General features: G+C 37.9%; 2 protein-coding genes across 2 annotated transcripts; both read right to left on the bottom strand.

Moving 5' to 3' along the window:
* Positions 1-7486: 7486 nt before the first annotated feature.
* LOC133283925 (peptide methionine sulfoxide reductase B1, chloroplastic) lies at positions 7487-10413 on the bottom strand. The gene is made up of 5 exons (XM_061480854.1): positions 10148-10413; positions 8995-9106; positions 8125-8190; positions 7805-8002; positions 7487-7715 (listed from the first exon to the last, which is right to left on the bottom strand). Exons 1-5 carry the CDS (start codon positions 10356-10358, stop codon positions 7685-7687), a joined length of 618 nt encoding a protein of 205 aa, XP_061336838.1. The 5' UTR covers positions 10359-10413; the 3' UTR covers positions 7487-7684.
* Positions 10414-50345: 39932 nt separating this feature from the next.
* Positions 50346-51470, bottom strand: LOC133283926 (kunitz type trypsin inhibitor 104-like). Its single transcript, XM_061480855.1, has one exon. It carries the CDS (start codon positions 51292-51294, stop codon positions 50668-50670), a length of 627 nt encoding a protein of 208 aa, XP_061336839.1. The 5' UTR covers positions 51295-51470; the 3' UTR covers positions 50346-50667.
* Between the last annotated feature and the right edge of the window lie 10025 nt (positions 51471-61495).

The raw sequence follows: 61495 nt of genomic DNA, 5'->3' as shown, positions 1-61495 counted from the left end.
AGGGCCATTTAGGGTTAACGCCATTTAGGTGGTGATTCTTCAAGTAATGCTTTCTTACATGTTGTTTAAAAACATCTACTTCAACACTTTTCATATTACCTTAAAGAACATATTCAATATCTAGTAGGGTACATATAGATTCGGCCATTTAGGGTTAGGTTGCTTAGTAAATATTGTGAATATTTAGAGGGTGCATGCATACCATTGAGGTTCGGCCACTTAGAGATGATATACTTAAGAGGTGATTTTAAAGATGAAAGATGCATGCATGGCTTTGTTAGTCTAAGATCTAGTCATATAAATTAGTTAGAGTTCATTCTACTCACTTGAAGGGATGAAGGGCTCATGAATTCTTACCTCAAAGATGATGTCTAAAATATAACTCCAACTTGATCTTCAAGTAGTCTTCTCGGATTGAGAGTTGCTTCCAACCACTTCTTAATCTCTCTTTACATAAGTCTAAGAGGAGAGGAAAGGTGTTGGTTCACTTGTTTCTTGTTTATGAGTGGGTGGCCGACGCTAGAAGTGAGGAAATGTGTCCTTGCTTTGGTTCTTTAGGTAGTGTACGGCTAGGAAGGGGATAGGTCTTTGTTTGTACACCTTTTTATTCAAGTCTCCCTAATCATCATGCCTAGGATAGGATAGGCTAGGTCTTGGTTGAGTGTGGGTTAGCAAGTCTCCTCACATTGTTCAAAGTTGTCATAAGCATGGGGAGGGGGTAATGAGAGTGTGTAGAGTGTAGGACACTCAAGGTGTCATATAAGTCACTTATTCTCCTTGGTCCTTTGGGGAGGTGTGCGCATGGGGAGGAGAGGTAATCATGCATGAGTGTTCTATACTCCATCTCTTTTCCATGAAGTCTTTCACGTGGATCTAGGGGAGGAAGGTATTTTGAGTGTTTCCTTCTTGCATCTCTCGCCTAGGGTAGAGAAAGCAAGGTTCAACTTCAATTCACCAATAAGGAATCATTGGTTAGCGTGTGTCATGGTTGTGTAGGGTACTCAATGTGTGGTGTGTAAAACAAGCAAGCTCCATGTCATGCACCAAGTGATGAGGGGTTCGCATAAAGAGGGAGGGTGGGAGCTTAAGGTGTCATGGTGTTCTTCCCAATGCAGGGAGGTTGAATACGGTAGCTTTGAGTGTGCAACACTCAATATAGAGTGTGTAAGACAAGTCATGCTCTTGACTCCTTTCATGATGACAATTTCGCCTAGGGGGAGGGGAAAAGTGGATCTACTTTTTAATCATGAATAAGGAAAGATGTGTCATGCATGGCTTGGAGTGTGGGAGAAGAAAGTTTCCTTTTTCCTTGTCACGAGTGCGCCCTCCAAGGTGTGTAAGGAGAAAAGGTGAGTTACTTTTTGGAGAAGGTCACATGCATGGTTAAGGCTTGGAGTGTGTCTTACTCAAGCTCTTACTTGTCCATTCTTTCCTTAAGTGGCGCCTAGGGAGTGTGGAAAGCAACACCATTCCCTTTTCTTCTTGTCATGGCCGAGTTTGCCATTGTAGGGGAGGTGGAGCTCATTCAAATTCCTCCAATCATGTGATGACACCTCATCTAGGGTTGTTCCTTTGAATTGGGTTGGGCTTGGTGAGTGTCTTGGCCCATTAAGTTAATAAGTGTTGGACCATTTGTAATTGGGTCAAGGCTAGGTGGTGTGGGCTTGGATCTTGGTCTAGATACTAATTGTGCCATTTCTTATAAAATGGGCTTGCATTGCTTTGGGCTTAAATCCTTTAACTTAGTTACATTCTTGAGTAGGTTGGGCTTTAACTTTATTTGGGCTTTAAACCACATTGGGCTAAGTTATTAATTATCTTAGTTAAAGTGGGTTCTAACTTAGGACTAATATTGCTTATTCAAAGCCTACTCGTTTACTGAATATGGACTTGATCCCTTTTCATTTCATTTCATTAGGCTAATATCGAGTACAAGATTTTTGGGTTATTACACTCGGGGAGAAATAATGGTGAGATACTTGGCCAAGGTACAAGAACTATTGAAGTTGTTCAAAAGAGGGCAAGTGGAGCACATTACAAGGAGTGATAATATAAAGGCGAATATCTTATTATTGTGCAATTATGCAATTTTTAAAGTAATCACACCTTAATGCTAATGCACGTTGTCAACAAATAATATAGGATGAGTAGTTCAAGTATCATTCCCACGGAGAAAATTATAAAGATACAGTCTAGGTGAAGCAATAAGAATGATAATGAAAGTAATTAAAGATTAAACTAAATCTAAGTTGATTAACTACTGACTACTGAATAAAATAAGCTAAGATTACTAACTAAGTATAAAAACATGCTATAAGGATTAAGTTTCAAGTATCTAAAGGTAGATTCGGATCAATTTTTCTAATATTATAATTTCATCAGAATGCTGGAATAATGTTGTAGCTATCCTCTATAAGTAACTTGAACATATGCTTGTATGTAGGGGCTTCTACCAACCTTACACATATATCCAAGAATCAATTTTTATTCCCCTATGCGAAACTGATTATTGAATTCATCAAGTTCAGGTTCCTTATGGCTATGTGATGTTGTAGTTAATCGACATTGTTTAATAAGGTTATGGGTTAACCTACATTCCTATAACCGAAACCCAATAACACTTGCAGCACTTTCCTAGTAAGTCAACAAGATTAAGAAATAAATACTTTATTAATCAACTAATGAAAAAATATCATATCAAAGTTTAGGCATCTATGGTTACATTACAATGAGTACTCTATCATCCAATCCTAAACAATTTAGATCATATTTGAAATAAAGAAACACAAAAGAAAGAAGAAGACTCAATAAAAGTAAAATAAAATAAACGGAAGTGTTGTTGTAGCTCTGCTTAAGCAATAACTCCAAGCGCTGCCACTCTCCATCATCTCTAAGCTTCTAGAAAAGTGCAAGGATCAACTATATCAATGATTCCTTTATTAGACACTAGCTTCATCCCTTGACCCATTAGATTTATCTCAACAAAGTATTCAAATATCTTCAATCAACTGTGTTCTTCCTACCATAGTTTGGATGCGAATGGGCTTCTCTATTTATAGAAGAGTGTTGACTTGGGTACTAGGTATCTTTCGAATTGGAATTCTCTCAGAATTAGCATCCGAATATAACTTGGATTTGTCATGAAGCTTAGATTTGATTGATGGATTTTAGGATTTGAGAGGATATATGCATATCCCTCGATTTTCACAGCCTTCTTATCCTTATATAGTGTTGTAGTGTCTTACATTCTTGTTTGAATTTGAATTCAAATGCTTACCTCTTATCCATTCTATCACAGTCTTGAATGCACCATATAATGCACCACACTAGTAAGTTCTGAAAATATAAGATGATTAGTGAGTTTTGCGAATTCTGAGTTATGTAAGTTTTGATGCAAGTTTTGATGAGTAAATCATGTGATTGACATGATTATGAGGATCATGATGCAATTCATGCCAAACAAGTCGGTGAGTACCCAAATGATATTATTAGAAAAGTTTGTGGTTCAGAGTATAAATATGTGAAAGTTTAGGGACCATTTTGCAATTAGGCAAAAATTGGCTTAAACTTGATTTTGATGATGTAATTAAATTCTTTAGCAAATTTTCATATTTTTAGTGGTCTTAACTTAAACTAATTATGTTTAGAAAAATTAATAAAAACGATTCAAAGTTGAAGAAATTATTAGCCAATAAAAATGGTTATAATCAATGAAAGTCGACTAGTATATTTCTTAACACTTAAGCTTCCTTATTTCTTCTCATATTAGTCGGTCTATGCTCTCTTTCTTTCCTCTTTCTCATGCGGTTCACTTGTCTTTCTTTCTTCTCCATCTTGGCCGAACACCGCCATAGAAAAAGGGCAAGCTTGGTTCTCCAATTTCTAGCCACTTTTGCACTAAGTCTATTTCACAAAACTTGAAGCTTATGATCTTGTGATCATAACCTATGCTTTAGATCATGGAGAGGGGCTAATTTGAGTGAGATATTCTTCCTTTATGCTTCGACCTACTTGTTGTCTTAGTGAAGAAGATGAGTTATTTTCATGGTTCAAGGTTGGAAGTTGATCTCTAAGTCTTTGTGAACCTATTCAAGGTATGAAACATTAATTTCCATGGTTAAATTTCATGATTTAAGATTAGGTCTTCCTTGAGTTTGATGAACTTTCATGGAGTTTTTATGATCTTTTATGTTGGAGAATGATGATGTTTAGGTCTTGATGTTGATTGATGATGTAAAACTACCAAAAATGATCTTGAAAACTTTTAATTGGATGACCTAATTTCCATATAAAGATTCGACCATTTCATGAGAAAATCATGTAGTTCTTATGTTTGAAGATAATTCAGTATAGATTATGTAACTTTGATTATGATATTAGTGGTGAAAACAAGTTGAAGTTTGAAAAGAATCCTTGAGACATTCAATGAGGTCATTCAACCATCTCAAATTAAATAGTCTTGGAAGTTAAATGGAACATGAATTTGTGAAAAGAGATGTGAAAAGCTTATGTTTCCTTTACAAATGCCAATCGGCCATATTGGGGAAAATAATGAAATAATGTAAGAAATGGTTTGATTATGTGATGAATGATGGAAGCTTGTTTGTAGGTTTCTACAAGTATATTAAAGTGATTTAACCTCACTTTATATAAAGTTTCTTTGGTGAACCACTAGGTCACACATCGACCATATCTCCTTCCACAAATGTCCAAATGGGACGTGCCATAAACGATTTTAAAGCCTAAGATGTTATCTATATTGTCCCAAAATTTGGTTCCATTAGAGTTTTATAGCATTCTTTAGGTCGAAAGGAGTGAAGATTCCCCAAATTGAATCGATAAAAGGGCTGTCTCGGGTCCCCTCTTTGAAGAATTGTATATCCCTCAATTTTCACACAAATTAGGCTTATGATATACCAAATTGAAGATCAAGGTGTCTAGTATTCTGTATAAAAATTTGAGAGAATTTGATTGATTAAAAAGTTGGGAATTGCAGAAATGGTGAGGGATGTTTGACGCCCTGTTTGGAGTTAGTTGGCAGCTTTGTTTGTCTAATTTCAAACGGTTATAACCGGAGCAAGAGAACTCCAAATGAGGCGTGTGATACCTTATTGGAAAGGTAAAAGAGTCTAGTTTAACATAATAAAAGATGAGAAATTAATTATTAGTGGATCACGCCCAGTTTTGAGAAAACAGAAGGGTGTTCAGTTTTAGGAAAGTTGTAAAAATGAGTTTTTTGCAAAGTATGGGAACCTCTTAGCAACCTAAAATAAGAGTTGTATGATAATTAGGAAATTAATATTCTACTTTCACGTTTAGATTTTAGTTGTGATCATAGTTTGTACCATAATATTTTACAGTTGTTTTAAATTGCATACGTCATGAAAAAGAAAAAGTTTTTTTCGTATTTTTGAATTAACTGTTGTGATTGTAACTGCGCTTAACATCATAATCAATGTTAACACATACCGGTGTACGACAGACTATTACATTGGTAGTGCTGATTTGGCGTTACTAGCGCCATGAAATAGGGGTTGTTTATCAATTTGTAGCTACTGGCGTCAACCATGTGCTAATGGCGTGTGGAGTCTTGAGATGTTGGTGCTGCTAGCGCCAAGAGGCAGGGAGCTTTGGTGTGGTTGGTGCTGCTAGCGCATAAGAGGTGCTTTTAGCACGGTGAAACAGAAGACTTAATCACTTGTGGCGCTTCTAGCGTGTCTGAACATAAGCTTTCTTTTTATTTTTCTCCCTTTGTTTTGAGCTCTCTAACTTGTCCAGCTTCCAGTAGGTCAAAATTCCTACAAAACACAAGAATTCTTATGAGAATACTCCTGAGAGTGCATTAAATCATAATTCTCATGTCTTTTGGTTACATTTGGATTAAATTCATGCTCCTTTTAACCCTTAATATATATCAAGTTGGAGGCATATCAGGCATCCTTCCAAGATGATGAAAACCACTGAACTCAAACGCTAGGGCTTCGTTGAGGAAACTTGCAGATTAAAGGAGAAAGTTAGGAGAAGAGAATCACACTAGAGAGCATTGAGAAGAGTAGAAGAAAAAATGGAAGTTGAAAGGAGAAGATAGGGAAAATGCGAACAGAGATTTAATCAAGTGAATAGAAAAAATGAAGAGACAAGGGCAGACGTGTCTTTTCAATCTCGTTTCAAACCTTTTTAAAATGATTATTTTTCCTGACCCCGCATTTCTATCGTACCGAAGGAATTTCCACCCGTGGCACCAACAGTCGAGAAAAGGGTGATGAGACGACATCAAGAGAGATGTACAGGTACCACCCATCAATCTTGCTCAGTAGACAGGTAAGTGTTAGGCATTCACCTCGGAGTTACGCCCCGAGTTGGGGGGACTTATGTTCCGGGGAGGATCCAGGACAGGAGACAGGTATGCCTGGCACCGAGCTGCACCCACGATCACCACCTGAGAGATAACAACTCTAGGGCCACTTTCCATCACCATAACTGTCCTTAGAAGCATATGTGTGTGTGTGTGCGTGTGTGTATGTGTCTATCTATATTCCCCCACAGGGGATCATCTTCAACACATTGCATTCTTGAGTGTTCTTAAGCCCTATATACCATCGAATCATTGGTTTGGAATATTGTGTCTCATTGCCAGCTATCCTAGTCTCATCTTTGTAGATATAATTATTAGCTTTTCAATTAGACATTTCTGTTCACCTCCGAACAAGAGTAAATTAAATGTCAAAGCGAATCCTTGTGCCCGACACTCACAATCAATGTTTTCAACCCTCTCCTCTAATTTTATTTTCTTAAAAGTATTTCCCTCTGTGATAAAGGAAACATTTGATTCTGAGCCAGAGTATTAAAATATGCTCTCTTTTTGCTGGTACACAAAATAACCTATCTTTATTATCATATTTTCTACCCAAAAAATCTCTATTTTGCATGATATGGGACCTTGGTGTGTTGCTAAAACTTAGTTTTGTCCCTCGTCAGTAATTATATTTAGTTTCTTCATTTTCAGTGAATGCAATTAGAAGGACCCTTTCTACGTTGATGGTTAGAATCGCGTTTTATTTATTTATTCACTTTTGTCAAGGATAGAAATCTCAAAATGAGTAAAATCAAGAAACAATTTACAAACTCTTGCACAGATTAAACCGGCCGGTTCAAATTCAAAATCTTAACCATATGAAACAATGGTAAGTTTGAAATGTTCACAACAACGCACCAACACTCAAAAGTTAATTAATATGAGAACTGTTTTCAAAAATAATTTTTTGATTTTCAGAACAAAAAAACTCGTTTAGTAATGCCTGTTTTGTAAAATAAAAATAAAAATTTGTAACTGTTTTTTTGTTTTTAAGATCAAATTTAGAGAACATGTCTGGGTTGTTTTTGTTTTCTGTTTTTGTTTTTAACTTTCAAAACAAATAAAGTATAGAAAACAACTGCTTCAATTACTATTCTACAAAACTGTTTTAAGAACAAAAAAACCAGAACACAATCAAACAAAGCCGAATTTTCACCATAGTTATCATATGCTTCTGGACATTTTATTAGCGTTTGGATACACTACCAGTACAAGACAATTTTCTCCGTAAGTATGAAAAACAGGGCAAAGTATATGACATGCTGATCATTTACAAGCTTCTCACCATCCCTTATGTTACACCATCTCCTTCTGACTTAAAGTTCCTATTTATTGCTCTGGTTTGAGCTTAAGGGCAGCACTGCAGGAATTCCATATCAAACATAAACTTCTGGACAAAGGTGAACATGTGTGATTGAAAAAGTTACACAGTTCCAAGTAATTATTTACCTGTTGATACAGTAACGCTTTCCTGTGGGTGGAGGACCATCATCAAACACATGTCCCAAATGAGCATCACAAACATCACAAAGAACTTCCTGGCGAGGCATGAATATAATTGACAAATCTAACTTTGACTTCACATTGTTCCCAATTGGCTGGTAATAGGATGGCCAGCCAGTTCCACTATTGAACTTAGTAGATGATCTTGAAAAGACAAAATAAGTGAATCAATTCAACTATGATTGAGGTAAGGGTAAGAAAATGAAGGTATGTCACAACATATGCAATGGTATAATATTTGAGTGTAATAAAGTAAAGTAACTTACTCAAATAAAGGTGTGTCACAACATATGCAATTGTAAGTTCCTGAAGTTTTGGTATTCGAGTACTCCCTAGAATGAATTTAAAAAAAATAAAAAAATAAAGTTAATAAATACAGCAGTGGCATGAGAATAAAACCTACCTATATATCTAATCAGCTCCATTAAGACTGCAGATCAATAAATGATAACCAAAATGCAGATATCATTTGAAGACCAGAAATTTTGAAGTTTACATAACAAAATAATCAACAATGACGCTGAGGCCCGAACCACACAAAATTATGGGGAACAATGGCTGAGCCAGAAAATTTTGTAAGAGGAAGCGAGAAAAGCAAAATTCATACTATCTTAAACAGGACAACATGATAATGGTGTCATTACGTAACCAATTTTGAAGAACTCTCCAAGTTTTTTTTTGTACATGAAGAATAATAAGAATAAAAGAGGGCAAACTTATGCTACAATATCTTTCTTTCAAGTATGAATGTAGTCTAAGACAAATCTTTGATGAACTCGATTCATCGAGGAGGCAATCGCCCCTTCAATGAGGTGGATTCAATATTCAATCTTTTAAGTGAGGCATTAATCACAAATAAAAATACCATAAACAACTCTTGAACGTGAAATCTCCAACATACAGTATAATATATGATGTAATGTGAAGCAAAATGGTGGGAATTAGAAAGCTGTTTTAAACCAAAAGTACCTAAGTTTCTTTATCAAGTATGCAACATTAGGTTCTTTCTTGTAATAAAAGTGTTGTTAACTGAACATAGGCACATAGCTATAAACCCCAATTAAATTGAGATCAAGAGAAGTCAGTAATTCAGGGGATCAAGAAAGTCAAAAGGCCATAACAATTCAATAACATACCCTGTGAAAGCTCTCTCAGTCCCCTTTTGACGAGTAATATAGAATTGTTCACTTGTTAGCCGCTTCTTCCACTCTTCATTGCTTAAGGATTTGTAATCAACATTACCTTCTCCTGAAGGCACAGAAAGATGTAGTTGGAGGCCCAATCACAAGTCAAAATCACAACAATTATGAATTATAGTCAAAATCACAATCACAACAAGTCAAGATGTATACTTCTAGTCTAGTGAATTATAGTGGGTAAGATCATTAGCAAGTGGAGGAGAGGCCAATAAGTATATTGAGGAAACTATTAAACTCTAGAAAACAAACCTTCACTACTATCATCATCAACAAGTACACCCCACCAAATTGTGTCAACTTGATAAAAAAAGTGTTCCTTTTTATGTGTTACAGCTATCTAAACTCTACCTAAATATACATACCAAAAACAAGCACAGGATGCAACCAATGGCAGAGCCAGAAAATTTAATGAGAAAGGGCAAGGAAATTTTAATTCACACTAAAGGACAATATAGTTGTTGGTTGATAGATTTGAAGAATTTCATTGTACATGAGAAAGAATTAAAATGAAGGGTGGAGAATTTACAGTACACTAATTTCTTTAGTGAAGTCATTTTCTTATATGATGCTAGAAAAGAAAATCTGTCAGTAAAAATAATAATTATGTATTAAAATACAGTTATAATATTAAAGCTGTATTTTTTTTTTCATTGATTATCGGCTGATGTCGCAAAAAACAAAAAAAAATTATCATTATAACTATGTACTAGACATTTTTTTTCAACAACATAATAAAAATTGAACCCTTTTCTTTGAGGCTAAATATAATTTAAGTAAAAGATTTGATAAACTTTAGGGGTGCCATCGCCTGTCCTATTTCCTCCATGACTCCACCACCAGATGCAACATAGCATGTATTATATTTAGTGAGAGGCTGAGAGCAATAGAATACTTAGTGGAACAAGTTTTATCATACCAATTCCCACAATAAACAATTTTTCTGAAAACTAATAGTAACACCCAAAGATTAACAATAAATATCCTGCTAATAGCTCAAGAGAAAACTGGGATTCTCTTTCATCAAGTAACTCGTTCAACACAGCTCTCAACTAAACTGAACAGAACCAAATTACAATTAAATAATCTATACCTGCTTCAAATTCAATGCTATCTGCTTGCTGGGACTGGGAAGAAGAAGCAGAGGACCCCATTACCCGGATTGAGGTAGAAATTCTTCTGGGTTTTGTGTGAACACGTGACGGCCACAACAACGCCCTGGCATCAAAGATAGAACCAAGCTTCTGAATTAGCCTATTGGAAGGAATATGCGCTGTTGGCAAACTCAAAGTATGAGAAGCCATAGTCCCCACGCTGACCTCTTCAATTTTTAACTGAGAGAATTATTGGGTTTCCTTAAACAAATAAATAAAATAATGGCATTTTGACAAAATCCAAAAACTATTGTTTGATGTGATGCAACGTTACGTAGAATGAATCATGATACCACTTTTTTATAACGGTTAATCATGCCCGACTACTATTAATTGATTGAAATGCAGGGACATGATTTCGTGGAGATTGACAATTCAGTGTGGTTGGGAATACGTGAACTTCCCTTGGTGACAACTGGCCGGTGAAGAGAGTCAGAGAGAACCAGGCTATGTGTTAGCCACGTGGAGAATTGGAAGCCACAAAGGTTATGGGATATATAAGTAGGAGGCTAGAAATCATTAAAGTTGAGATGAGTTTCTAACAAGTTTATGTTTGGTAGTATATTTTAAAAAAAGAATTGTGAAAATAATTTTTCTAATATTTTATTTTATGTGTATTTTTTAAATCAAAATATTATTGAAGAATATCACCTAGACTTTTTCGGACAAAATCAATTCTGTATTTTCGAAAATATTTTGACCTACTAAATGATTTTTTGATAATATTTTTAAAAAATTTACTTTTTCATTATATTTTTGAAAACTGTGATTCTTGGATAAAAAAAAATTCCTTTATACCAAACGTGATTTAGGGTTTTTTTTTTAATATTTATGGGTTAAATCAATTATTGATGAACTACATGAGCAACGTTTTTTTATTTTTTTAATATTATGGGTTAATTAATTATTGAATTAGTTCGATTCAAATAAAGTAGGACTACATGTATAATAAAATTCTTCCCAACAAATTTTAATACACTCAAATTTCGAGAGACCCAAACTCGTTTACTAATTAAACTAGGAGTAATTTCTTATCAATTGATTTATGTGCTTCGTGGTCAAGCTATCATTTGTTATACATCATCTCCCTTCGCATTTCTGAACAACTTGCATACGGAATATGTAAGAATTGGCATGATTGATAGAGCAATATGATGCTGATTGTATTTAATTTTATTTTTAATAATATGTGCCGGTATTAATAGATCATCTAAACAAAAGTAATTTTTCTGGATGTAACACCAAATTCCTTTTAATTAAAGTAATAAAGATTTTATATAAATTTAGAAGTTCTTGTAACAAATCTTGAATTACATCCTAAAATTCCGTCGTATCATCCCAATGATAGAATTAGAAGCGGAAGAAAATACTTGTACTTCGTAACTCAGAAAGCATGTTTTTTTCCAAGAATTGGATAGTTCTTTTCCTCTCTTACATACGGCATGATGTTGCTAATATATATATATTTATAGGAAAAAATATTTCTCTTTTTAAATGACATAACGTATATCCTTTCATTATCACAAAGACGTGAGATCTACACTTTTATATTTTTTTGTCAATTTTCTCTCCTCCTTTATCTATCTCTTTTTCTCACTTAAAATGACACAACTTTTTTTTAGTAAATAAATGACACAACTTTACATCCTTTAAAATAATACACACTTTATCCATATTTATATAATTACTAGTGCTCCCCCGTAAACTCTAGAGCTTCCACAGGTGGCCATCAATCAAGTAATAGGAATTATAGAGATGTGAAGAAATGTAAAGAAACGTAAAATGTAACTAGCTTTATTTAAACTACATGCAGTCCATAAAACTAGGTCCGTACTCATGTGAGTTAATTATAGATAACACATATAGTCTTGTTTTGTAGATGATCCATACACGAATAAGATGATATTACTTGAAAAAAATAATCCATAGCAGATAAGAAAAATGACCGAAAAAAAAACTATAATGTGAATTTTGAAAAGCGTAGTACCTTGTACAGCCACGTACAATTATACTTCCATTAACAAGATGTATAAAACTATAAGTGGTAAAATACTTGTTTATTTATGTTTTCAAATATCTTTTTTTCCCTTAAGTTTATGCACATATATTAAGATGGGTTAAGAGTTTGTCTAGGTAACTTATATCCTTTTAGCCATTTATAAATATGTATAAAAGATAGTACATAGTTATAATATTAAAGTTGTACTTTTTTTATTTTTCACGTCAACAAATAGTGTCTAAAGAGAGAAAAAAAGTACAACTTTAATATTATAACTATGTATTATCCTTAGTATATAGTTATAAATTTCTAAAAGGAAACAAGTTATATCATTTAAAAGAACAAATTATTTCCCTATTTAAGATTTATATGTAAAATTTTAAAAATATCAATGGTAATCAACACTAAATTGAGGAATGTTTAAATTTTGAAATGTATAATTTTTTTGGCACTATAGGCATTAGTTGAAAAGGCCACGATAGGATGGGACTATAGGTTGCGTTTAATGCACACTAAGACACAAGAAAAGGAGAATATAGATATAAGATATATTTTGATGATAACAAAGATGCATCAACAAAACGAGAAAAATATTAATCAAGAGGAAAAAACATAAAGCAAGGATGGGCTTAGAAGATACCAAGGAATAAAGATTAATAACATATCAAAGAGGCCAAAACAAGGATGGGCTTAGAAGATACCAAGGAATAAAGAGCATTGAAGTTCAAACCATGAGCAACAACATATAAGAGCTTTGATAACAAGATTGAGAGCAACTAAGATAAAGAATTCAGCATCAAGCAAAATCAAGAAGTAATGATAAAAAAAGGAATAACAAAAGCAAAATTCACAAGCTTCAAATCTCCAAAGAGATACGACTTTGTGATTGAGAATTAATAAATCGTCGAAGATGATGAACCTAGTAGCTACATAGAGGCCGCCAATGATGTTGACTCCTCAAAATGGCTTGAGGCCGTTAAATCTGAAATGGACTCAATGAATCCAAGCAAGGTATAGACCATGGTTCAACCACCTAAAGGAATCACTCTTATTGGGTGCAAGTGGATCCTCAAAGGGAATAATGATGCAGATGTCAATGTTCAAACCTACAAGGCTAGATTGTAGTGTTTAAAAACCCGGCCCAGCCGAGGTCAGGGATCACGGGGTCATGGGTTCAACCGGGGGGTCACGGGGTCACTACGCTGACTCGGTTTTATAAAAAATATAAATATACATATCCTATATGAAAATATTAAAAAACAGACCATCGATCCTCAAAGATTCAAAATATACTTAACATAATTCACCAATTACAACCACAAGTCAATATTACAATCCTAATTAAAGTATCAAGATACCAAAATACAAAACTCATATTCTAATGGGGTCACTATGCTGACCCGATTTTGTCTCTTTTGAGAAGGTCCCTGACAAAGGAAAATTTAAAGGAAGTAAGAATGAGTTTTTGTTTTCTATCGACAACCGTAAAGATTTCATTTCACTGGGTAAAACTCTTATTGTAAGAACCCGCACCGTTAAATTAGGAATTTAAATAAATTAATTATGAGTTTAAGAAGTAATTCCATAATTGACCTTGAATAAATATGGGAAGACTTAAACAATTATTATAAGGGCTTAATAACGTTGAAAGTCGCTTTTCTGACGAAAAGTGCAGATACCGGTTCTGCTTCATGGTATAAATGCATACCGATGAAGTATCCCGAAAAATTATAATAAGTACATGAGTATTCCTAGAAAAAATACCTAGGTCGAGTATTTCAAGTTTCGAGTCAAAATAATGACAAGTGACGTCAGAACTAATACCGGCTACGTATAAAACGCGTACCGGCAAAGTGCTGCGAAAATTATAATAAAAATATGACAAATCCTAGAAAAATGCCTAGGTTAAGAATCTGAAGTTTGAGAGTAAAATGATTAGCGGAGCTATTAGCGCTAATACCGACGGATTAGTTTAATGAGCATATAAATTCAAATTGCACAAAACCCTAGGCTGATTTCCATCAGTTTCTACGTTAGTTTGTTGCTGCCTTTGCTCTCCACCTTGCCACCTTCATTCTTCTTCAAGAAAAAGCCCAAGTGATCACCTTTCTTCATACTTCCTTCACCAAAATATCATAGATGAGTGGGAGCAAGCGTTGTGAAGGAGTGAGGTAACTCATTGCTGAGTTTGAGCTTCTGAGTTGGTGAAAGTTGTGAGCTGAGTTCTTTGGCTTGTGTTGTAAGGGCCATTTCCTTAGTGGTTGATGCTCCAAGAGGCTACCTTTGGAGAGAAATGACCTATCTTGAGGATTCATTTCGTGGCCTTGGAGTGGCAGACCATTGGAGCTGAGTAGAGAGCTCCAAGATCTCCCCTTGTTTCTGTTTTGAGGCCTTTGGGTATATTTCACACTTTGTTCTTGAAGTTTCTATGTTAAAGATCAAGTCTTGGCATATAATATGAGATGATTAAGTAACCAACATGAACACTGGCCTAATTGTGTCTAAAAATGCCTTCTTGGACGTGTAGAAGTGTTAAAAATGGAACATTGGAAGGATATCTTCGCGAAATGAAAAATGGCATTCTGTCGCGAAATATTCGGATATGATATCCGGATATGGGGTTTGTGATATCCGGATATGAATATCCGGATATGCCCTCGTGAAATATCTGAATATTCTGGGAAATTCGTAGAGTGAGCTATTCTGTCCAAACTGAAACGTGGGTTTGGTTTATAGACCTTATATTGCATAGAATGAACCTCTGTAATGATGTAAGTAAGTCAGAACCTAAAATGTTGAAGACTTAGGGCTTTGGGAGAAGCCTATGGTCATTAAATGAAAAAGAAAATGTTGTCGTAATGTAATGAACTTCTAGATAACGTATATTGATAATATTCTTGATATAAACAGATCGTGATTGTGCTGTTTAGTGACCACGGGCTGGTGAGGACTCTTGATTGGATTGTTAGCTTGAGAGGTAAGCTTTCGTGTTCTCGGTTTTGCCCATTGTTGGTTCCACCATACCTTATGGAGGGGTGGTTATATGCATGATGTGTTTTCTGAAAATATATGATTATGCTGATATGCTATTGAGCTGATGTTGAGTGCAACTGCCATATTATATGTATGTGGTGTTCCACCTAGACGGTAACCCCTGAGTATGTGGAGACATACAAGATGGTAACTTTGTGGGTGAGGTACAAGAGTACTGTGGGTTGTAGACGTACGTAAGTCCTACCTTTTATTTTTCTGGCCAGTAGAATGTTATACACACATGACATGCATATATGTTGCATGGCATGGATTTTGAAATGATGATGATATTATGTTTTTGAACTTATATTGCACATGTAAGTGAGCTTGGGGTGGAGAGATCCTTGAGGACCCCTTGTCTTACTGAGATTTCTGTTTAGAGATCTCACCCCTTGTTGGGGCACATTTTCATGTACAGGTACCTCGGGGGTTGATACCTCTAGCGGCAGGAGGCCAGGGTTGAGTTGATTATGCATGCTGATCGCTATTATGCCTGGATATTGATCATGTTTTACATTCAGTATCTTGTTGTTGGATTTGAGACTTGGTTTGGCTTTGTTGCCTGATTTGGTGAGCATGGGGGTTGTCCATGCCACATTGAATTCTGTTACATTTATTTTGACTTGATTTGTACTTACGTATCAGGATATGGTCCGGTCTACGTGTTGTAGTTCCATGACTTGATACTATTTATGTCATGAGGTTATTCAGTTAGTTATTTATTGCAATTTACATACAGGCGATATTTTGAAAAAGAATAAGTAATCAACTTGGTTAATTTAATATGTACATAATTGTAAAGAAAAAGTTAGCTTCTGCATTTTATTTAGCTGCGCCATTACCATATGTATGTTTAATACACCGGGTGCACACGGAGTGTTACATCTTATGGTATCAGAGCACTTTCTAGGGAAAAAGCTTGTATGTGTTGCAATAACTTAGGATGCCTTGTTGTGTGAATTGTCTGTTGAGTTTCTTTTGGGTTTTTACTATGATGACGCATGTGTGAGCACACTATGTGGGCCTGATCAACTCATTCTTTGTGTAACATGTGCAGAGTCATGGTACTTCCTAGGAGGAACCGAGAGACGAATGAGGGTTAGCCTAACCCGATTCTGACTACATTAGCTGAGATGCAGGCGGCTAAACAAGCCGACCAGAAGGCCGCTAGAGTGGCCAATTAGGCGATGATGGACGCCGTGAGAGAGGCAAACAAAAAAGCAACTGAAGACGTGCTTGAGGCGAACCGGTTGGCAAACATGACCATGATGAGGGTCATGTTGGAGGAGATGAAGGCTGGTCGCATTGTGGGCCAGTTTCCTCCACCACCACCTCCACCGCCACCTCCATCTCCACCTAGTCACCATGATGGAGACAGAGGGGGAGGAACACATATTCCTGACCATGAAGGTCTAAGCCACATGGAAGGTGTGAGCCACTTGACGGGACTGATCCAGCCTTACCTTGAGCCTTTAGAAGACCAGGAGACTAGAGACCACAGGTTGAATGCTTTCCGTAAGCATAAGCCACCTTCCTTTGATGGATCCTATGATCCTATTGTTGTTGATATATGGTTACAAGCCCTGGACAAGATATTTAAGGTGATGCAGTGTACGGATCCCCAGAAGCTGATGTTTATCACTTATATGCTGGAGGGAGACGCTCATGAGTGGTGGATGAACACCTCTCAGGTCTATGAGATGCAGGGTCATGTTATCACGTGGCCATTCTTTGAGGAGTTGTTCTTTGGTAGGTAATTCTCGTATGATGCTCAGGAGAGGAAGCAAGGAGAGTTCGAGCGGTTGGTGTAGGGCTCGATGTCTGTTGATGAGTACTTGGCTAAGTTCAATGAACTGGCCAAATTTGCACACTTTAGGATTGCCATGCTTACACCGACATTCTTGGCTTCTAAGTTTCATATGGGACTTAATGAGGAGATCACAGACACGATAACTGGAGCAGCATTCAGAGACTTTGGCATATTGATTCAACAGTGCCATGATATAGAGGATGTATGTGTGGTCAGCAAGGGGAAAAAGGACAAAGTATCTGAGCAAGTAGAGACAGAAAGTTTGGAGGAAAGGGAGAAAGGAAGCAGTTATCTGCTAGGCAGGCGCCGAATCAATTCAAGAGGACTTCGACTCAGGGGAGTGCAGCTAGACCTTCCACTATTCCCAGATGTACTAAATGTGGGAGATCACATGTTGGGCCGTGTGCCACCGGTCAGATCATTTGTTTCCATTGTGGTAAGGAGGGCCACTATGCCAAAGATTGTCCTTCGCCAGCTGCTAGAGCTGCAGCAGTTCAGGCGATTCCTCTTCAGATGATTCCTACTCCACCTACTACGGCACCTGTTGTGCCACCAGCCACTGGCCGAGTTTACACCTTGGATCTACAGCAGTCGGACAGAGCTCCGAACCTTGTGAGAGGTACTATTTATATTGGTAGTCGTGCTGCAGATGTATTATTTGACTCCGGGGCTACGCATTCTTTCATCGCGACCCCAATCGTTGTGGGGCTTGAGTTGCCTATTTCTTTTCTTTCTCCACCGTTGCGGGTTACTACCGCCATCGGAGAAAAGTGTGATACTTCTACTGTACATCGCGATGTCGTGTTTCAGTGGGATGGTCGTGAGTACTCGGTAGATCTGATTGGATTGCCGATGAATAATCTGGAGATCATCCCTGCCATGGACTGGTTGTCCAGGAATTGTGTGATAATTGACTGTTGTGCTAAGAAAGTGGTGATGTCTCCGTGTGATTCCACTACCAGTTCTTCTCCTTATATATCAGTGTTGCAGGCTAAGAGGGCCTTGAGAGCAGGGGCATTCGATTATGTCACGTTGGGAGGTTTGGTGAGTGGGACACAAGAGGATATTAACGGCATTCCTGTGGTGAGGGAATTCCTCGAGGTGTTTCCTGAGTTTCCTCCATAGAGGGAGATAGAGTTCTCCATTGATTTGTTGCCTGGTGTGGGGCCTATTTCATTAGCTCCATACCGGATGTCTCCACCTGAGTTAGCGGAATTGAAGATGCAAATTGAGGATCTTTCCGCGAAGCATTTTATTCGACCGAGTGTGTCTCCATGGGGAGCACCGGTCATCTTTGTTAAGAAGAAAGATAGGACAATGCGATTGTGCACCGATTACAGACAGTGGAACAAGGTGACAATCAAGAACAAGTATCCTCACCCCCGTATTGATGATCTGTTGGATCAACTTAGGGATGCTTGCGTGTATTCCAAGATTGATCTTCGGTCCGGATACCATCAGATCCGGATTAAGCCGGAGGATGTCCCCAAGATCATGTTTCATTCGAGATACAGTTATTATGAGTATTTGATGATCCCGTTTGGACTCACCAATGCACCAGCGGTATTCTTGGATTACATGAACTGTATCTTTCAGCCATACTTGGATCGCTTTTTGGTCCTTTTCATTGATAATATCTTGATTTACTCCAAGAGCGAGGAGGAACATGAGGAGCACTTGAGGATCATGTTGCAAGTGCTGAAGGAGAAAAAGCTTTATGCTAAGCCTTCAAAGTGTGAGTTTTGGCTCAAGTCGGTGAAATTCCTTGGACATGTGATTTATGCAGAAGGAGTTGCAGTAGTTCCGAACAAGATTGAGGCAGTGTTGGACTGGGAGAAACCCAAAATAGTTAGATAACTAAGGAGTTTCTTGGGTTTGGCAGGTTACTACAGGAGGTTCATTGAGGGATTTTCCAAGATGGTATTGCCACTGACTCGCCTTACCCGGAAGGAGACTCTGTTTGTATGGACTCACGAGTGTGAGGAATGCTTTCAAAAGTTGAAGGAGAGATTGACCACTGCACCAGTGTTGATCCTTCCTGATCCTGCTGAGCAGATTGAGTTGTATTGTGATGCCTCCAAGAAGGGGTTGGGCTGTGTGCTGATGCAGACTGGTAAAGTGATTGCTTATGCTTCGAGGCAGTTGAAGCCTCGTGAGGAGAACTACCTGACTCATGATTTAGAGTTGGCTTCTATTGTTTTTGCCTTTAAAATTTGGAGACATTACCTTTATGACATGAAGTTTGCCGTGTTCAGCGATCATAAGTGTTTAAAGTACCTGTTTGACCATAAGGAGCTGAACATGAGACAAAGAAGATGGATGAAATTTCTGAAGGACTACGACTTTGAGTTGAAGTTTGACCCTGGCAAGGCCAATGTGGTAGCAGATGCTTTGAGTTGAAAATTTGTGAGTCTATCCAGTTTGATGATGAGTGACTTGATGTGATTGAGAAGTTTCGAGATTTGACGGTAACCTCGTTGTTTGGGGGTGCACTTCTTGAGATGGAAACCGTGAGAGTTGAAAATGAGCTAATGGAGAAGATCAAAGAGACACAAGTGCAAAGAGAGTGCCTTGATTATGTGAAGAACCAAGATGGTGTGTCTTGGAATGAAGATGGATTATTGATGTTCTAGAAGAGGATTGTAGTTCTCAGAGGTCCATTGACTGAAGAGGTGACGTCAGAGGCTCAAAAAGGCCAATTCACTATCCCCGCTGCGGCTACAAAGATGTATCAAGACTTGAGGAGAAATTTTTGATGGTCGGGCATGAAGAAAGATATAGTTGTTTATGTGACAAGTGTTTGATATGCCAGAAGGTGAAGATTGAGCACCAGAAACCGTCTGGTAAGCTTCAACCTCTTGAGATTCTGCAGTGGAAGTGGGAGAGCATTTGCATGGACTTCGTTTTGGGATTGCCTAAGACTCAGGCTGGTTGTGACTCTATTTGGGTCATTGTGGACAGATTAACTAAGTCTGCTCATTTTCTTCTTGTGAAGGTGAGCTTCACAACAGAGCAGTTGGCCAGACTATATGTTCGCGAGATTGTGAGGCTTCACGGGGTGCCCGAGAGTATCATTAGTGATAGGAACCCGAAGTTCACTTCTCAGTTCTGGGAGGCGCTGCAAGGAGCTTTTGGTACTCAGTTGAGATTGAGTACAACCTATCACCCTCAGACTGAGCGGACCATCTAGACATTGGAGGACATGTTAAGGGCTTGCACATTGGAGCAGGGCTCAGCATTGGATCGGTACCTACCATTGGTTGAGTTTTCATACAGCAACAGTTTTTATGCTAGCATGGGCATGGCACCCTACGAGGCACTGTATGGTAGGAGGTGTCGGACTCCTACTTGTTGGTCTGAGGTTGGGGATCGAGAGTTGTTTGGTTTGGACTTTGTCCGAGACTACCCAGCAGACCCAGATGATCAGAGAAAAGTTGAAGCAAACACAGAATCGCCAGAAGAGTTACTGTGATGACAAGCATCGGCCACTGGAGTTCAGTGAGGGTGAGCACGTGCTTGTGAGACTTTCACCTGTCACCGGTGTTGGTCGTGCCCTCGGAGTGAGGAGGCTTAGCCCGGGATTCATTGGGTCGTACCAGATACTTGGTAGGGTAGGGCCTGTTGCCTACCGGCTTACCTTGCCTCCGAACTTGGCCAACATCCACGACGTGTTTTGTAAGAACCTGCACCGTTAATTAAGGTATTTAATTAATTAATTATGCAAAAATAGGAAATGATTCCGTAATTGACCCTAATAATTATTTATGAGGCTTAATAATCATAATAAGTGACTAAGAATGCTGAAAGTCGTTTTTCGGACGAAAAATGCAGATATCGGTTCTGCTAGTCGGTATAAATGCATGCTGGAAAAGTATCCCGAAAAATTAAAGTAAGTGCATGATAATTACTGGGATAATATATAAGACTTGTAAAACGAGTTTCAAGTCTAAATAATGGGAACTGGTGCTAGAAATGGGTACTGGCTATGAAAAGCGCGTACCGGAAAGGTGCTCAGAAAAATATAAGAAAAATATGTTAATTCTTAGAAAATTATGTAGTTTCATAATCCAAAGTTTGGGATTAAAATCCTAAGCATAACAATTAAAGTTAATACTGTGTGTTTAATGAGTAAATGTCTATAAATATGGCTTTTAAGGGGCACACAACCCTAAATAACTACTTGGCTGCGTGGCTTCTCTTGGAGGCTGACCAGAAAGAGTGTTCTTAAGCTTCCTTCTCCATTCCTTGAGCAAGCATTAACCTTTGATGCTTGTTCCTTCCTTTAAACACTTGGTAAGGGTGAGGGTTGGCCTTGGGACTGCATTGTGGTGTTGTTTCTGAGTTGTGAAGTCTGTGTGAGGGAGGTTTGGTTGCTGACTTGTTGGTTTTGGGTTGAGAGAAGCTTGGTTTTGGTTTTGGAGGTCCAAGTGGTGACCTTTGTGTTAAAGAACCAACCTTTGTGAAGCCATTTTCGTGCATCTTCCTTGAGTCAGACTTGAGGGGCTGTGTTGAGCTCCAAGAGCATCTCCCTCTGCTGTTTTTGAGCTGTGGTATGATCATTAACCTTTAACTTGAGTTTTAAGGCTTAAAAATGGTACCTTGATGCATTTAATGACTAAAAGATGATGACTTGTTGTTGGGTAATGTTGAACACGCCTAGAAATGCATGTTTAGGTGTTTAAAATCGGTAAAAACCCAACCTTGGAAGTATATCTTCACGAAATGCAGTTTCTGCATTCTGTCGTGAAATATCCGGATATGTGCCCGAACAATATCCGGATATGTGATATCTGGATATGGGATTCTGGATATCCGGATATTTCATATCCGGATATGTACAGTGAGATATCCGGATATAGTCCCGAGGAATATCCGGATATTATGGGATTTCGCAGAACAGTAGCTGTGCTGTGCATACAGTAGGCTATTGGGGGTTTGTAGACCCTAGATTGATGAAGTTGAACTTCTGTTTTTAATGGATTGAGCCAGAATCATGGGATTAATGGCTTGTGGCTTTGTTAGAAGCTTTAAGACTTGAAAACGTAATGAAAATACATTGTCTTTAATTGTATGCATATGGTACATGTTTATTGATTTATATTTGGTCCATATCAGATTGTGATCTGCTGTGATTGGACTTTGAGCTTGTGGCGTTGGATAGCTAGCTTAGAGGTAAGCTTTCGTGTCCTCAGTTTAGCCATGTTGTGGTTCCACCATATCCCATGGGGATATGGTATATGCATGCTGTATTACATGCTTTTGGATGTTTTGGAAATGCTGTTGAGCTATTATATGTTAGTGCCTTGTGGATATGCATGGAGGTGTTCCACCTATACGGTAAGCCTGAGTATGTGGAACATACAAGAGGGTGAGGCTGTGGGTGAGGTGCAAGTCGTGTTCCTTGTACTACATGTAGGGAATAGACGTATTCCTACATTTCTCTGGCCAGTAGATAATGATTACACACATGCCATAGATATCTGTTGCACTACATAGTTTTGGAACTGATAATGATATAAATGCTTTTTGAACTTATATTGCACATGTAAGTGAGCTTGGGGTGGAAGATCCTTGAGGACCCCTTGTCTTACTGAGATTTCTAGTTTAGAGATCTCACCCCACGTTTGGGGAATGCTTATTTCAGGGTCAGGTAATGTTGAGACCTCAGGCGGCAGGAGGCCGGAGCTGAGCTAGATTGTTGTTATTTTATGCTGCCATGATTGGATGCTGGATTTGCATGCTGCTTTTATGCTTATAGCTTCAGTTTATGTTTTGGAGTTTGATGTTGAGACTTGTTGTTTACTATGTTTATTTGGTGAGCATGGGGATTGTCCATGACACATAGTATTATTTTGTCTTGATTATTTTGGAGTTGTAATAATGTATCAGGATATTGTCTGGATTACTTGATGTAATGCCATGATTTAGATACACACTTTATCTATATATTGAGGTATTTCAGTAGATGTCTTATTGCAATTTACATACAGGCGATATTTTATGAAATTGATTAAGTGATCAAGTTGGTAATTGATAATGACATCATAATTGAAAAGAAAAGGAATATTCCACATTTTTAATTAAGCACCGCTTAATACGATGTAATGTTAATATTCCGAGTATAAACGGGGTGTTACATTTCATGGTATCAGAGCAACGGTTCAAGGGAAAAGCCTGTATGTATTGCAATTATTAGGATGTTTGGTTGTGTCTGTTTTGTGTGTTTGCTCCGTCGAGTATTATTATGATAATGCATACGTGACCACATTGCGTGGGCCTGATCAACTCATAATTTGTGTAACTTGTGCAGAGTCATGGTAAGACCCGGGAGAAACCGCGAGACTTCGGAGGATCGGCCCGATCCTGTCCTGGCTGCATTAGCTGAGATGCAGGCGGCCCGACTAGCCGACCAGGAGGCCATGAGAATGGCAAACCAGGCCATGCAGGACGCCGTCAGAGAGGCGAACAGGAAGGCCACTGAGGACGTGTTGGAGGCCAACCGTCTGGCAAACATGACGATGTTTAGAGTCATGTTGGAGGAGATAAGGAATGGCCCTGATGTTGGTCATGCTCCACCGCCACCACCACCACCACCTCCACCCAGTCTGCAGGATGACTCTCAGAGTCAGATGGGAGATGGCAGTCATCTTACGAGGGCCATGCAGACCGTCCCTGTTTTTGTTGAGGATCGTGATGAGATTAATCGCCGGCTGAATGCTTTCCGTAAGCATAAGCCACTTGCCTTTGATGGATCCTTTGATCCTGTTGCTGCGACACGTTGGCTTCAGGCGTTAGACAAGATTTTTCGAGTCATGCAGTGCACAGATCCGCAGAAGTTGATGTTCGCTACTTATATGCTGGAGGGCGATGCCCATGAATGGTGGACAAACCTTTCTCATGTCTACGAGATGCAGGGTCATGTGATGACTTGGCCTATGTTTGAGGACTTCTTCTTGGGTCAGTACTTTCCATATGACGCTCAGGAGAGGCAATATGGAGAGTTTGACAGATTGGTTCCGGGCTCGTTGTCTGTGGACGAGTACCTGGCCAAGTTCAACCAGTTGGTGAAGTTTGCACACTTCAGGATGGCGAGGCCTACTCCTACATTTCTGGCAGCTAAGTTCCGCAGGGGACTTAGTGAGGATATTGCTGGTTACCTAGCTGGTTCTGCTTCTAGAGATTTTGGGACACTGGTTCAGCAATGTCGTGATATTGAAGATTACTACAGCTCGAGTAAGACCAAGAAGGCCAACATTGGTGAGGCGACGAAGGTTGCAGCTGGTAGTTCCACTTCTTGGCGAGACAGGAAGTTTGGGAACAAAGGCAAGGGTAAACAGTTGGCAACTCGGCAGGCGCCGAGTCAGTTCAAGAGGACTTCTGTTCAGGGGAGTGCAGCGAGACCTCCTGCTCCCAGGTGTTCGGGATGCGGGAAGACTCATTTTAGGTCGTGCTCTACCGGCCAGTTGATTTGCTTTCAGTGTGGCAAGGAGGGCCACTTCTCCAGAGACTGTCCGTCGGCGATGGCGAGAGCTACTGCAGTGCAGGCAGTGCCACTTCAGATGGTTCCCCTTCCACCTACTTCGGCACCGGTAGTGCCACCATCTTCTGGGAGAGTTTATACTCTTGATCGTCAGTAGTCGGATCGAGCTCCGAACCTTGTCGGAGGTACTGTTACGATTGGTTCATCAGCTGTTGATGTGTTGTTTGACTCTGGGGCTACGCATTCTTTTGTTGCTACCCCGATTGCTGTGGGGCTTGAGTTGCCCAGTGATGTGCTTTCTCTACCGATGCGAGTGACTACCGCCACCGGAGGAAGATGTGATGCTACCACTGTTCATCGCGATGTGGCGTTTCAGTGGGATGGCCGTGAGTTCTCGGTAGATCTGATAGGATTGCCGATGGCCAACTTGGAGGTTATTCTGGGCATGTATTGGTTGTCCAGAAATTGTGTTATGATTGACTGTTGTGCCAAGCGTGTAGTGTTATCTCCGTGTGATTCCACAGCCAGTTCCTCGCCGTACATTTCGTTGCTGCAGGCTAGGAGAGCCTTGAGAGTAGGAGCATGTGGTTATGTCATGTTTGGAGGTTTTGTGAGTGGTACACAGGAGGACATCACTGGCATTCCTGTGGGGAGGGAGTTCCTCGAGGTATTTCCTGAGGAGATTCCTGAGTTTCCGCCACAGAGGGAGATAGAGTTCTCCATAGATTTGTTGCCTGGTGTGGGGCCGATTTCTTTAGCTCCATACCGGATGTCGCCACCGGAGTTGGCAGAGCTGAAGAAGCATATTGAGGATCTTTCAGCGAAAGATTTCATTAGACCGAGTGTGTCTCCTTGGGGAGCACCGGTTATCTTTGTGAAGAAGAAGGACGGGACAATGCGATTGTGCACCGACTACAGGCAGCTGAACAAGGTGACAATCAAGAACAAGTATCCCCTTCCTCGGATTGATGATCTGTTGGATCAGCTCAGGGGTGCTTGTGTGTATTCCAAGATTGATCTCCGGTCCGGATACCATCGGATTCAGGTGAAGCCGGAGGATGTCTCGAAGACCGCATTTCGCTCGAGATATGGTCATTTTGAGTACTTGGTGATTCCGTTCGGTCTCACCAATGCACCTGTTGTGTTCATGGATTACATGAACCGGATTTTCCAGCCGTACCTGGATCAGTTTGTGATCATCTTCATTGACGACATTTTTATTTACTCCAAGACGGAGGAAGAACATGTGGAGCATTTGAGAACTGTTCTGCAAGTGCTAAAGGAGAAGAAGTTGTATGCGAAGCCTTCCAAATGTGAGTTCTGGCTCAAGTCTGTGAAGTTTCTTGGGCATGTTATTTTTGCTGAGGGAGTTGCAGTGGATCCGAACAAGATTGAGGCCGTGCTGGATTGGGAGAGACCCAAGACAGTTACGGAAGTGAGGAGTTTTTATGGTTTGGCAGGTTACTACCGGAGGTTCATCAAGGGATTCTCCACCATGGTTTTTCCATTGACTCGCCTTACTCGGAAGGAGACTCCATTTGTGTGGACTCACGAGTGTGAGGTCTGCTTTCAGGAGTTGAAGGAGAGACTGACTACTGCTCCTGTGTTGGTCCTTCCTGATCCTGCGCTTGAAATTGAGCTTTACACCAACGCCTCCGGGAAGGGGCTAGGTTGTGTGTTGATGCAGTTGGGAAAAGTGATTGCCTATGCTTCGAGGCAGTTGAAACCTCATGAGGAGAACTACCCTACTCATGACTTGGAGTTGGCTGCTATTGTGTTTGCTTTCAAGATTTGGAGGCATTATCTTTTTGGTTTGAGGTTTGTGGTGTTCAGTGACCATAATAGTTTGAAGTACCTGTTCGACCAGAAGGAGTTGAACATGAGGCAGAGGAGATGGATGGAGTTCATAAAGGACTACGACTTCGAGCTAAGGTATCATCCTGGCAAGGCCAATGTGGTAGCTGATGCTTTGAGTCGGAAATCCAGTAGCTCATCCAATTTGTTACTTGGTAACTTTGATGTGGTTGAGAAGTTCCGAAACTTGGCAGTGACCGCTCCGTGTGAGAGTGTACTTCTCGGATTGGAATCATCTGATGTTGTGAACGAGCTGCTTGAAAAGATTAAAGAGGCACAAGTTCAGAGAGAGTGCCTGGATTATGTGAAGAACCAAGACGGTGTGTCTTGGAATGATGATGGATTTCTTTTGTTTCAGCAGAGGATTGTAGTTCCTCGAGGCCCGTTAACAGAGGAGGTTGTGGCAGAAGGCTATAAGGGTCAGTTTTCTATCCATCCTGGTGCTACTAAGATGTATCAAGACTTGAAGAAGGACTTCTGGTGGCCGGGCATGAAGAAAGATGTTGCTATCTTTATGTCCAAGTGTTTGATTTGCCAGAAGGTGAAGATTGAGCATCAGAGACCTTCTGGTGAACTTCAACCTCTTGAAGTACCACAGTGAAAGTGGGAAGGTATTTCCATGGATTTCGTGGTGGGATTGCCGAAGACTCAGGCGGGTTGTGACTCTATTTGGATCATTGTGGACAGACTGACGAAGTCTGCCCATTTTCTTCCAGCGAAGGTGAGCTTCACTACAGAGCAGTTGGCCAAGCTTTATGTCCGCGAGATTGTGAGGCTTCACGGGGTGCCCGAGAGTATCATTGGTGATAGGGACCCGAAGTTCACATCTCGTTTCTGGGAGGCGCTGCAGGAGGCTTTTGGTACGCAGTTGAGATTGAGTACCGCCTATCACCCTCAGACTGATGGACAGACTGAGCGGACCATCCAGTCCTTGGAGGACATGTTGCGAGCTTGCACGTTGGAGCAGGGCTCGGCATGGGATAGGTACCTTCCGTTGGTTGAGTTTTCTTAAAACAACAGCTTTCATGCTAGCCTGGGCATGGCGCCCTACGAAGCACTGTATGGTAGGAGGTGTCGGACTCCTACTTGTTGGTCTGAGGTTGGGGACAAGGATCTTTTTGGCTTGGATTTTGTCCAAGATACCACCTTGCAGATCCAGATGATCCATGAAAAGTTGAAGCATGCGCATAATCGCCAGAAGAGCTACTAAGATGTCAAGCATCGTCCGCTGGAGTTCAGTGAGGGTGAGCACGTGTTTGTGAGACTTTCACCTGTCACCGATGTTGGTCGGGCACTCGGAGTGAGGAAGCTGAGCCCGCGATATATTGGGCCATACCAGATCCTTGGTAGAGTAGGACCTGTTGCCTACCGGCTTGCCTTGCCTCCGAACCTGGCTAACATCCACGACGTGTTTCACGTGTCTCAGCTTCGGAAGTACATAGCAGATCCTTCGCACGTGGTGCAACCGGATGATGTGGAGGTTCAAGAGAACCTGAAGACTCCCGTCGGACCACTCAGAATTCTCGATCGTGGCGAGAAACAGCTGAGGAGCAAGATCATTCCAATGGTCAAGGTGCAGTGGACCGGAAGAACTCCTGAGGAGTGCACTTGGGAGCGTGAGGACGAGCTTCTCCGGCAGTACCCCGAGTTTCGACCATGTATGTTTCTGATTTTGAGGTCAAAATCCTAAAAAAGTGGGGTGAATGTAAGAACCTGGACCGTTAATTAAGGTATTTAATTAATTAATTATGCAAAAATAGGAATGATTCCATAATTGACCCTAATAATTATTTATGAGGCTTAATAATCATAATAAGTGACTAAGAATGTTGAAAGTCGCTTTTCGGACGAAAAGTGCAGATACTGGTTCTGCTAGTCGGTATAAATGTATGCCGAAAAAGTATCCCGGAAAATTAAATTAAGTGCATGATAATTACTAGGATAATATGTAGGACTTGTAAAACGAGTTTCAAGTCCAAATAATGAGAACTGTGCTAGAAACCGGTACTGGCTATGAAAAACGCGTACCAGAAAGGTGCTCAGAAAAATATAAGAAAAATATGTTAATTCTTAGAAACTTATGTAGTTTCATAATCCAAAGTTTGGGATTAAAATGCTGAGCGTAGCAATTAAAGTTAATATTGTGTGTTTAATGAGTAAGTGTCTATAAATATTGCTTTTAAGGGGCACACAACCCTAGATAACTACTTGGCTACGTGGCTTCTCTTGGAGGCTGACCAGAAAGAGTGTTCTTAAGCTTCCTTCTCCATTTCTTGAGCAAGCATTAACCTTTGATGCTTGTTCTTTCCTTTAAACATTTGGTAAGGGTGAGGGTTGGCCTTGGGACTGCATTGTGGTGGTGTTTCTGAGTTGTGAAGTCTGTGTGAGGGAGGTTTGGTTGCTGACTTGTTGGTTTTGGGTTGAGAGAAGCTTGGTTTTGGTTTTGGAGGTCCAAGTGGTGACCTTTGTGTTAAAGAACCAACCTTTGTGAAGCCATTTTCGTGCATCTTCCTTGAGTCAGACTTGAGGGGCTGTGTTGAGCTCCAAGAGCATCTCCCTCTGTTGTTTTTGAGCTGTGGTATGATCATCAACCTTTAACTTAAGTTTTAAGGCTTAAAAATGGTACCATGATGCATCTAATGACTAAAAGATGATAACTTGTTGTTGGGTAATGTTGAACACGCCTAGAAATGCATGTTTAGGTGTTTAAAATCGGTAAAAACCCAACCTTGGAAGAATATCTTCACGAAATGCAGTTTTTGCATTCTGTCGTGAAATATCTGGATATGTGCCCGAACAATATCCGGATATGTGATATCTGGATATGGGATTCTGGATATCCGGATATGTACAGTGAGATATCCGGATATTGCATATCCGGATATGGTCCCGAGGAATATCCGGATATTATGGAATTTCGCAGAACAGTAGCTGTGTTGTGCATACAGTAGGCTATTGGGGGTTTGTAGACCCTAGATTGATGAAGTTGAACTTCTGTTTTTAATGGATTGAGCCAGAATCATGGGATTAAGGGCTTGTGGCTTTGTTAGAAGCTTTAAGACTTGAAAACGTAATGAAAATACAATGTCTTTAATTGTATGCATGTGGTACATGTTTATTGATTTATATTTGGTCCATATCAGATTGTGATCTGCTGTAATTGGACTTTGAGCTTGTGGCGTTGGATAGCTAGCTTAGAGGTAAGCTTTCGTGTCCTCGATTTAGCCATGTTGTGGTTCCACCATGTCCCATGGGGATATGGTATATGCATGTTGTGTTACATGCTTTTGGATGTTTTGGAAATGCTGTTGAGCTATTATATGTTAGTGCCTTGTTGATATGCGTGGAGGTGTTCCACCTATACGGTAAGCCTGAGTATGTGGAACATATAAGAGGGTGAGGCTGTGGGTGAGGTGCAAGCGGTGTTCCTTGTACTACATGTAGGGAATAGACGTATTCCTACATTTCTCTGGCCAGTAGATAGTGATTACACACATGCCATAGATATCTGTTGCACTACATAGTTTTGGAACTGATAATGATATAAATGCTTTTTGAATTATATTGCACATGTAAGTGAGCTTGGGGTGGAAGATCCTTGAGGACCCCTTGTCTTACTGAGATTTCTAGTTTAGAGATCTCACCCCATGATAGTCCTCAAGAGTTGAGGCCCATTAGGTGTAAATTGTTCCACAAAACCCATGTTTTGGTTATAAATCACTCCCTCCAACCTTCTTCTTTTCATATAGAGCAACTGTTTTGAATAGTGGACCAGAGCAATGCCGAAAGTGGGAATTAAGGTAGACCTGGAGCAAATTTAACTTTATCTTTTTCACATATAACTATTGGGTTAGTTTGCTTTGTTCAGGACACCTAAGGCCCATCAAAAGGAACCACAAAATGAAGAGAGAAGAAGGAGTGTTGAGCAGAGAAGGTGGAGATGCTGCCTCTGCTACAGTACGAAAGCAAAGAAGCTGAGCAATGGGGAGCCGCCACGTCAGCTACAGCAGAGAAGGTGGAGGTGCTGCCTCTGCTACAGTACGAAAGCAAAGAAGCTGAGCAATGGGGAGCCGCCACGTCAGCTACAACAGAGAAAGTGGAAGTGCTGACCTGAATCCGATACTCCTACTCACAAAGGGAGCCAAAAGCAAGGGGGACCACTTCCATTTAAGGCCAAGCTGGCAAGAAGCAAAGCTACCATTGGAGAGGATTTAGACAAAGCGCAACCCTTGATGAAAGGAACAATGGAGATCAAATGAAGAACCCTATAAAAGGAACAAGCAATCCTCATAGAGGGGGAATCAGCACTCATCCTAGGACCGGTTGTCTCTTTGTTTTCCTATTTCTTTGTAGAAATGCTCACTAGGAGCTAACTTCCTCTAAGTAGGTGAGGGTTCCATAGAAGTAATCCCTTTTGTCTTAGGATAGCTTTGTAAGGAACACATATTTTATAAATGAATTTTGAGTTGCTCTTTGGTTTAATTTATTGATTTTGTGAAACCCTTTGGGCTGGCAACCTCATCCCGGGACCACTCGGTTGATGAAACACTGACAAAGGCGTGTGGAGCATTCTCAAAATCCTGGGGTAGTTTAGCCTGAAGAAAGGAGGGATAAACACCTGGAATGGGGAGCACTGCCATGTGAATCCATGCTCTTTTGAGAAGGCAACATGGTTTCCTTGCATATAACTCCAAGTACTATGGAGTAACGTGGAGAGTAAGGCCTTACCCTCTGCTTACCTATAGCAAAACAAGGGAAGGAGCAAAATCCACTTGTAAAATATGCTACCAGGCAGGGTTAACCAAAGGGATGAAAACATGGAACCCGTAACACCTACTTGATCTTTTTCTTTCTGAAATTAATCTAACTCAATTCCTATCACAACCTTTTCCTCACGATAACTGAACTGTGTTTTACTAGCTGATGATCTTACTTTCATTTCGTTGACTGCTCTTAAAGTTACTTCAATTGATGCCATTTTATTCGATGACCATGCTAAGTCATTCACTGCTCTCATCTGGTTCAGAATGGTTAACATTGTTTAACTAGCTGCTCAGAGATTGCTCTTTGTGAAGCTTAGCTGAGAATAGTGATTTCCTTTATTGCTCCATTTTACAAATTAAGTTTCCTTTAGCGCTTCTTACTTCACAACTGCTCCCTGAGGACGATAAATCTAGGGCTATAATACCCTATATTGCTTGACACGTACGCTTGCGTATAGTTGAAGAGGGTTGCTCTTAGTCAGAGTAGATTGCTCCTGTTGGCAATCTTGATTACTAATCTACACTCTTGCTCTCTGAAAGAAATATTCCCGAGCAACTCTCGGTTTAACCAAGCACCCCACGTTTGGGGAATGCTTATTTCAGGGTCAGGTAATGTTGAGACCTCAGGCGGCAAGAGGCCGGAGCTGAGTTAGATTGCTGTTATTTTATGCTGCCATGATTGGATGCTGGATTTGCATGCTGCTTTTATGCTTATAGCTTCAGTTTATGTTTTGGAGTTTGATGTTGAGACTTGTTGTTTACTATGTTTATTTGGTGAGCATGGGGATTGTCCATGACACATAGTATTATTTTGTCTTGATTATGTCTTGAGTCTTTTGGAGTTGTAATAATGTATCAGGATATTGTCCGGATTACTTGATGTAATATCGTGATATAGATACACACTTTATCTATATATTGAGGTATTTCAATAGATGTCTTATTGCAATTTACATACAGGCGATATTTTATGAAATTGATTAAGTAATCAAGTTGGTATTTGATAATGACGTCATAATTGAAAAGAAAAAGAATATTCCGCATTTTTAATTAAGCACCGCTTAATACGATGTAATGTTAATATTTCGAGTATACACGGGGTGTTACATGTTTCACGTGTCACAGCGTCGGAGATACATAGCGAATCCTTCGCACGTGGTGCAACCTGATGATGTGGAAATTCGGGAGAACTTAAAGAATCTCGTCGGACCACTCAAAATCCTTGATTGCGGTGAGAAAAAGCTTAGGAGCAAGATCATCCCTATGGTCAAAGTGCAATGGGAAGGAAGAACTCCAGAGGAGTGTACTTGGGAGCGGGAGGACGAGCTTCTCCGGCAGTACCCCGAGTTTAGGGACAAGTATGTCTCTAATTTGGCGGACAAAATTCTTAAAAGGTGGGGTAAATGTAAGAACCCGCACCGTTAAATTAGGAATTTAAATAAATTAATTATGAGTTTAAGATTTAATTCCATAATTGACCTTGAATAAATATGGGAAGACTTATATAATTATTATAAGGGCTTAATAACGTTGAAAGTAGATTTTCTGACGAAAAGTGCAGATATCGGTTCTGCTTCACGGTATAAATGCCTACCGATGAAGTATCCCGAAAAACTACAATAAGTACATGGATATTCCTAGACCATTGGAACTGAGTAGAGAGCTCCAAGATCACCCATTGTTTCTGTTTTGAGGCCTTTGGGTATATTTCTCACCTTGTTCTTAAAGTTTTTATGTTAAAGATCAAGTCTTGGCATGTGATATGAGATGATTAAGTAACCAACATGAACACTGACCTAAATGCTAGTCAGTATAATTGCGTACCGAAAAAGTATCCCGGAAAATTATAATAAGTGTATGATAATTACTAGAATGATATGTAGGACTTGTAAAACGAGTTTCAAATCCAGATAATGAGAACTGGTGCTGGGAACCGGTACTGGCTTTGAAAAACGCGTACCGGAAAGGTGCTCAGAAAATTATAAGAAAAATATAATAAACCTTAGAAAATTATGTAGTTTCATAATCCAAAGTTTGGGATTAAAATGCTAAGCATAGCAATTAAAGTTAATACTGTGTGTTTAAGTGCGTTTGGGCTATAAATAACCTTATTAAGGGCACATTGCCCTAGATACCAGATTTTGCTACGTGAGTTGTGTTGGTGGCTGACCAGAAACACAGCCTTTGGATTTTCTCCTTCCTTTTCTTGAGGTTCAAGGCCTTTTCTTCCTTGATTCTTCACTTTTTCTCTTGTAAACACATTGGGTGAGTGTGAACAATCCATGTGAGTGAGAAAGAGACTTCATTTCTGAGTTTGGCTTCTGTCTTGAGAGGGTGAGCTTATTGTTTTCATGTTTTGGGAAGGAGGAAGCTTTCCTTAGGTGTTTTGAAGCTTCAAGGAGCTTCCTTGTTGTTTAAAAGGACCACCTTTGTGCACTATTTTCGTGTACAGTGAGAGACAGAACCTTGGAGCTGTTGTGTGAGCTCCAAGAGCACCCTTTTTCTGAGTTTGAGCTTTGGTAAGCTTCATCACCTTTGATCTTGAGTCTTTAAGCTTAAAAATGGAACCTTGATGCATGTAAAGGTTAAAAGATGATAACTTAACGTTGGGTAATGTCAAACATACCTAGAAATGTATGTTTAGGTGTTTAAAATCGGTAAAAACCCAACCTTGGATGGATATCTTCACGAAAATGCAGAACTGCATTCTGTCGTGAAATATCCGGATATCTGCCCGATGAATATCCGGATATGTGATATCCGGATATGGGGTTTTGGATATCTGGATATTTGATATCCGGATATGGGATTCTGGATATTGCCAGTGAGATATCCGAATATGTGATATCCGAATATGTGATATCCGGATATGCCCCAAGAATATCCGGATATTCTAGGATGTCGAAGAACAGTAGCTGTGCTGTGAGGACAGTAGGCTATTGGGGGTTTGTGGACCCTAGATTGGTGAAGTTGAACTTCTGTTTTAATTAAACTAAATCATAATCAAGTGATTAAGGGCTTATGGCTTGGTGAGAAGCCTTAAGACATAAAGCGTAATGAAAAGGCATTGTCTTTAATTTGTATGCATGTGGTACATGTTATTGATATAGTATTGGTCCATAACAGATTGTGAATCTGCCGTGTTTGGACTTTGAGCTGGGGACTCTTGGCTTTTGGAGTCAGCTTGCAAGGTAAGCTTTCGTGTCCTCAGTTTAGCCATGTTGTGGTTCCACCATGTCCCATGGGGGTATGGTTTATGCATGTTGTGTACATGCTTTTGGAATATTTGATATGTTTATTGAACTTTACATGTAATGGCTTTTAATATGCATGTGTTGTTTCATCTTGACGGGAAGCCTGAGTATGTAGCGCCATACAAGACGGTGTACCGGGGTGAATGCAAGTGGTACTTGCACGGTGTGTAGGTGATAGACGTATACCTGCACTGTCTCTGGCCAGTAGATTAGTATTGACACACATGGCATGATTATCTGCTGCATTGCATTGTTTTAGAAATGATAAATGATAAACTGCTTTTGAACTTATATTGCACATGTAAGTGAGCTTAGGGTGGAAGATCCTTGAGGACTCACTGACTTACTGAGATTTCTAGATTAGAGATCTTACCCCACGTTTGGGGAATGCTTATTTCAGGATCAGGTAGTATGGGTACTGATGCCTCAGGCGGCAGGAGGCCGGAGCTTAGCTGATTATGTTGTTTCTGCTTATTTGTTAGCATGATTGGATATGGATGCTGTTTATGTTTTTCGCTATTTATGATATGTTGTTGTTGAGACTGATGTTGGGCATGTTGCCTTATTTGAGTGAGGACGGGGATTGTCCATGACACTTTCTGTTAGTACTTTTAATTGGAGTTATATAAACTGTTAGATGGTCCGGTCTACGTTGTTGTAGTCCCGTGACTAGAGCCACACTTATATTATCTATGTTATGAGGTATTTCAGTTAGCTGTTTTATTGCAATTACATACAGGCGATGTTTTATTAATTGATTATTAAGCAAGTTGGTAATGTTAATGGCATCATAATTGAAAAGAAAAAGTAATTCCGCATTTTTAATTAAGCGCAGCTTAATACGATATTATGATAACATTGCCGGATATATACAGGGTGTTACACATATCATCTCGTACATAACTTCCAAGAGAGATTCACAAGGGCTGTTTCTCTTTGATATTTACATTCAAACGTCCACATAGGGCTATCTTTTCGGAAATACTCCACAAGGATTTCCTTATAAAACTGGATCCAAGGAAAGTCCACACATACATTTACTTACAAGAGAGTCCTCTTAGGGCTGTCTCTCTCTGATATTAACCTTACAGAGTTCCAGATAGGGTTAGCTCCTAGGTCAATACACCACCAGAAGTTCCTTATAGGGCTATCTCCCACGAAGTAAATGCATACATACATATATATATATATATATCCATACATTTCTACTGGAAGAGAATCATCATGAACATACATTATCATCATTCATCAATGCATCATACCATGTTCTAATCTACAATGCACACACATCAATCAACCATTACTGCAATGGAGCATGGTGGAACAAATAAGGGGACTAACCCCAAGGTCTAGAAGTTTACCTCTCGTAGACTTTCGTTGCAAGCTTTCTCTAACTTCAAGAGACCCAATCATTCAATTCCACACAAAGACAAACTATTCCAAATATGGAAATATGATCAATAATACATCATACGCATGAAACATTAAGCTATTGGCTTGAAATTTATCATAATTACTCATTAAATGACTTACCCTATTCTTGGAAAACCAAGAACCTAGGTTTCAATCCAAGGAAGACTTCAATGGATGCTCCTCCCCCAAGATATCACTTGGCTCAACACTACACCATCAAACAACACAATAGCCATCACTCAACCAAAAGTTTGAAATTCACTATTCACCTAAAATTTAGATTTGTCAAATCTTCAAGAAAACTTTAAATGAGATGGATTTTCTTACCATATAACTCAAGAGAGCAATGAGAGAAACACTTTGCAACCTTCAAGGAGTTGTATCACTCATTGTTGCGTAAAATCGGCAAGTGCACCGATCGTACCAAGTAATAAAAGTGAGTAAGATATCGTCCCACGAGGATTAAGACACCAGATTTAGATTTAACTATTCCTTTCTTATTGGATGAACAAGGGTTGGTTTGAAAATAATGGTATTTGTAACAATTGTGAACTATTCAATATTTCGTGAATAATTCAGAGAGAAATTTGAAGAAATTAAAAAAACAAAGATTGAGATTTGAGAAAAATATTAAAAGAAAAACTATTGCAGTAAAGAACGCCAACACATTTCCGATCCCCACCTTGTAATATTGATTAATATTTATATTTAATTACCCAATTGACCAAATAATTCACCATCTATAATTAATGAGTTAAGCCTTAATCCCTTAGTGATCTTAACCTTATTAACCCTATTAGAATCCTAATCCCTTAGAAATCCCTTTTCAAGTTAATCCTTAAGCCCAGTGAATTTTCCACATTTGCAGTTCATGTAGCCTATCCCTAGTGCATACATGAACAGTTATCTTACCCTTTGTCAAGAATTAGAATCCCAATATCCCTATTGTGAACCCTAACCCTCGCAATCCTAATAGAGTCGCGAATTCTAAAAGAATTATGGGATGAAGAACAGAGTAAAATAAATTCAATTGCATAATTAATCATAAACTTAACCAAAATACAAGGGGTTCACATCAAGGGTTGTGACCCTTACCACAATATAAAAAAACTAGCCAGACATATTCATGTCTGACAAAACAAAGTATTCAAAAGAATTCATAAAAACTAGAAATAACTAGAAAGAATGAAAGAAGAAATCTTGATCGGCAGTCAACGAAGGCTTGCTCCGATTCCTGTTGCTCCGTGCAAAAGTGTGTTTTTCTCTTGAGGTCTGAGTCTCTATTTATAGAGTCCTTGACCTAGTGGAGAAGCCTGGTCCAATTTCTTTCCAAAATCTCACTGTGATCTTGTCTCTGATTGAAAAAGATTCTATGTTGAATTATCCGCACCTCCCACGCCACTGGCGTGAGATCCACGCTGTGAGCGTGGGCCTTCAGATTTGGCTTTCCCTTTTTAGCTCCAATTTATCTATTTTTCCTACGAAATCAACATAAAATCAGTATGCAATCTCTGATTAAGAATTTTGACAGATTAACAGTGATTATTGCCCTTTTTGCTTAAGATTTAATCACATTCTTTCTCTTTTTGGTTTAGATTTCCTTATATGCTGAGCGCATATCACTCATCCAAATCCAAGATCATAAATTATCTCTAAACTTTGGAGGAAAGTATTTTTCTCTACAAAGCCTCTTACTTGAAAACTAACTAACGAGTGTTGCTCCTAGTGGAAAATCAAGCATCTTTCATGAAGATTGTTAAGCATTTCAACGGCTCTAGCTAAAAATGGATTTGTAAGCTCACTAATTGTAAGAACTTGCACCGCTAAATAATTAATTAAATAAGATTATCGATGCCGGAGCATGAATTTGATAAAGATTATGCATAATTATGATAAGATAAATATTTAGAAAGTCGAATAATGCTTAAAGTCGCTTTTCAGACGAAAAGTGCAGATATCAGTTATACTTCGCGGTACAAATGCGTACCGGTGAGGTATCCCAAAAAATTATAATAAAAATAAAAATATTCCTAAAAAAATATCTAGGTCAAGGATATCAAGTTTAGAGTAAGAATAATGAGCGTTGATGTCAAAACTAATATCGTCTACGTATAAAACGCGAACTGGCAAAGTGCTGCGAAAATTATAATAAAAATATGATAATTCCTAGAAAAATATCTAGGTTCAAAATATTAAGTGTGGAAGTAAAATAGTTAGCGGAGCAATTAGAACTAATACCGACGGATTAATTAAGTGCACCTATAAATAGAAAATATGCACAAAACCCTAAGCTATTATTCAACTTTTACATAGAGATTTTCTTGGCTGCCACTTTCCTCCCTTCTTGAAAGCTTGAGCCTTTTGCATGAAAAACCACTCAAGAACACCTCTTTACATCATTTTCTTCTTGTCTGAGCTGATAAACCATTGATACAACTTGAACGTAGCCATCTTGAGGCAGAAAGATCCCTTCTTGGAACTTTCTTGTTACTGTTTTAGAGAGGTGGGGAGTGAGTCTTGTGAGTTTTTAGCATTGGAGCCAATATCAAGCTTGCTTGGAAGCTTTTAGTGGTGAGAGGAGTGATTGGCATCACTCTATTTTCGTGTACAGTGCTTGGTGGAAGCAAAGAATGGATTTTCCAACCTCAAAGACATTCCATTTCCTGTTTACAAAGCCTTGGGTACATTTTACACCTTTGTTCTTGAGTTTTTATTGAAAAGAATGAACCTTGATGCATGTAATAAGAGAAAGTTAGTAACCTAAGTGTAAAAACGATATAACACACCTAAAAATGCATGCTTGAATGCTTGAAAGTGTTAAAAATGGAACCTTGAATGGATATCTTCGCGAAAATGAAAAACTGCATTCTGTCGCGAAATATCCGGATATTGGGTTTGTGATATCTGGAAATGGATATCTGGATATTGAGATTATGATATCTGGATATGGATATGCGGATATTGTGTGTGTGATATCTGGATATGGATATCCGGATATTGGGTTTGTGATATCCGAATATGGGTATTCGGATATTGACCCTGTGATATCCGAATATTGATATCCGGATATATCCCAGAGAAATATCGGGATATTCTGGGAAAAATCATGTTTTGAGCTATTTTACCCAAACATAAGAGTGATTTAGGTTTCTGGACCCTTAATTGGTTAGTATGAACCTTTGTAATGATTTAACTAAGTCAGAAGCACTAATATTGAAGACTTATGGCTTTAAGAGAAGCCTACGATAATTAAACAAAAAAGGAAACGTTGTCCTAATGCAATGAACTTCTAGACTATGAATATTGATGATATTTCTGGTATGAACAGACTGTGATTGTGCTGTTTGGTGACCTGTGGACCTTGTATAGACTTCTAGTTGGTAATACTAGCTTGACAGGTAAGCTTTCGTGTCCTCGGTTTTACCCATTGATGGTTCCACCATACCTCATGGTGGGGTGGTTTATATGCATGATGTGTTTTCTGAAAATATGTGAAGAATATGTGATATGCTATTGAGTTGTTTTATGAGTCCAAATGCCATATGTTATGTATGAGGGTTTTTCCACCCTAGACGATAATCCCTGAGTATGTGAGACACGTACAAGATGGTAACTCCGTGGGTGAGGTACAATAGAGGAGCCTTGTACTGTGTGGGTTGTAGACATGCGTAATCCCTATCTTTTATTCTTTGGCCAGTAGGATGCATACACACATGACATAGACATATGCTGCATTGTATGGATATTTGCTATTATATTGTTATTATCTTTTTGGAACTTATATTGCACATGTAAGTGAGCATGGGGTGGAGAGATCCTTGAGGACCCCTTGCCTTACTGAGATTTCTTGTTAGAGATCTCACCCCGTGTAGGGCATATTTCAGGTACAAGTACCTCTGAGGTTGAGACCTCTGACGGCAGGAGGCTGGAGTTGAGCTGATATGATGCATGCTTCTTTATTGCCATATTTTCATATGATTATGCCCAATTATCATTATATGGCTTTGGTACTTGAGATATGATCTTACTATGTTATTTATTTGGTTAGCATGGGGGTTGTCCATGCCACATTGGTATAAGTTATGTTTATTTCAGACTTGAGTTGTAATATTGTATCAGGATATTGTCTGGTCTACATGTTGTAGTTCCGTGACTTGATTCTTATCTATGATATGAGGTTATTCAGTTAGTTATTTATTGCAATTTACATATAGGTGACTTTTGAAAAAGAATTAAGTAAATCCACTCAATTAACCTGATAATGTTCATAATTGAAAAAATTTAGCTTCTGCAATTGTTTAGCTGCGCTTATTACCATTATATGTTTAATACACCGGGTGCACACGGGGTGTCACACCAACAATGGCCAAAATCGGTTTGGAGAAGAAGATGTCGATGGTGATGAATTGATTTTGTGACTAATAATGTGTTTAATTCATGGAAAAAGTTCAAAAACCCCTCTATTGTTTCACGTAAAATCACTTACCCCTTTGTGATTTTTTAAAATCGCTTTCCATCAGTCATGTGCCTCACCCTCAAGCATATAAATAGGAAATAAAAGTTTCAGAGGTCACGACATCTCATGACTCTAAATATCTTGTCTATGGACTGCAGCCACCAAAGGATCATAACATCCATCGAAAGATGGAGGTTTTGTGCTTCCTAAAAGTAGACAATCTTCTCTCATTAAACTCTTGATCTCCATCCTCCATCTCGACCGGAGATAAGGAATAAGTAGCCTGACGGCTAGCCTCACCCCTAGCACTTGTAGTGTGATGATCGATATCCGTCACAGTATTACCCACTCCACCCTCTACATGGAGAGTATGTGTAGTAGGCGTAGTAGTGTGAGGAGGAGGAGTGGGTGGTCTATTATCATTTCTAGCACCCTTCATTGCCCTCAACTCAACCATTAAAGCATTCATCACAGTTTATTTTGTCGTCATCGTATCCTAACTATTTTTCATCAAAATCTCATTTGCTTGATGATTTGCAGTCATCTCCCTTTGCATGGCTGCCATAGTGGCCACCATAGGATCAAATTGCACACTAATATTGGTTGCCTCTTGGCCACCACGAGTTCTCACCAAAGCTGCTAAAACAGGATTTGACGGGTCATTGGCATTGCTTGCCTCACGGTTGTCTCGGGTTCTCGTCATGATACTACACAAGTTACACAAAGAAATGAGTTGATCAGGCGCACACTTTGTGATCACACATGCAATAATCACAATGAATTCCTAAAGCAACTAAAACGTAATTCAAACAAAACAACTATCCACAAGTTTCCCTTAGAAATTGCTCTAATACCATAAAATGTAACACCATGTTGTACATCTAGTTCATTAACATTGCGTATAATGTTAAGCACAGTTACAATCGTATTGGTTCAATTAAAAACACGGATAACTTTTCCTTTAAACACTATTCATTCCCATTTAAACAAAATCGTATTTAAAATAACCAACATTGTTATGGTAACCAAGTAATATTGTGGAATAACTAAAATATGCTTAAACATATCATACTAGTCCTAAGGGATACCACTATGAAGTTCCCAAGGGTCTCACACTGTTATCTTTATTTTTTCTAGAAATTGGACGGCTGGCTGATCTACTCACTTTAGCGAGAAAATCAGCGAGCGTTTCGCAAGTGTTCGCTGGACCTTTCGCTCGAGCGATGGGTTCAACGAGCTTTTACTCTTTACCTCGCTACCCTGCTCGCTCCAACGAGCAGTGTATCGGCAATTTGGGCATTTTGAGGCAATAACTAACATCAACTCCCCTGCCTCTTGCTCACCTCACTCACTCAAGCAAGGTCAAGAGCGAGCAATGCCCTGCCTCCCTCAAGGCAATCGCTCACCAGCTCGCTCCAGCGAAGGCTCCCCTGCTTTGGGTTTTGCCACTTTTCATTTTAATTAAGTTCGCTGGCTTTCTCGCTCCAGCGAGCAAGGCCAGAAATTGAACATGGCCCATTTTAAATTCAAATTCTTTTAAATTATTCATATATTCTTTATAATTTTATTTAGTTTTATTTTAATTTATTTATTAAATTTTATTCAAACTAATTATACATATTTTTTAATAATTTAATTACTTTTCTTAAATTTTTTATTTTATTTCAATTTCCCTTATTCAAACTTTAATGTTTTTTTGAACAATGAAAAAGACAATGCCACAAAAATAAATAACTATAGGAATATTATTTTAAGAAATAAATAAATAATTAGAAAATTGTCTTCCACCTTCATCGGGAGCAGTGACCAAAATGCCACTGTTCACCAATTTTTTTACTCAAATGCCACGCGAACAATATTATTTTCCAATATGCCACGCGGGCAAGTTCGCTACAGTGCCCAGCGAACTAGGTGACAATTAATACGAATCTTCTCTGACAAAAGCAAAACACGTGGCAGTGTCATCGAAGTTCGCTAGACGTAATAGCGAACTAAGTAAAAATAGTCTGACACACATAAGTTCGCTACACTAAGTAGCGAACTATGTGCGTTCTAATAATAATAGGTCCTTTATAGGTCAAAATATCATATTACTATTTAAGTTCGCTACTGGCACAAGATAAAGCAATAATAGGTCCATAGGTACTTTTGATAGCCATATTACTATTCAAGTTCGCTACTGGCACTAGATAAAGCAATAATAGGTCCATAGGTACTTGTGATAGGCATATAGTTCGCTACTTAGTGTAGCGAACTTATGTGTATCTGACATATATTTCAACAGTTATTTTTACTTAGTTCGCTATTACCCCTAGCGAACTTCTATGATACTGCCGCGTGTTCTGTTTTTGTCAGAGTAGATGGGTATTAATTGTCATCTAGTTCGCTACACCCAGTAGCGAACTAGATGGCCACCAGAAACACGCCATATCAGCAAATCGAGTTTGTTTCCTGTTGTAGCGAACTCGAACACGTGGCATTTTGGAAAATATTATTGTTCGCGTGGCATACTGGTAAAAAAGTGACCAATGTGTGGTACATTGGTCACTGTTCCCCTTCTTCGCAATTCTCATTCATCTCTCTCTCTCTTGTCTTTCTTTTGGTTCTCTATCTGCTGCGCTCAGATCCTCTGAAGTGGAAGGGGGTTTGTACTGCAATCTCTAGGGTTTTCATCATCTCCAATGGAGGATCAATTTCGGGGCTTCGAATTCGTTCCTCTATTTGTCAATTCGAAGTTTCGAATAAATATCATTGCCAATTTAAAGTTCCCTGTTTGATATTCGATCTGAAAGGGCTTTCGTGAGAAAAGCTTTCTCTGTTGTTTGATCTATTTCCAAGAAACAATGAAAAGAACGAAAGTGGATAATCGAAAAACAAAAGAGATATAGAACAATGATACAGAAAAATCAGCTCCATAAGGTTGTTTTCTTTCTCCAATTCGGGAATTGGATATAGTACGATGAAAAAGATTGAAAATTGGGACATGCGGTGGCAGAAAAGGGGGAAATATTGAATATATAACGGTTAAAAATAAGGAAAAAGTGTTTGTCCTTTTGAATATATAACGGTTAAAAAATCAGCTGCACACATTTATTTATTTTTACCCATTCTCTCTCCCCTTTTATCTATCTCTTTCTCTCACTTAAAATGACATAACTTTACATCCTTTAAAATGACACACGTTTTTTCCCTAAAAATAAAGAATCCTTAAGTGTTTTTTAAAACAAAAATCATATTTATGCCCCATGCTTAATTATATAGCAGACAAGTTAATATATATATATATATACAGATATATATATATATATATCTGTATATATATATGTATATAAATAAGAGAATGTTATATTTTCAAAAATTTTGTTTACAAACTACACTAAGTATGATCGGTCATACTTCAATCAAGAATGTATGACCGGTCATATTTAGTGTAATTTGTAAAAAAAGTTTGTAAACGGATCCTTCCTCATATAGGGAAATGTTATATTTATAAAAATTTTGTTTACAAACTACACTATGTCTGACCGGTCATAGTTTAGTCAAGAGTGTATGACTGTCATACTTAGTGTAATTTTAAAAAAATTTGTAAACGGATCCTTCCGTATATATATATATATATATATATATATATATATATATATATATATATATATATATATAAGATATTATAACAACCGATTAGTGTTACTACCAATGTTACTACCAATTAATTTCATCGTTAGATCAATTATTTTGATCCAACAGTTATATTTATTTCTATCTTTGTATGATTATGATTCCCCATATTGATTATGATTCCCCATATTGATATATGGGGAAGTATATTGTAACAACTAATTAGTGTTACTACCAATGTTACTACCAATCAATTTCACCGTTAGATCGATTATGTTGATCCAACAGTTATATTTATTTCCATCTTTGTATGATTATGATTCCCCATATTGAATGTGAAACACGTGCAAATGAGTGTAGGAGTTTAAGTATAATGAGTGAGAAGAGTTGTGAAGAGTGTAGAGAAGAGAGGGGTATAAACAGGGTATAATTGGGCCACTCACGCCCTGATTGGGCAAGATTGCCAGGTGGAACACGCCCCATGTGGGCATGTCTCTCTCCTGGATCATGCCTCACATGGGCGTGTCTCTCCTCCAGCTTACGCCCCACGTGGACGTGTTTGAGAGCTATATCTACGTAAGTAGTTTCAAAACAACTACGTTTGCGTAATTTGTTATTAAAAAAGCAATATTTAAATTTTTTGCCGGCGACTAACTATAGTTCCGACATAGGTTTAGATCTGCATGTAATGGAGGTGTCGGCCGAAGATTATTCCAAATGGGGTGGAACACCCTTTACATTCAAGAATCAAGTGGCATCCCCATATTCCAAACAAGTTGGGGTATTCACAGATATACTTTTTCCATATTTAAATATATATTTTTATCAATTTTTCAAATCCTAATTTATTCATCATATCTTATTTATTTATTTATTATATATTGATATTTAGATAAATACCAAATCTATTTGAGATTTAATAAAAAATAAAATCAATTTTATCATATTTAAATTTTCAAAGTATTCAATTTTTAGGAGGAAGATCTATGGAATTAGACATACTCCAAATTCAAATTGAACCCACAAAATATACAAGTTATTTGTACCTTATTTCATCGTGTTAACCCACAAAATAAGTGGGTCATGCTTGTGTCAAATATTTTGATCTATTTTTAAGTTCGTGTTTGTTCGGTCCTAGAAAGACCGTATTGCTATACCGTATGGTATGTGCTCAGAGATACTGTATAAACTGATGTATACTTGGCTTATAGCCGATGTCCCAATCACTGCGCACAAGCAACAGGCTTATAGCCAAGACGTGGGTGTGTGCACAGTGTTGGCAATATTAGTAAATAGGTTAAAAGTGTATACCTGGGGTCTTTAACCTGTTATTTATAAGGGTTACCTCTTGGGCTTGTGTAGATCTCCCAGTTGTAGTATGATTTAACTTCCTTTCTGTTGGGATATGGACTCTATCCTTAGCGGCCTTACTGTTTTATATTGTTAGGATAATTGGAGAATTATCCTTTAAGGGATCCTTGGGTAGGTGGTTAGGATATGGAAATATTCCATAACAGTTTTCCCCCAACCCGGCAGTTCGGAAGCTCGGACTGCTGGGGTGCCTAAGTTTGATTGATAAGTCGACCCTACCGAGGTACTATGATCCTGCCTTGGGTCTGGTGTGACTATCTCTTCTGGTTTTAGCTTTTTATATTGGCTTCTTTTCTCTTGAAGTCTCTGAGTTGTGAGTTTGTTGACTTTGAGCTCGGCTTCTCTTGCCGAAGTTTTTTAGTTTTGACTAGGCTTATAGTCAGTCTTTTATATAGGCGTTCGCCTAAGTTTAGGATGGCTTTTCATGCCTCCTTAATAATTAACCCGACTTTGCACTTCCTGGCGTTAAGTGTCGTGGTTCCATATTTGGCTCGGTTTCGCATACCGAGGTCTCTATTAGCATGGACTTCATCTTTTGCAAAGGTGTATTGTACTTTAGGGAGCAAGAATTTTCTTACTACGACTTCCCCCTTTTGGATTTGACTTGCTGCCAATGTTAATTTTGGGAAGGTCTTTCGTGCCTTCTTGAACCATTAATTCGGCTTCGAATATCATGACTTCTCTTGTTTTTGATGGACTTGGCTTCTTTTGCCATAGTCTTGGATTCTTGAAGGAGGAGTTCGCCTCCTCCATTTTAAGCCCGAATACGTATACCGAGGCTTTTATTTTGAGCCCCGCTTCATTTGCAATGGCTTTCTTTAAATTGACTCGGCTTTTGCCTTGTCTACACTTTTGATGGCAGTATCGTTGCCTTTCTGATTTTAGCCCGGCTTAAAGTACCGTGACTTTACTGTTGGACTAGACTTTTTGCCAGTTTTGTTGACTTTGAGCCCGGCTTCGCATACCGTGGCTTTCTACTTTGAGCCACGCTTCATTAGCGGTGGACTTTTTATCTGAACCCGGCTTCTTACGCCGTGGTTTTCAAATTTTGAACCCCGCTTCATTTACGGTGGATCTTTAATTTGAGGCTGGCTTGTTGGGCCGCCGCCTCGATTTTTCTTTTATCTCAAATTAGGATGTGATCTTTTTCCAGGATCACGATCTCTCCAAATTCGTCTTCTCGGATTGGGGTGTGATCTTTTTACTAGAATCACATCTCTCCGATTCTGTCTTCATTTTTATCTCAGATTGGGGTGTGATCCTTTTATTAGGATCACATCTCTCATTTTCTGTCTCCATTTTGATCTCGGATCCTGAAGATAAGGCTAGGGCTGAGTTGAAGCTCAAGGCCGAGGTCAAGCTTTAATCTTGAAGCCCTTTACTGGGCTGAGTTGGAGCTCAAGACTGAGGCAGAGCTTAGGGGTGTAAATGGGCCAAGCCAGCCTACAGGGGCCTATGGCCTGGCCTACGAAAAGCCTGGCCTGTCCTGGCCTACGAGGTAAGAAGAGTAGGTTAAGGCTTGTAGATGAGCCTGTTTAGAAACAAGGCCGTAGGCTAAACATAAAATGCCTGGCATTTTAGCCTGTAGGCCGGCCTGCTTAATATTTAAATAAAAAAAATATTTTATATATTTATTTATTTATTCTAAAAGTTAGATAACCTAATTGCTTTTGTTTTAGTATGCCAAGAAAAATTCAATCTTTGTTGTCATGAATTTTTATAATATGTGTTCTTGTTAAAAAATCTGTTGTAGAATTTTAATAATTTGGACACATGCTAGAAATATTGTTTAATGAATAAGATATTTCATTTTTTTTAAAAAATTTAATATGCATTATGGTAGGCCTAAAAGGCCTCACAGGCCATGTAGGCTTTTTATTTTTTAATAACAGGGCAGACTTGGCCTTTAAACTAAGCCTTTGATAGGCTCATAGGCCAGATAGGCTCAACATTTTTGTGTGTAGGCCTAGGCCAGGAAGGCCAAAGCCTGCCCTGCCCTGGCCTATTTACACCCCTAGCAGAGCTTATAAACATGAAGCCCTTCACTGGGCTGAGTTGGAACTCAAGGCTGAAGCTGAGCTTTAATCTTGAAGCCTTTTTTTGGGCTGAGCTCATTTGAAGCCTTCATTGGGCTGAGTTGGAGCTCAAGGCTGAGGCCGAGCTATTAAATTTGAAGGCTTCATTGGGCTGAGTTGGAGCTCGAGGCTGAGGCCGAGCTATTAAATTTGAAGCCTTCATTGGGCTGAGTTGGAGCTCGAGGCTGAGGCCGAGCTAATAAATTTGAAGCCCTTCATTGGGCTGAGTTGGAGCTCAAGGCCGAGGCCGAGCTATTAAACTTGAAGCCCTTCACTGGGCTGAGCTCGAGGCTGATGTCGAGCTTTTAAACTTGAAGCCCTTTGTTGGGCTGAGCTCAAGGCCGATGCCGAGCTATTAAATTTGAAGCCTTCATTGGGCTGAGTTGGAGCTCAAGGCCGAGACCGAGCTATTAAATTTGAAGTCTTCATTGGGCTGAGTTGGAGCTATTAAAAAAAGTTATGGCTTTATAAAGTTTTACGGTTAAACTATTAATTTTTTTGTGCCACGTGTCAACAACAGATGAGTCACGCCTAATTTAAGCGTGAATAGTCACGCCTAATTTGGACGTGAATGAGTGCAAGAAATTCGTAGATAATTTCGAAACAACTATGTATTCGTAATTATTTATTAAAATAATAATATTTTAATTTTTTTCCCAAATATTTTGATATACAATCTTTTTCATATATCGTATCTTTTATATCTAATCAAATATTTCAACTGTAATTATTTTGTAATTTGAATCTCAATATTCACTACCAGGTTTAGTCACATTCGTTGATCCTCACTCAAAAATATCATCACAAAATTTTGAAATATTCCCAAATCTGTTGCGCGGTTAATTGAATTTGTCAAACTTCCTTTCTATATTTTCCCTTTCCCTAATCACAGAATCCCTCACTTTTTATCTTCGATCATATATCTTAGGGTGAATTCCTATTCTTATTTTTTTCTCTTTCCCTATTCAATTAATTAACCCTATTATTTTCAATTCCCTTTCCTCTGGATCTTGATCTCTCCGTTCGAATCCATGGAGAGACAGTATCACTATGTCGATTGCTTGAAGATGTGAGTTCCAGCGTTTTATGGATGGTTGGCGGTGAAATATTCGATGGTGGTTGTGGATGCGATCGAGGAGGAACCGGTGGTTATCGACGGCGTTCGATTCTAACAACATCGAATACGATAACCTCTACCTCGACATGAACGGTATTATTCACCCTTGCTTCCATCCCGAGGATAGGGTAACCTTTTCTCATTCTTCCATCTCACGACAAATTGAAATTGAAATTCCTTTTCTCGAGTTGGTTTTGTTGCAGCCATCTCCGACCTGTTTTGATGAGGTGTTTGGGTGCATGTTTGACTACATTGATATGCTATTTGTCATGGTCCGCCCTCGGAAGCTGCTCTATATGGCTATTGGTGTGTGTTTCTTCGTTATGTTAATTTGTAATTGTGTGACATGTGCTGTGTGTTAATCGGTGAAGCTTGTTTATGTTTTGGGTTCAACTTTGTAGATGGTGTTGCACTAAGATGAATCAACAACGGTCTAGGCGGTTTAGGGCAGCCAAAGATGTGGCTGATGAAGTATGTAGTGCTAAGTGTTTTCTTTCGTTAGATGTTGTGTGGTTGGGATACATTATATGCTGACTTTATTATAAATTTTTCATGTTACTTAGTACATAGCAATTGTCATGGATTTTATGTAAACTCACACTCTTAGGTTGTCATCTACAATTCAGTTGCTTATCATACTTTACTAGTGGGTATTTGAAAGCTTGAACAGCAGAGTTGTTTGATTTCTGATGAATATTTGAATACCGAATACTCTGCTCTTAAGTGTGATATTTTGGTTGTGTGTGTTTTCAAAATACTGAAACTAACATGGAATATCATGTTAATATTACTTCCAAGTCTACATGGAAAAATCCTGGACTTCAATCAGCACCTTGAAATTGCAATTGATGTTGCTCATGGCTTGATCTATCTGCATCTGTATGCAGGTCACTAAACGCTTTCAATTAGAACAGAGTATTCATGAATCTTCAACTATTGTTCTTCTTGCATATTGTTATTTTTATCTCAGCTCCCACAAAAGGTACATTCAATTCAGCATTGTTTCTTTCGCTCAATTTTTGCAAGTGGGGATATGGGGAATACCATTCATCCCTCTGATGGCTGTGTTATCAATATATAGAGTCTCTTTATGTGTAAAAATATTTTTTTGTAATTGTCTGTTAATTCAGATTATTTGAGGATTATGACCTTGATGAACCTTTTGGCACCTATTTGTTTCTTCCAGGTGCACTCTCATGTTGATATCTACAATTTCAGCAGTAACAAATGGGTAGAGAGGATTGATATGCCAAAAGAAATGGCGCATTCACATTTAGGTGTGGCAACTGATGGGAGGTACATATATATTGTAAAGGGTTATTTTGTAATTTCAACCTAATTTTCCATCAATATTTTACCTTCAACCAAACATAGATTCATGATATTTCATCCAATTTTTCCAATAATATTTTGTCCAACCAAATAATTTTTTTTTAACTTTCCTTACGTAACTCACTTTTCCTGCAGATCTCTATTTATCTGGTAAAAAAAAATTTCACTTATAGCAAACGTGCCTTAGATCATTTGATTCTTGATTTTGGCATGTTAAACAACTAATCGACATTTAGACCTTATACTACCTCATATTGGAAAATAGAATATACTGCAATAGCTAAGGTATATACTCAGTTGATAATTTCTGAAATTACATATTGGATCTCTCAAGTCAAAGGCTTAAAAGTAAAGAAAAGGGGGGGGCTTATAATATATTTTTTCTCTCAAAAAAGAATAAGAAGCTATTCAAGAGGTACAATTCAAAAAACTTGAAATGTCATGTCACCTAAGGTAGAAACTTTTATGAATTTCAATTTTAATTGTTATGCTCAATTTTTAAGATTTTATCTAAAATTTATTAAATACCTTATATTTTTATCCAACAACACGTAGGAATACGTGATCCATATCTTATATTTTTTGTTAATTAATTATATATAGTGCTTTCAGAGTACATATAAAAAATATCGTAAAAGCAGAGTTTTTTCATATATAAGTATGAAACCTCCACAAGACGACAAATTAATACAGCGAATTTATTACTACTATGACAACAACTTCAAAGTTAATTACACAAAACATTTTGGAGCTTTATTGAATAAATCAAGAAAAGACTTAAAAATCTATCATTCTTTCATCCTGTTAAAGTGAACGATATATAGCTCCATATATTTGTTAACCAATATAAGACCTCAGCGACAAGCATAAACACCACAAAAAATGGATCAAAAGGAGAAAGCTATAGATTTTTCTTTCTGAAACACAACTGGGAGCACACCCCCATCCAAGGCCAACAAAATCTTCCCATTCTCACGAAGAATACCAGCAGTACCACATCGGAATCTACAAGTGGGGCACACATCTGTAGGACACCACTGAATATTATAAATACCTGAAAATTGGGTTTCCACGATCCTAAAGTAATTACCCCATCCTCTACCATCATCTTTCCCTGTGATAATGAGCCTCCTTCCACTCCTTGTGTCATTCTGACCCACCCTCCATTCTGTAGATTGCACGCACGTTGTGGAAGCAGAGAATGCCACTTTGAAGTCCCTATTAACCTTCACATCTTTATCTTCTTTGGCAAATGGAGTGAAGATCACACGCAACCCCTTTGGCAAGTCAGTGTTTTCTAGACCAACGTTCAAAGGGCATGACCCGTTTCTGTTGATCAAAGTGAAACGTCCTCCGTTGTCTGTTATGGCTGGCTTGATGTAATATTCCTCATCACGCTCAATGGGATCACCATTTGTGTCTAGGACATAGGTATTATCAGACTGGGCTAATGATGCTGTGACCATGAAGAGCCACACAACAAGGCTTAGGGATCCGAGCAGTCTCATAGACATGATGGTTATGTAATTTCTGGGTTTTGTCACAATTTTTGGATTTGTGTTTTTTCTGTTTCAAGTGATAGGTATTTATAGGATATGATATATAGACTGCCTGGCAACCCGTGGTGATGAGGAACAGAGGAGTCACAAAATTAATAAAAAGGATGAGTAGGTGATTTTGATTAAATATATTTTGGAAGAGGTGATGAGCTTTTAATTGTGAGTAAGCTCCAATTTGAAATTAACAACTTGTCTCAAAAAAATAATTAGGATTGGTATAAAAAAAATTATAAGAGGATGCCAAATGCAAGTGTAGTCTTTTTTGTAATTTATAATTATATATATAAACAAAAAATAAATAGTGCTTAAAAACAAATATTTGTATGAACTTCAAGATTAAGGGTATATGACCAAAAACAATATAAAAAAAAAAGTGGTTGAAAAAAGTCCAACATGACTTATCCAAATTAACCATTGCTTGTACCTTAAGGTTGTAATACTGCTATTATGACAAATCTTGCCGGGCGGCTGGGTTACGCACTTTCAAGGATAAGGTTGTATTTTTAGTGGGGGACCACTAATTTTCCTGAGTGGGGTGAAAAACCAAGTTGAATGACGTGCTGGTTTGGGGTTAAAAACGAAGGGTAGTTGAGGTCAATATTTTCAGACATGTTTGTCTGTGTATGAAAATTGCAATTTCGAAACAAATCGTAAAGTATCAAGATTTTTGGTGTACTTTATGAGTTTTAAACTTTTTATGTTGCAGCAAATGGAGGAATTTTATGCTATAGCCTATAGACTTAGTAACTGTTGATTTGAAGGTTTATTTTAGGATTGATGAGAAAATGTAAGTGGATATTAAAAATATCACGTTTGGTTCAGGGTTTTTTTTAAAATATCAGACAAATAGGATAGATGAAAAAATGACTTTTGTGTTGATTTTTGGATGAAATTTACTGTTCCAGAATACCACTTGAGATGTGGTATTTTGAGATAACTGTGGAATTGAAAAAACAGGTGCAAAGTTTCTCCCGAACATAGATTTTGCATATTTAAATAAATTTTTCTGGTAATATTTAGGTCAACCAAATAACTTTTTTTACATTTTCATACCAAACTCACTTTCCAACCATTTCCAACCATTTTCCTAGTAAAAAAAAATTTCTCCCGAATCAAACACTACTTTAAGGTAATAATAGGTCCACTTTTTTTAAAAAAATAAAATAAAATAAAATCACGCATTTCAACGGACCGGCTGCAAAATCAATCTTCTCCCACGGCAAGAGAATATGATTTCACTTGGTTTATATATATGTTTATGGAGAAAAGGGGGTTTAGAATAATTTCTTCACAAACAGGTCACTAATTGCAAAATTGAAGATTGTCCAAAAATGGCTGAGTCAATTATCAATTATGGAAAGAATCAATGAAAAAAAATATATTAGAGAATAATATAAATCATTAACTCTTACATAATATCTTAAGATTTTTGGTTGAGATGGTTTTTTATATGATATCAAAGCTTCAGTGATCACAATATCACAAGTTCATCTTCAAGATCACAAATTCGATCCTCACAGCCCTTCACTTTCTAGTGGAATTAAATAAGAGCAACAAAAGGTAAATCAAAAATTGGACATGTACAATATCTATATTTCAAGCTCAAATGACTCTTAGATGAGGGAGTGTATTAGAGAATAATATAAATCATTAAAAAAATATTCAATCTAAAAGATTTTAGATTCAATTGATTCTTCTTTAGAGAAAGAAGAGAGAGAATAGCATGAATTTGGAAGGTTACTCTAACACCATTACCGATTGCTCAATTAGCTGCACATGTGGCTCTTGGCTGGTGTTTTCACTTTTCATCGGTGCTTCACCCATCCCAACTTATATATTTTTCACTCTAACTTTCAAATTTTTTGTTTTTCTTAAAATAAAGTTTGAATTTTATTTTATTTTCTCTTATTCTAAATTCAGATATGAATTAATTTATTATGTATGTGGATCTTCTTCAAAAATCATAATAATAAAATTTTTATTTAAAGATAAAATAAAGTGTACTAAGATATATGTGAGAATAAGTGAAATTCGAGATTTCCGAATAATAAAAATATAAAAATTTAATTGATTAGTATTATAATCAATTTTATAAGTTGAAGCTCATGAGAATAATTGAAGATTACTTACTTCAAAAATATAATTATGAACGGTATAAAGAAAACTATAAAAGGTTGCCAAATGCAAGTGTAGTATTTTTTTAAATTTATAATTGTATATAAACTAAAAAATAGAAATATTGCTAAAAAATAAATATTTGTATGAACTTCAAGATTAAGGGTATATGACCAAAAACAATATAAAAAAAAGTGGTGATGGTCGGTGGTTGAAAAAAGTCCAAGATGACGGATCAAAATTAACCATTGCTTGTACCATAAGGTTGTAATACTGCTACTAGGGCATGTTTGGTGTGATGTATAAGGTCTGATAGTATAAGTTTATACTATATGTTATGAAATTTTTAGTTGTTTGGTGTGACCATCGTATAGTATAAGCTTATACAGCAGGATCCTCTTATACATCAAAATGATGTATAACTTAATCAAGCCTAAGAGTGGTGGATTAGACAAGATAAGAGATTGATGTGTTAATATTGCTTACAAGTACAATTCTCAAGGACTAATATATCATTTCAATATTTATATATTAAAATAATTTTTTTAATATATTAATTTTTAAAATATTGAAGGATATTATTTTATACAATACCATACCAAACGCTAGATAATATTAAAATTTAATCAGATTTTATACTATCAAACATTATCATATACTATGCACCAAACATCACGGCAGACAAATCTTTCCGCGGGTTGGGACTCCTCTTTCAAGGATAAGGTTGGATTTTCGTGGCTAGCAACCCCCCTTGATTATTAGGATTTAGTTTCAGCTGGATCTCTTTCTAGACTTTTTTAAATTTTCATTTAAAAAAAGAAGAAGATAAAAGATAAAACTTACCTGAGTTTTAATACCATGGTCTATACATATAGTGTGTGTGCGCCGGAAACTAGTTTTCAGTTCATGTACTCTGAATTGTATGAGTAGATCAAAATTTTCCATTTATCATAGAAAAAATATATATATAATGTTTTTTAATTAAATTTATAGACACTCACATATTTACTTGTATATCTTTTTTATAATAAAATTTGTGTCTTTCATATTATCTACTAACTGCTAAAAGAACATGATCCTCATCCTTTAGTAGTACATACCGATTTTAATTTCCCCGTTACATTTCTTGCATAACCTTAAAAACATGATATATCGATTGTAAAGGCATTGAATGTAGGGAAATAGTTGTCTTATGTCACATGAGATAATTGTCTTATGTTGCACACTCACAGAATCTTGTGCCCATATTTTTTTTATTTTTTATTTTTTTAATAATTGTGGATCCCACAACTTTATTTCACCTATATAAGATACCTATCTTATGTAACATAAGATTAATAACTCCCTTGAATGTAACTATGACTTTCTTAAGGAAAGAATACTTTTTTCAATGGATCAAGCAACAAACTATAATAAGCCGATATTATATCTCAACTCAAAACTTTAAGGCTCAAGTTGTATGATCTTTTTTTTGCACTTATATGATACTTACTTGGAACATTTTTAATCGACTTCATCACTATTCACACTTAATTATTTCCAACATTCTTCTCTTTAGTTTGAGGCCCAACATCATGTTTTCTATCCTTAAAGGCAACTTTTGCAGAAGTCTTTTCTCTTTAAGTATTAGAGTCACGTTACTTAACTCAGCCAAATCTTTGGCTTTGATAACTGTTAAGAATAATATGAGAGAGCCTAAAACCCTTCACAAAGGATACCCCCATCAATGGACTAAGCAACAAACCATAACAAGTGGAGCGATACTACATCTCAACTCAAAATCTTAAACTCAAGTTGTATGGATTTTTTTGTACTTATATGATACTCATTTTAAAATATTTCTAATCGGTACGAGATTTTATTAGTACTCACTTATTCTTTCTAACGTCTTTCTAAGTGTAAGGCACAATATCAAATTCGGCCGGTTGCATACATTATAAAAGTCCAATATCACAATTAGCATAGACAAGGCCAAGTTTGAATTTTGTGCTCAGGTTGAACAAACTTAAGCGCTAGTATTCATTTGCAACCACTAACTTTGGTAATCATGATCTAAATTTTAGCAAAATGTCATGAGTTTTGACATGTCCTGAAAGGGCATCGATCGCAATCATTTTTCAGATACCCAAAACTAGCCTGTTTGTTCAAATATTATTAATATGAAAATTAAAGTCAAATCAACTAAATTTACAAAAAATAAAAAATAAAAAAATTAAAATACTTCGTTACTTGGGGGATTTTGTAGAAATTCTTTAATTGTGTACTATGATGTAATTTTTTAAGTGGTCCCCTGTCTTCTCTGTATTTCAAGCATCTTGAAAGGAAATATTGAATGGCATATACTTATTATTACTTTCTCAAACAGAGAGAGATTTTTGGGATTTCCATGGAACTTAATTAACCTTAAATAGTATTTGAATATTCAGTTCATGATCAGGAAAATAAATTCCCTCATCCCTTTCTCTCTCCTCTCTCTCCTTCCCTCCTCACTCTCTCTGGGTGCATTGGTCCGAGAACATAGTATATTCGCTCCATGATCAGCAACGCTATGGGCAAACTCATGGTTAGGGGTGGCAAAAGAAGCCAACCCGTCGGGTTGGCTCGTAACCCGCACAAAATGAGCCGGGTTGGGTTGGCAAAAATGAGCTGTCAGCTCGATTTAGCCCGACCCGAGCCAACTCTGGCTCAAACGAGCCAGCTCGCAAGTTACTCTCGTTTTTTTTTTAATAAAATACAATGGACTTTACTTATGGATTCTCCACTGATAGACTTTACTATATTGGTCGCTTTTGCAGGTCCTTTTTTTTCATGATTGGCTTTTGATTCTAGATGCTTATCGTTGAAATATATAATGGATTTCTTTTATTTTTTATTTTTTGGCTTTATATACGTTTTATGGTTATCTTGAGTTAGAGTAATTCAGAAAATCATGATAACTGACTCCTGTGATTCGTGGAGTGGTTTGTGTTTCATTTAATGTTTTTGGATTTTGTAAACTACTCTACTTGTAGTTGGACTGCAAAATACAATAATTTTATACAGGAGAACAAACCACAAAAATTAAATTTTTTGAGCCAACCCGCGAGTCAATATTTTGAGTTAACCAACCCGCGAGCCAACCCACTAGCATCATTTCGAGCTAACTCGCGAGCTTTTTTTGAGCCAACCCGTGAGCTTTTTTATGAGCCAACCCGCGAGCCAACCCTAACTCGGCTCGGGTCGAGCCGGGTTGGGTTTTCTGGCTCGTTTTTTTTTTCGAGCCAGGCCGACCCGACCCATTTTTTTCGGGCTGAATACGGGTTGGGCCGGGTTGGCCCGTTTTGCCAACCCTACTCGTGGTTCCATAAGAGACAAACATTTGGCATAGAACATCATGATCACAGGCCATCATGAGGCACGAAATGGAAAAATTGCTTAAAGATCCCCAACGCATGTCTAAAAAATGAGAACACGCCCCGTAGAAAGCTACAACCATCAGGATACATCTAGAAGAAACCAATTGTCACTTAAAGGGCCAAGTTTTATGTAGCACATGCATCTATTTAGACTCCAAGGTTGCCCTCTTTAAGAATGACATTGATAGGATGACTTCAAAGAGTCTTGAAGGATACATAAACCAGTACAACAATAAAAGGCAACCAGCAACGTTCTATCAAGTCTCCCCTCACAAATGAGCTTGTTAGAGAATAATATAAACACTAAAAAGACCATCATCCAACATCTTCAGATTTTGGGTTGAAGTGATTTTTTACATAGTTCAGTGACCACAAGGTCACGAGTTCGATCCTCACTGTCCTCCAGTTGTGGAATTAAATAAGCATGAGGTAAACTAAAAATTGGGCCTATGCAATAATCCACGCTTCAAGCGCAAAGGGCTCTTACGTGAAGGGGGTGTTAGAGAATAATAAAAATCATTAAAAAGATCATCATCCAACACGTTAAGGTTTTGAGTTGAAGTGGTTCTTTATAGAGCTCACCCATGGAGACCTAACTTTTTTGATGATGTCAAGATCACTATTGCCTTGCTAACAGTTGTGCAAGTAATGCGCACAAGTATACGCGACAACAAGTAATATAGGGCTGTTATAAGTCCCAGATATCGTTCCCACAAGGATCGTTGGCGTTTTGAAATGACTAAAGTTTGTAATTGCTTAAAACTGAGTTGATATTTGAAAATAAAAGAAATAAAAATTGTAAGGTAAGAATAATCTAGAATGGATCTAAAATACTACTGTTCACTTTTCTTTTAAAATTTTTCTGAATTACTTTCCTAAGTTATAAAATAAGAATGAAGAATGGAGCAACTTAAATGAAAGATGTGACAAAAATTTTGAAAACGGAATAGAGATTGAAATATGAAATAACAAAGGAAATTGGAAAATCTGAATTGATAAAGAGGTTTAAAAAGGTGGGTTGAGTTCTGGCTCTCCTTCCCCACAGTGCTTGAAAAATAATTTGATTAACAAAAAGCTCATTCTAAGATTCTCAGTTAACAGGACTGTATTGTTAATTTTTAATCTCTTAAAAATTATTTTATCCCAAAGTTGCCCACTTCCATATCTCTATGCCAAGTGGGATTAGGACTCTTGAGATTCAGGTCCAATATTACATGAGGACTCATTCATTTCTGAATTGAGATCCCTTAGATGATTTCTCATCTAAGTCCATGTGTCTAATGCAGAATCCAGAATTAATTGTTTCTCAACAACTAAATCCTAACCAAACATCTGACATTTGGCCAAAATGCAGATAATTTTAAACATTAGAAACAGCATTAAACAACTGAGATATAAACATTAAAACCAGGAAATCAAATATTTGACAAGCACTGAGGTTTGGGTATCACCTAAACCCAACCTCTAAAAAGTTAGCCACTATCCATATGGATGAGGCTTACACACAGTAACAGAGAACTACAGAAATCACAAAATACAAATTCTAAAAACTAAAATTACAGCACTGGCCTAACAACCGGCAATCTCAGTGCTGTAAAGACATGCATCAAGTTCATCAAATGAACCAGAATCTCATTACAAAACAGAAATTAAAAGAAAATCAAAATTATTCAGAAAACAAAAACTAAGAAAAACCATAAATCAGAAACAGAAGAGAGCAGCCTCGATGACTCACTCCTATATCCCTTTTATAGGGCTCTTTGCACACTATCCTCTTTTTCTCCAGCTCAGCAATATGACGCGCTGCTGCAAATGAGTGGTCCCCACAGTGCTCCACTCCTCTGCTCTTACAAATCGGATGGAATTGTCGTTCCTTCAACCCGTACAATGACGTGTGCTCACAATCGCTCCAGCATCCACTAAGTAACGGATCTTTGTTTGGCTTTTTCTGAATCCAAAAATAGTGGCTAGGGTTTTCGTGATTTCTTTTTCTTCATGGACTGTGGGTATGGGTCAAGATGAACCGTGGACAAAGGATATTCTGACCTTCTGAATCGATTTGGGGCAGGGATTAGGGATGGCTGAAGTGGGTTCTGATTGCACGACGTGGGTTCGCTAGGGTTTGCGTTTTCTTTTCTTTTCTTCACGTTTCTGCCGCAGACTTCTCTTTCCTTCCCTTTTTTCTTTTCCTTTTCTTGCTTTCTTTCTTCCTTTCCTTTTGGGCTTTTTTAGGTCCGGCCCATCACTTCCCTGTATCTTTTTTTTTTATGCTGACTTCTTTTCTTTCCTCTAATGGGTATTTCTGATGAAAAAGGAAAATGGGCCTGAAAAATGGAATGTTACAGCCCATTAGCACTTTAATCAATAAATTCAACTCAGTGTAAATTTGGGGCTTTTACTAACATAAAAAGTATTCTTTTATTTCTATTTGCACATTAAAACCATATGTTTCAAGTCTCATTTCAGAGACTTATCACACCCCCAAACTTAACTTGTTGCTTGTCCTCAAGTAACACAAGAAATTAGTTCCAGAATTTATCAACTTAACAACTCTTCACAACCCGAGAAATTGCATTACATCATTTAAAGCTTACTCAAAATCAATCAACAATCCAAAACACTTCTCAGCAGCATTTCAATGTTCAGCTTTTAAAACCAACTTCAGTGCATCATATTATCACAAAGATCAGGGAACAGAGGTGGGTACATAGTTCAGCAATCCATCAATCACAAACCAGGCAGCTAAATGATCCTTTTATTCCATAAAACTACTCAGCAAATAGTGTGTGAAATTCAAATGCATAAGTGCCTCACTGACTGTTGAATAATGACAAAAGAGATTCTGAAAATTCAATTCTTAACACAGCATGCAATATTTTTCAAAAGGCAATAAAGATGGCAACTTTTCACAGCCTCACTGACTTACAGAATTATTCACTCAATGCTCAAGGGTTCTGTTTCTCTCAATCCAACACTAGGAATAGCTTTGACATAGGCTTGATAAGATGCTCTTGTCTTCTAAGTGACACACAGACCTGAACTTAATCAAAGGGACTTGAATAGGTTGTAACTTGGCTAAGGTGAAGGTGGAAAATTTGTGGGGGATTGGCTAACTTAGCTATGATGGAAAGGAAACACAATTATGAAGCATAATCAACTAATTAAGTGGCTGCTACTTTGACTGCTATTTTTCTCTTATTGAAAATCTCTTTTCTTTTCTTTTTTTTTCTTATTTTTTTCTTATTTTTTTAACAACCAACAAAATAAAAATAACAAAAAATCTTGCTTCTTTTTCTGTTTCCATCATAACTAAGAGGTGTAATAGATTGTGGGATAAGATAAAATGTGGGTATGTGAAAAGAAAAGGTCAAAGGCTCAAAATGGGTTTTCAATGGATGATGATCTATGGATGGCTTTTTAGTTTTAAAATGGTTAAACAAAACAACAAATTGCCCTCATCATTTTAAACTCAAGCCAACGCTACACTTCTTCAACTAAGCACCAAAGCAAGTTCTGCCTCACTACCCCAGTGTGAACCCCTCATGGAGAAAAAAAATTTGCTGTGTAGGCTCAATATCTCACAGTGTTGGTAAAGTCACCATCTCGCATGCTTATTGTTAAAATTCACAAGATGCATTAATCAACTAAATTTCTCAACCTCTCACTGCCTTTTACCCATCAATCATTTAAAACACTCATGTCACTCTTCATCCACAAAACTACCCTGAGTTCTTTTCCTTTATTCAAATTCTCAGCTGCTTAGTTGTGATACTGACCACTCATTGCTAAACATCACACTCCTCAAATCCATTCTCATATCCAAAATTCCCTTTCACCAAAACAGCACAAAATCTCTTCCTAACTCAAAACAACCAAACCAACAGAAAACTTCATACAACTCTAAAAACAACAAATCCAATCAAAACAGCAACTGAAACATAGGAAATTAATTCAAACTAAAAAAAATTTCTAAAGAACAAACATGGTTTGTGGTGCATCAACAAAATACTCTCCCCCAAACTTAATTTCAACAGTGTCCTCACTGTTGTGCCTCAAACAAGTTACACAAATGAAAATTTTACAAATAGGATCAGTGTAACCTGAGGCCAGAAGAAGTTCTGGCCTATTTCTCCTGATAATCTGAGTCCCCTGACTCAGATTTATCCACATCTTCAGATTCTGATTCAGAAGACTGCATTTCTTCTTCTTCATTGTCACTCACTTCCTCTATGGCAGCTTTTGTTCTTGGCCTTCTCCTCTTCCTTGAGCTAAATGGGTGGCCATGTTCCTTTGTAGGTAGAGGAGTTGTCTCTTGCCTTGTAGGTTGGGGAGAAGGAGGATTGCCAGCAGCTTTTGCCATGAAATCATTCAAGACTCTGTCCCTCCCTACAATGTAATCATGAAATCTGGCTCTATTATACATAAAAGTGTAAAATTGATCATATGTTTTCTCAAACAACAAGTCCATTTTTTTGTTATGATCTTGCATTTGCATGAGCATTTTATGTATATGAACCAGATTATTATGTAACCCGCCTGGGAAAGGCTGGTCTTCAGTGGGAGGGACCATAGTCTCCAAGTGATTTGCAATATTTTCAGCCTCCTGTTGCTGAGAACTAGCAACATCAGGGAACAAATTTCCCTTT

The sequence above is a fragment of the Gastrolobium bilobum genome, unplaced genomic scaffold (genome assembly GCF_033153095.1).
Source record: "Gastrolobium bilobum isolate Gb01-03AN ecotype WA unplaced genomic scaffold, APGP_CSIRO_Gbil_v1 utg61084, whole genome shotgun sequence".
NCBI lineage: Eukaryota > Viridiplantae > Streptophyta > Magnoliopsida > Fabales > Fabaceae > Gastrolobium > Gastrolobium bilobum.
Note: the sequence above shows the minus strand (reverse complement) of the source record. Positions and strands in the feature narration are given on the sequence as shown.

What these genes read in the sequence shown, in the direction of transcription:
- LOC133283925 (XM_061480854.1), bottom strand. Translation starts at nt 10,358, where the DNA reads ATGGCTTCTCATACTTTGAGTTTGCCAACAGCGCATATTCCTTCCAAT. An exon ending in TGTGACACACCTTTATTTGA is followed by an intron (nt 8,003 to 8,124) that starts GTAAGTTACTTT and finishes TGTCTTTTCAAG; the next exon opens with ATCATCTACTAAGTTCAATA. An exon ending in AAGCGTTACTGTATCAACAG is followed by an intron (nt 7,716 to 7,804) that starts GTAAATAATTAC and finishes GAATTCCTGCAG; the next exon opens with TGCTGCCCTTAAGCTCAAAC.
- LOC133283926 (XM_061480855.1), bottom strand. Translation starts at nt 51,294, where the DNA reads ATGTCTATGAGACTGCTCGGATCCCTAAGCCTTGTTGTGTGGCTCTTC.